Genomic DNA, 72,089 nt, shown 5'->3' with positions numbered 1-72,089 from the left:
TCTGAATCATTATTCCATATTGATCGTCTGGTTGCCTTCTTCAAACCCAAAACGGTGTATAGTCAATTTATTTCATTGGAAACATACTTATTGTCCAATATTATTGGAAATAATACACCTGATTTCATTTTTTTCTCTTTTAAAACCAGAAATTATTTAACAATACAAACACATGAGTCTCTAATCCAATTCCCACTGATTAAGGTAATCCCAGTTTCACAGGCTTCACTCCTAAGAGGAATCATTTCAGAGGAAAAAAACTTTAGGAGTCATACCCGGAACTCTGGGAAAACAACAATCTCGATATTAATCATCTGTAATAATATTCATTTTGTTCAAATTTTTCTGGTCTATTATCATTTTCAAAATCTTAACCCCAATTTTTTTTTAATCATTACCGTGTGTTTAGCACACAACTACAGGGAAATTACTGCAAAATGCTTTAACGTGTTTTGCGGTAAGCTTTTTCTCCCGTGCTAACCGTATGTAAGTGCGAGTGAATCAGAAGAGTTGCATATATTAGAGTATTTGGCTATTGTTACTAATTTTGTTAGCGTGAACGTTGGTTTTAGCTATTTTAAATTAAGATATTCAAAACCACAGCCACTGCATATTCAGCAGAGGCCTGAACCATACTTTGACTAGGTCAAGAACCAAACCGTCATCGCTGCCTGAATGTTCCCTGCATTTCTACACTGACTGCCAGCTCAAGGACTCGCTGGCATTCCAAAGAACATCTGCGCTTCGTCTTTGCTTGTGAAGTTGGTAACAAGACAGATTTACACCAACTCAAATATGAGATAAGACTCGTGAGCCTCTTCAGTCAGCATTGGTACTCACAGGGAGAAGAGTGCCTGGAACAACTATGAACCTCATTGTTCTACAGGCCTGCATTTTGTTTCTGCTGGACAGGAGGAATGCGTGATCTGATTGGGCCAAGTCACCTGAGGACAGTGAACAAGAGTCTGGCACTGGACTTTGTGAACGGAGGAGAAGAGTTTTGCTGCAGGACTGGAGCGGACGCATAGATGATGGCTCTGGAGAGAATCTATCCCGCTGTGCCTTCTAAGCCTCTCTGTACAACAGCATTACAGAGAAGTGCAAACTGATGATTATATCTTCTAACCTTGTGCGAGAGACCAGCTACCGGTGCTGGCTGAGTCTGTAACTGTTTTATCTCTACATTAACCAGACGGTTACTGGTTGGTTTGCTGCTGAGCACATGCCTTGTGATGGTGAGAAACTACGATTCACTCTTGTAGTTTGGGGTCAGTTATTTACTATTTCAAGTCTACCAAAGGCTGTGTCAGCTGTCATGGGCATGGTTTATTAGTCAAATATACTTGGCTTCTAGTAATCTCTTCTCAGAAATAATTCTTAGTAGTGTTACAGAATATCTATTTTTCTGTAATACTTGGTCAGATCTTTGGTATAATCCTAGAGGTATTTATTTTGTCTGTTTCATTGCATTGTTGCTTATTATTGTTATTATTATTATTATTATTTGAACTTTAATGCAATACCACTCTGTGTTTTTTATTCCGATAATGGCGATCGCCACTAAGGCATAATGTAAGCCACATTGAGCCTGCAAATAGGTGGGAAAATGTGGGATACAAATGCAACAAATAAATAAATAAATTATTATTCTATAATAAATATATATGAGGTTCCTTTACTAAGGTGTGCTGAGAAATGGCCTGCAGTAGTGTAGACACGTGTGTTTGGCACATGCGACAAAATGAAAATTGCTGCACGTCCATTTTGGGTCTGAGACCTTACCGCAAGCCATTGACCTAGCGGTGAGGTCTCACATGGTAACCAGGCAGTAATAGTCTATGTGCGTCAAACGCCACTTGACACGCGTAGATGCCACACGCCAGAAAATTTAAAAAAAACATTTTTCAGACGCACGTAGCGGACGCGCGCCAAAATTGAAATTACCACAAGGGCCACGTGGTAACCGGGCAGTAACTCTACTTTGGTGCGCATAGGCGCCTACGCGGCTAAGTTAAAGGGCCCCTTATATTTCCACATTGGCATATGTTTGGTGTTTTTGCAGTGGTATTCCCCTAGACGCATGAATCCAGAGGATTACTATCCTGGGTGAATTTCTGTCTTGGCAGAGTATTACTAGGTTCTGTAATTGTCTGTTCTTTCCTAAGCACTTTTTCCTACACTTCCAATTAGGTAAGACCTTTGAATAAACAGTCTTAAATGCAAAAGGGTCACGTCCATTTTCACTTAGTAACATAGTAACATAGTAGATGATGGCAGAAAAAGACCTGCACGGTCCATCCAGTCTGCCCAAGAAGATAAATTCATATGTGCTACTTCTTTATTTGTACTGTCCTCTTCAGGGCACAGACCGTATAAGTCTGGCCAGCCCTATCCCCGCCTCCCAACCACCAACCCCGCCTCCCAACCACCAGCTCTGGCACAGACCCTATAAGTCTGCTCAGCACTATCCTCGCCTCCCAACTACCAGTCCCGCCTCCCACCACCAGCTCTGACACAGGCCGTATAAGTCTGCCCAGCACTATCCCCGCCGCCCAACCACCAGCCCCGGCACAGACCGTATAAGTCTGCCCAGCACTAGTCCCGCCTCCCAACCACCAGCCCCGGCACAGACCGTATAAGTCTGCCCAGCACTAGCTCCGCCTCCCAACCACCAGCTCTGCCACCCATTCTAGGCTAAGCTCCTGAGGATCCCTTTCTTCTGCACAGGATTCCTTTATGTTTATCCCACGCATGTTTGAATTCCGTTACCGTTTTCATCTCCACCACCTCCCGCGGGAGGGCATTCCAAGCATCCACCACCCTCTCCGTGAAAAAATACTTCCTGACATTCTTCTTGAGTCTGCCCCCCTTCAATCTCATTTCATGCCCTCTTATGCAGGTCCCCTAAATGGATTCATTTACACGCACAGCGGCTGAAGATTGCCGCTATATGAATAAATCTTGTCCTTGCCCTCAGAACACCAGGGTGTATTCGGCCAAAATTTTGCCTATAGCCGGGCCCAAATTTTTTTCATTGCTATACAGTTAGAACTCAGTCTTGATTGCATAAGTGCTTCTGCATATCAACCAGACATGTTTTAAAAGTACATTGTGTAACTCATGTCTGTGTAATATCATTTTAATGATGTATATCAGAGAATGCACTAAAAGTGCATTCATTACTGAGCAATGAGTTCATTGGTTGCTCCTTTAAAAATGTAGTGCATATCAAATGGATTAAACCTATGAATTATGGGTCATGGTTTATTAAGAAAATGCCACCTTTACAATGACAAAGCAATATACAGGCGAAAACACAAATTACAAAGGAACTCCAATAGTGGCCTAGTGGTTAGGGCGATGGACTTTGGTCCTGGGGAACTGAGGAACTGAGTTCAATTCCCACTTCAGGCACAGGCAGCTCCTTGTGACTCTGGGCAAGTCACTTAACCCTCCATTGCCCCATGTAAGCCGCATTGAGCCTGCCATGAGTGGGAAAGCGCAGGGTACAAATGTAACAAAAATAAAATAGATACTATTGGAGATTGTACATGGAATGTTGCTACTGTTGGAGATTCTACATGGAATGTTGCTATTCCACTAGCAACATTCCATGTAGAAGCCTGTGCGGTCACATTGGTGATCTGCAAGGGCCGACTTCTACATGGAATGTTGGAATAGCAACATTCCATGTAGAATCTCAAATAGTAGCAACAGTGGAGAAGTGGCCTTGTGGTTAGGGTAGTGGACTTTGGTCCTGATGAACTCAGTTCGATTCCCACTTCAGGCACAGGCAGCTCCTTGTGACTCTGGGCAAGTCACTTAACCCGCAATTGCCCCATGTAAGAGCTGCATTGAGCCTGCCATGAGTGGGAAAACGCGGGGTACAAATGTAAAAAAAAATAATAATTAAAGGCCAGCATCAGACAAGACAGAGAGCCAAAATCATCCACACACACTCACTGCTTTCTCCTTCTTGTAAAGGCCATATAGTTTTTAATAAACCATCAAACATATAAACGGCAAGTGACCGTACTCACTTGCAAATGCGCAGTACAGACTTCCCTCTCTGTCCCGCCCTCGCGTCAAGACATCATGACGTTAGAGGGCGGAACACAGAGGGAAACGGAGTCGAATTGTCGGACGACGACGCTGCCGCCTGGAAAGGAACATCGCGCGAAACAACCTCCACCCTCCTCCCCATCCCCACCGCCACCGCTCCCGCCCCCCTCCGTATCGGGCCCCCTGCACTGACCAGACAGCGCCTCTCATCTCCATGTGGAAGCGCTGCTGCTGCCTGCAGCGCTTTCACACGGAGGTGAGAGGCGCTGTCAGGTCAGTGCAGGGGGCCCGGCATGGAGGGAGCGGCGGCGATGAGGGTAGCTGGACATGGGGGGAGGGCAGGGGGGAAAGGCCATGGTTGCTGGACGGGGTGAGAGCAGGGCACAAAGGAGGGTTGCTGGACATGGGGGGAGGGGGGAGGCCAAGGGAAAGAGGAGGGTCGCTGGATATGGGGGGGGAGGATCGGTGGACGGGGTGAGGCCAGGGGAGAGAGGAGGGCTGCAATACTTGCCCGTTTTTACGGGCTTAACGGCTAGTAAATCATAATTCATAAGTTTATGCACACTAAACCCTGGATTCTATATAGCACGACAGTGGCATAGCCAAGGGTGGGCCCGGGTGGGCCCAGGCCCATCCACTTTGGGTTCAGGCCCACCCAATAGCAGCACATCTCTAATGTGGCTGGCAGGGATTCCCAAGTCCCACCAGCCGAAAACTCCCAACTGTCCCTCCTGCATACCTTTTAAATAGCAGATCTTTGCCTGCTACAAGCAGCGACTGATCCATACTGATCCAGCCTTCCCTCTGATGTATTCCTGCTTATGCAGAAACAGGAAGTTGCATCAGAGGGAAGGCTGTGGGGCCAACATGAGCACTGTGTATTAGTTGCTGCTCGTTGCCAGTGAAAATCTGCTATTTAAAAGGTATGCGGGAGAGGGGGGTGTTTGATAGACCATATGGCATGCAGGCAAGAGAGAGAGAGACCAAATTACTTGTGGGCAGGGGCGTATCTGCGTGGGGCCTCAGGGGCCTGGGCCCCCGCAGATTTTGCCCTGGACCCCCCTACCGCCATCAACCCTCCCCCGCTGCCGTTCTTACTTTTGCTGGCGGGGGACCCCAACCCCCGCCAGCCGAGGTCTGCTTCCACCTGCCGCTGCCGTAAAAACTTCTTCTTCAGCCGGCGGGGGACCCCAAACCCCCGCCAGCCGCCCCGCGGTGTTTAAAATTCATCTTCGGCCTCCGTGGCCGTGCTGCTGTGATAGGCGCTGTTGAAATCCACTTCGGAGTCTGACGTCGCAGCACGTACAACGTACAACGACGTCAGACTCCGAAGTGGATTTCAACAGCGCCTATCACAGCAGCACAGCCACGGAGGCCGAAGATGAATTTTAAACACCACGGGGCGGCTGGCGGGGGTTTGGGGTCCCCCGCCGGCTGAAGAAGAAGTTTTTACGGCAGCGGCAGGTGGAAGCAGACCTCGGCTGGCGGGGGTTGGGGTCCCCCGCCAGCAAAAGAACGGCAGCGGGGGAGGGTTGGCGGCGGGAGGGGGGTGGAGATAGTCATTGGTGGCGGTGGGGGCTCAGCGGCGGCGGCGGCGGGCGGGCGGGCGGGTGGGGGGGGGCTAAAATGTGCCACCTCCCTCTGGCTCTGGCCCCCCCTACCGCCGGAGTCCAGATACGCCCCTGCTTGTGGGACAAGGCGGAGTTCTTCTGCCCGCCCATCTTGGGCCCAGGCCCACCCAAAATTGAGTGTCTGGCTACGCCCCAATGAACATAAGAACATAAAAGTAGCCATACTGGGTCAGACCAATGGTCCATCTAGCCTAGTATCCTGTTTCTAACAGTAGCCAAGCCAGGTCACAGGTACCTGGCAGAAACCCAAATCGTAGCAACATTCCATGCAACAAATCTCAGGGCAAGCAGTTGCTTCCCCACGTCTGTCTCAATAACAGACTAGGGACTTTTTCTCCAGGAACTTGTCCAAACCTTTTTAAAACCCAGATACACTAACTGCTGTTACCACATCCTCCGGCAGAGAGTTTGTTATTTGCCTTCTTTGGTAGTCCTAATTAGATTGTAATCTCTGTCGAGCAGGGACTGTCCCTTCATGTTCAAGTGTACAGCGCTGCGTACGTCTAGTAGCGCTATAGAAATGATAAGTAGTAGTAGTAGTAAAAGTCCACCAGAAGTATCAGTGGTCAGGAACCTGATTCCCCAACAGGATTTTGCTGTGATACAAAATATATCAGATATTTTGGAGGCTTCACTTTATGAAGTGACTTTGGGTGTCTTTTGCATTTGAACAAGACCTAAACACAGTTATGAGATTGTTTCTTTTTCGCAAAGCTCAGAACTTGTTTTGTGGTCAAAAGGTCTGGATATATTCTGATGTGACTAAGGGGTCCTTTTAATAAGATGCACTGAAAAATGGCTTGCGGTAGTGTAGGCGTGGGTTTTGGGCGCGCGCCGATCCATTTGTCAGTGTGCCTGCAAAAAAAGGCCTTTTTAACATTTTTGCCGAAAATGGGCTTTCGACAAAATCAAAATCGCTGTGCGTCCATTTTGGGTCTGCGACCTTACCGCCAGCCTGACCTAGAAGTAGTCTCACAGAGTAACTAGGCGGTAATGACCTACGCGCGTCAAATGCCACTTGGCACGCGTCCGATATGCGCATCCAAAAACAAAAATTATTTTTCAGCCACGCATAGTGGGCTTTCCCCGGCAGTAGTTCCATTTTTTTACGATCGTCCGATGCACACAGCAGAAAATATTTTTTGTTTTCTACTGCGTGGCGCTAACCGGGCGGAAATCGGCAGTGTACACACGCTGATGATTACTGCCCGGTTAACATGTGAGACCTTACCGCTAAGTCAATGGGTGGCGGTAAGATCTCAGGCCCAAAATGGATGTCCATTTTCAGCCAAATAAAAGGCCTTTTTCGCAGGTGCGCTGAAAAATGGGCCCGCACGCGTCCAATACACGCGCCTACAACAGCACAGGCCATTTTTTTCGGTGCACCTTAGTAAACGGACCCCTATCCAGCTTATAATTGAAAAAGAAAAACGCCTATATTGCGACCCAAATCTGGAGATAGACGTTTATCTCAGAAAAACGAATAAAGTGGTATAATCGAAAGCCGAATTTGGACGTTTTCAACTGCACTCCGTCGCGGATGCGGACAAAGTTGATGGAGGCGTGTCAAAGGCGTGGTGAAGGCGGAACTGGGGCGTGGTTATCGGCCGATCAGAGATAGGCGCCTTTCGCCGATAATGGAAAAAAAATATGCGTTTTTAGCGAGAATTTAGGGCACTTTTCCTGGACCCTGTTTTTCCACAAATAGGGCCCCAAAAAGTGCCCTAAATGACCAGATGACTACTGGAGGGAGTCGGGGATGACCTCCCCTGACGCCCCCAGTGGTCACAAACCCCCTCCCACCACAAAAATATGCCATTTCACAACTTTTTATGTTCACCCTCAAATGTCATACCCACCTCCCTGGCAGCAGTATGCAGGTCACTGGAGCAGTTATTAGGGGGTGCAGTGGATGTCAGGCAGGTAGACCCAGGCCCATCTCCCCCCCCCCCCCCCCCACCTGTTACACGTGCTGGTAAATGGGAGCCCTCCACACCGCCCCCCCCAAACCCACTGTACCCACATGTAGGTGCCCCCCTTCACCCCTTAGGGCTATAGTATGGTGTAGACTTGTGGGCAGTGGGTTTTGAGGGGGATTTGGGGGGCTCAACACACAAGGGAAGGGTGCTATGCACCTGGGAGCTCTTTTACCTTTTTTTTTTTTTGTAAAAGTGCCCCCTAGGGTGCCCGGTTGGTGTCCTGGCATGTGAGGGGGACCAGTGCACTACGACTCCTGGCCCCTCCCACAAACAAATGCCTTGGATTTATTCGTTTTTGAGCTGGGCGCTTTCATTTTCCATTATCGCTGAAAAACAAAAACGCCCAGCTCACAAATTGTCGAATAAAACATGGACGTCTATTTTTTCCCAAAATACGGTTCGGTCCGCCCCTTCATGGACCCGTTCTTGGAGATAAACGCCCATGGAGATAGACGTTTTCGTTCAATTATGCCCCTCCACGTCTTTTATGCTTTTTTGGTCTGTTCAATAAAGTTTTGAGTTGACACCCCCACTCTTGAAGGCTCCCAGTGACGTTAAGTGCTCACACCTAAATGTTAAGCGCATATACATCCCCAGCTCCACTGGTATTCCATAAAGGAAAGTAGGAAGCATAGAAGAATACTCGGAATCTGAACAAAGAGCAATGATCTGCAGGTGTGTCCACAAAGCATTAAAAGCATCACCTGTGTAATCTGTTACAGCTTGTCCTCATACACAGAGGAAGACTAATTAAGTAATTTATTAAAACAACTACAACAATGTTGAAATGAGTCAAGTATAAAAATTTGCAAACTGGAATTTTCTCATGGAGATTGTTCATTGTAAAAGAATCTGGAGAATTTGAAGATAAGTATTTTCTGGCATCTCAGTCCTATAGTGCTAATTAAGAGATTTCCTTGATTTTTTTTTAATGGTTTATGGTTTATTAAATATTTGCTACACCGCTAGGGCTTAGACAGATCACAGCAGTTTAAAATATTTTAAAAACAAGAAAGAAAAACTTGAGAGAAAAGAACTCCAGTGATATATAAGAAAGACGCAGACACCGAAGATCATACATATTTTAATAATCCAAATATTAGTGTTTCCTCAGAGACACTATCTGGAACACCAAAAGGTCTGAGGCTCGCAAAAAATATTTATTTATTTTAAAAAATTATTTAAAAAATTATAATCCGCCTACAACTAGGTGGAGTACAGAAAAAACAGTCATAAAATATATTTTTAAAAATAACACTTTGCAGAAAGTACTTCTTCAACCCCCTTGAATCTAGTTTATATATTCTGCGTAGTCAGGAGGAAATATAAGATGATACCTTTTTTGTTGGACTAACAATACATTTTTTGATTAGCTTTCGAAGACAACCCTTCTTTTTCAGATCAGAAATGCAAGCACCCAGTTTCCGCATGCAATTTAATTTAATAGCACTGATAATCTGGTGCTAACAATCAATTATCGATGCTAATTGGCAGCAATTAGAATTTACGCGAGCAACTTGCTAGGCGTATTCTATAATGACTTGCATGTAAATTCCAGTGTGTGGATCTGAAAGGGGTGTGGCCATGGGAGAGGCATGAGTGGGGCATGGGCATGGGAAAATAACCCTGTGGAGGGCAGTTCTGGTTGGTTTGTTTGTTTGGTTTTTTTGTTGGTCTTTTTTTGTTGTTGGTTTTTTGGCCATTCCAAGAATTTATGCAAACGGTTACAGAATACGCCTGATCCACACCTAATTTAGATGCAGCGATTTACACCAGGTTTCATCTGGTGTAATTACTCGTACCAAGTAATCCGCAAAATGCAGCAATATGAAACTGTGCTGAAATCCTATTCAGTAATGGGAAGCAAAAAGCCTCAAAGTAGCTCAACCAAAAAGAAGGTTTAAAGAGCAGTATTGGATCTATGTAGATCTGTAAAAGGATCTGTCTGGATCTCTACTTCATCAGCAGCAAAAACCTTCCCAGGGCTGCAATACCTTCATATAACAAGTAAATGCGATCTATGTGTGTAACACAGTAGTGGAGGAGTGGCCTAGTGGTTAGGGTGGTGGACTTTGGTCCTAGGGAACTGAGGAACTGGGTTCGATTCCCACTTTAGGCACAGGCAGCTCCTTGTAACTCTGGGCAAGTCACTTAACCCTCCATTGCCCCATGTAAGCCGCATTGAGCCTGCCATGAGTGGGAAAGCGCAGGGTACAAATGTAACAAAAATAAAATAAATGCTCAAAAAAAGTTGAAAAACACTTATCTTCATGACAGCGATCGCAGAAACTGCAGCAAGTGGATGCCTAAAGATGCAAACTTGCCCCCAGGCCAACGCTGGCCAGCGTTTTGAAAATTTGCTTCAGGGTCCCAGCAGGCAAAAGTAATTTTCACAGATTGTATGGATCTACATAGAATCTCTACAGCTCTTTAAACCTTGTTTTTGGTTGCGCTACTTTGAGGTTTTTCCTTCCCATTTTTCAAACTATTATTGAATTGTATTTCAGCACAGTTTCATATTGCCACACTTTCTGGATTACTTAGTATTTGTGGCTTTTTGCATTTGTAATTCCACACCCATTTTTGCTATTTAAGTAATTCCTCGTACCTACAAGTTAAGCAGAGTTCCTGGCAGGGCTGCCGAGAGGGGGGCAGGGGGGACAAACTTCCTTATGCCCGGGCCTCCAAGAGGGGCCCGGCGCCGGGGTCTCTCTCCTTCTCCTTCTCCTTCTCCCAGGTCACCGGTGCTGCAGTCCCCTGTCTCATCAATGATGGGTCCATCATCCATCCTTGCTGCAATTCTCGTCAATTCTCAACACCCATTGTGTTTCACCGATGCTGGCGTCCTCAGGAGAATCGAGGTTCAATTGGACTTCCCTTCCGATGTAATCTTTTCATCTCCAGATGGAACATCCTCCACTTCCAAAGTCCATAAGTACATAAGTAAAGCCATATTGGGAAAAGACCAAGGGTCCATCGAGCCCAGCGGCCAATCCAGGCCAAGGGCACCTGGAGTCCAACCAATATCACCTGGGACATCTGACAGATAAAAAGTTGAGTGCCAGGAAACTTGACATAATGATTCAAGAGAAGAACCCAGTAATGGCATGGAGGAGCAGGCCTCGTGATTTGCGTACCAGCCCTTGTTTCCAGAGGTTCACAGTTCAAATCTCACTGCTTCTCCTTGTGATCTTATGCAAGTCATTTAGGGTCCCTTTTACTGAGATACCTACGCACGTACAACAAGCATTATATTAGAACTAGCACCCGGCTCCCGCTTGCCCTGCGCGGTAATTCTAATTTCTATGCACAGCAGAAAATAATTTCTATTTTCTACCGCATGGCACTAACCGGGCAGTAATCAGCAGCATACGCACGCTGACGATTACCGCCCAGTTAACGGGTGAGACCCTACTGCTAAGTCAATGGGTGGCGGTAAGGTCTCAGGCCCAAAATGGACACGCACTGATTTTTATTTTGCCGCATGTCCATTTACGGCAAAAAAAAAAAGACCTTTTTTTGCAGGCGCGCTGAAAAATGGACCTGTGCACATCCAATACATACGTCTACACCAGCGCAGGCCATTTTGTGAGCGCACTTTAGTAAAACAGCCCCTTAACTCTCCATCGCCTCAATTACAAAATTAGACTGTGAGCCCTCTGGGGACAGGGAAATACCCAGTGTAACAGAATGTAACTCACCTTGAGCTACTACTGAAAAAGGTCTGAGCAAAATCTAACTAAAAAAAAACCACCAGAACAGCATTGATTATAGAGGTGTCAGCCCCAAACAACTACTCAGTGAATTGTGTAAAGAGAGAAAAGACCTTTGAGTGTCATGAAATGCAATCTGACTGTCTGAGACCAAAAAAAAAATGTGGCAGAACGATACAGAAATAGTTCCCATTGTTTTGGGTGCCACAGACCTGATTATAAAGAATTTCCAAGCAAAGGAGTGAAGGAGTGGCCTAGTGGTTAGGGTGGTGGACTTTGGTCCTGGGGAACTGAGGAACTGAGTTTGATTCCCACTTCAGGCACAGGCAGCTCCTTGTGACTCTGGGCAAGTCACTTAACCCTCCATTGCCCCATGTAAGCTGCATTGAGCCTGCCATGAGTGGGAAAGCGTGGGGTACAAATGTAACAAAAATAAAATAGATACTATTGGAGATTCTACATGGAATGTTGCTACTACTGGAGATTCTACATGGAATGTTGCTATTCCACTAGCAACATTCCATGTAGAAGGCAGCGCAGGCTTCTGTTTCTGTGAGTCTGACGTCCTGCACGTACGTGCAGGACGTCAGACTCACAGAAGCAGAAGCCTGCGCGGCCACATTGGTGATCTGCAAGGGCCGACTTCGACATGGAATGTTGCTAGTGGAATAGCAACATTCCATGTAGAATCTCAAATAGTAGCAACAGTGGAGGAGTGGAATAGTGGTTAGGGTGGTGGACTTTGGTCCTGGGGAACTGGGCTCGATTCCCACTTCAGGCCCAGGCAGCTCCTTGTGACTCTGGGCAAGTCACTTAACCCTCCATTGCCCTATGTAACCTGCATTGAGCCTGCCATGAAGGTACAAATGTAACAAAAATAAAATAGATACTATTGGAGATTCTACATGGAATATTGCTACTACTGGAGATTCTATTGCTACTATTGGAGATTCTACATGGAATGTTGCTATTCCACTGGCAACATTCCATGTAGAAGGCTACGCAGGCTTCTGTTTCTGTGAGTCTGACGTGCAGGACGTCAGACTCACAGAAGCAGATGCCTGCGCGGCCACATTGGTGATCTGCAAGGGACGACTTCTACATGGAATGTTGCTAGTGGAACTCTGGGCAAGTCACTTAACCCTCCATTGCCCCATGTAAGCCGCATTGAGCCTGCCATGAGTGGGAAAGCGCGGGGTACAAATGTAACAAAAATAAAATAGATACTATTTGAGATTCTACATGGAGTGTTGCTATTCCACTAGCAACATTCCATGTAGAAGGCTGCGCAGGCTTCTGTTTCTGTGAGTCTGATGTCCTACGGGACGTCAGACTCACAGAAGCAGAAGCCTGCGCGGCCACATCGGTGATCTGCAAGGGCCGACTTCTACATGGAATGTTGCTAGTGGAATAGCAACATTCCATGTAGAATCTCAAATAGTAGCAACAGTGGAGGAGTGGCCTAGTGGTTAGGGTGGTGGACTTTGGTCCTGAGGAACTGGGTTCGATTCCCACTTCAGGCACAGGCAGCTCCTTGTGACTCTGTGCAAGTCACTTAACCCTCCATTGCCACATTGAGCCTGCCATGAGTGGGAAAGCGCAGGGTACAAATGTAAAAAAAAAAAAAAAAAAAAAGCCTGTGAAAACTGGGATTGATTTAGTCAGTGGGATTTGAATTAGAGACTTAAGTATATGTATTGTTAAATAATTTCTGGTTTTTAAACGAGAGAGAATGTAATCAGATGTGTTATTTCTAACTAAAATCTGGACAATAAGTATGTTCTCAATGAAATGAATTGACTATACACCGTATTTGGTCTTGAAGAAGCCAACCAGATGATCAATGTGGAATAATGAATTAGATGAGTAATATCTGGGGATAATCAGGTTAATACCATGTTTTCTTTTTTTCTGTTTACTGTTTAATTGATCTCCTTGTCTTATCTCACTCTCCCTATTTTTCTTCACTTTGTGGTCTAAGAAAGAGAAAGATTGTATATGATCCATATATCTAGTTGGGATTGTTTTCTTCTTATCTTGTATTAATGTGCAGTCATCTCTGTATTACTGTTTGCAAGTGACCCTTGTAAAATGAAAAATTATAAATAAATGATTTTAAAAAAAATTAAAAAAAAAAAAAAAGAATTTCCAAGCACACCTGGATAAATTGCCTTTACCTGTTATGACCTCTAGAAAGAAGTTCTCTTTGGCACATTGCAAGTACTACAGCTTGCATTAGCACTAAATTTGAGAGACTGAGATTATACTCCAGGAATGAGGTTCATTACTGTCGTGGTATGTGGAAAGCTAACCCATTTGGAGATATCATCCCCGAAAAACTATATAAAATTATTCCCTTCATGTCACCCCCAAAACAAACAAATCTTTTGTCTAATCTAGCAAACTGGTCCTGAAGAGTCATGGTGAAGTATCTATTTTACATATCTGAAATTCCTTATGTGGACTATAGTCTAGCGATACATTTTTGGACTAAGAGAATCCTATTATCTGAATTAACCAATTAGAATAGACAGTAAGATGACTCTTTTGGGGGGGGGGTGATATTATGGAAATAATTTTGTAAAGATTTTCCACGTGTAAAGCGTGTTCTACCTGCAAAAAGAAAACGCAACAAGTGCGTGCACAGACCCTTTTATTCTTTAACATGCGCCCTAAATGTAGGCGCCATCCCCTAAAATCCAGGCATATTCTATAACAACGCACATGACTTAATTAGCTTAATAAACTAAATTTATTTATTTATTTATTTATTTATTTGTTACATTTGTATCCCACATTTTTCCACCTTTTTGCAGGCTCGATGTGGCTTACATTATGCCGTAATGGTAATCATCATTTCCGGCATGAGAAATACAAAACAGTTTAACATTAAAGTTCATAAATGATGAAGTAACTTGTTGAGTACGTTGGGTAGAAAGATCAATTCAAGCATGAGAGGTAAAGGGGTGATGCGTTAATGTTCATTGGTGAAAACTGATTGAAGCAGTAAGGTGTATAGAATTCGATTTTATCTGGTTGTGGTAGAGTTATGATGTTAGGTCATTATGATGGTTCATTATGGAATATTTTTTCAAAGAGGTTGGTCTTTAGTAATTTCCGGAAGGCTGTTAGGTCATGCATAGTTTTTAAGGCTTTTGGTAGTGCATTCCATAGTTGTGTGCTGATGTAGGAGAAGCTAAATGAATATATTGATTTATATTTAAGACCTTTACAACTGGGGTAGGGGAGGTTCAAGAATGTGCGTGCTGATCTTTTTGAGATCCTGGTTGGTAAATCTATAAGGTCTGCCATATATGCTGGGGCCTCGCCATGAATAATTTTATGAACCAGGGTACATATTTTAAACGTAATTCGTTCTTTCAGGGGGAGCCAGTGTAGTTTTTCTCTTAGGGGTTTGGCACTTTCATATTTCGCTTTTCCAAATATGAGTCTGGCTGCAGTGTTTTGAGCGGTTTGGAGTTTTTTAATGACTTGTTCTTTGCATCTGGCGTTAATGGCATTACAGTAATCCAGGTGGCTTAACACCATTGATTGTACCAGGCTACAGAATATGTCCCTTGGGAAGAAAGGTTTAAGTCTTTTGAGTTTCCACATTGCATGGAACATTTTCTTTGTAATATTTTTCGCGTGGCTTTCTAGTGTGAGATTTTGGTCAATTGTAACTCCTAGAAGTTTCAAGTTGTCCAAAATAGGTAGGGTGTAACCTGGGGTGTTTATAGTGGTTTGTTTGATCTTGTTATATTGTGATGTGAGGATAAGACATTGTGTTTTTTCTGCGTTAAGCTTTAGTTGGAATGCATCCGCCCATGAATTCAGTATTTGGAGACTGTGTATAATTTCATTAGTGATTTCTGTTAGATCATGTTTGAACGGGATGTAGATTGTAACATCATCTGCATAGATGTATGGATTGAGGCCTTGGTGAGATAGCGATGTGGCCAGCGGTGTCATCATTAGATTGAAAAGTGTTGGTGATAACGACGATCCCTGGGGTACTCCACATTCAGCTTTCCATGGCAATGTTGTAGCATTGATAATAGCACTTAAGCAATAATGAGCACTAATTGGCAATTAGAATTTAACCACACAACTCGCTAAGCGTATTCTGTAACACAGTGCGCCTAACTTCTAACACGCACAAGCATAAAGCAGCATGGTTATGGGAGGGGAAATGGGTATTTTGTGGGCGCTCCAAAATTTACACACCTAGTTATAGAATATGTCCCAGTGCGCATAAATCTAAGTGCCGGGATTTACACCACATTTTCATTGGTATAAATGGAGTAACATAGTTTTAGGCACTGAGATATCAACTAAGCATATTCTATATACCACGCCTAAATCTAGGTACCGCTTATAGAATACGCTTAGTCAGCAATGTTTTAGGCACAGAATTTTTATGCTCCTTTGTGTACCTACATTTGTAAAATACTTTGTACATGCGTGTGTATAAATGGCAGCTGTGCATGCCACACAACTTGCTTAGGGGTAAATTCTAATGCCTAAAAATTATCTACGGCGTAGTCCCAGGATACATGACAGACCTGATAGATCTACCAACCAGAAACAGATTCGCATCATCACAATCATACCTAAACCTACATTACCCAAATTGCAAAGGACTGAAATACAAAACAATTTATGCATCCAGCTTCTCCTACCTAAGTGCACAACTATGGAATGGACTCCCAAATGCTGTGACAACAATCAATGACCATCTGAACTTCAGGAAATCATTAAAAACCACCCTCTTCAAAAAGGCCTACCCCACCAATCCAGCATAAATCCCCACACCCAGCAACACAACACAACCAATGATCGTACTGGACAATATACAATCTTATCCCTCCCATCCTCATGGTGCCTGATACACACCTATCTCAATTCGACCACAATATAACCTTTATTTGTTATCAACCGACTGGCGAACGCCTGTACAGTACAATGTAAGCCACATTGAGCCTGCAAATAGATGGGAAAATGTGGGGTACAAATGTAACAAATAAATAAATAAAAATCAGTGCCACCTTTTTAATTCATTTAGCGTAATTCTATAACAGGTATACATCCTGTATAGAACCTCACTTATTATTATTATTATTATTATTAGCATTTGTATAGCGCTACCAGATGCACGCAGCGCTGAACACCTGACACAGAGAGACCGTTCCTGCTCAGGGCATAAATGCTGGTGCCTACATTAGGCATGGTTTGCCCATATTCTATATCAATGCACATCAAATTTGAGAATATCCCCAGAAATGCCCCTATCCATCCCCCCAAATATTTATGTGCTTTGGGATTTACGCACACATCCGTATAGAATACAATATGCATGTAAATTCTAATTATTGCCAGTTAGTGCTGATAATTGGTTATCACCCAATTATCAGCACTGATTGGCTCATTACTCAAATAAGTTACATGCATAAATTGAGCACATGCCCAATTTAACGTGCATAACTCATAGCACCATATATAGAATCCGGGCATTAGTGTGTAACTTCGAGAGGGCGTAAATGTGGATAGGGCATGGGAGTGTCTCCAACTTATAACGTAAAGGATTCTATATATGGTGCTCAAAATTGCATGTGCAAATTTAATCTAATAATGAGCCAATTAGCGCCAATAATTGAGTGCTAACAATCAATTATTAGCACTAATTGGCAATAATTTGCATTGACGTGTGCACTTCTATAAAGATGCACGTATGAATTTTTACCTGTGGATCCAGAAAGTCGCCGTGGCTATGGGAGGGGCCTGGCCGGGTCAAGAGCGTTCCTAGAATTTGCACGCAGTGTTACAGACTCTGGCAGGTCCAACACCTAATTTAAGCATGAGAATTTACACTGAGTTTCAGCTGGTATAAATCCTCGTGCCCAAAGTTGGGTGCAGATCCCAGCGCTAAGCGCTCTTCTATAAACAGCACCGAAATCAGAGCACCGTTTATAGACTAGCGTTTAGCGCTCATGTTTTTCGGTGCCCAAATTTGTTCTCCATTTACTGAATCCAGTCCTATGTGTGCAGCTTGCTGCACAGGTGCACCAATTTATGCCTGCCATTTTCGTAGCCTACGCGGGTGCACCAAAATATAGGTATACCCTTGCCAACTTATGCTAATATTCTACAAATGCATCTTGGCGCCCTGATGCCATTACAGAATTAGTAGTCAGTGCATGACACTGAGGTGCCTACATTCTGGCACCCATTTACAAAAATGCTTCCAGAAAGTGTAAGGAGATGTCTAAGTCTATTTATCACTGTGCAGACAACAGGGAAGTCTGGTTTAAATCCTGCTGCTGCTTCTTGTAATCTTGGGCAAATCACTTAAAATTGTGAGCCCTCCAGGGACAGGAAAATAACTACTATATCTGAATGTCACTCACTTTGAGCTACTACTGAACAAGGTGTGAGCAAGCAGTAAAAACAGTCTCGGGCCTGTGAAATTCAGAGATCCAAGGACTGTGGTTCCCATGTTTGGTTCGTAGAAATAAAGGTTGATAAAGAAGTGGTAGGTGGACCAACCCTATACCTTGGTGATTAGCTTTTGAGAGTTATATGTATATTCTCCCGTCTTCAAGACAGTGAAAAATAAAGTTTTACCAAAAAAAAAAAATGGTACAGAAAGAGGACTTTTCTACAGGACACAACCACATTTTTCTGTTCTACCTGGAATATCTTTTTGCCATGTATGTAAACACTGCTCTAGGGAGAATATCCAGCTATTTATGGAACTCAAAATTCAGTAGAACTGAAGTCACCGTGAGTCAACCCAGTTAGTGTAATGGTCAGGCCCCAGTAATGAAAGGAAGAACGTGATGGAAGCTCCACCCCTCTGTTTATGTTAATGATAAATAAAAGGAAAGATTGGAATGTCTAAGCAAGGGTTGATAGGTTCCTTACTATTCTTAGGAAGATTGGCATCTTGAGAGCACAAGGAGACTGAGATCCCATGGCAAGTGGTGAGTAAAAATATCTTTACTGCAGTTAGAAGTAGGCCGAAAGATACCGAACCATTTTAAAGATGGAATGGCAGCATCTTGTGCCTTCCTCAATGGGCTTCCTTCGGGATTTCTACTGAAAATCTGAAGACAGCAAAGGTTTACATCAAGCAAAATTCTAGTGGCAATATTGATCCGCTTATTGAACCAACCATAAGAATTCTGGAAATACACATCTCTGGTTCAAGTAAAGATATTAAAATTAATAGAAACACGCCAACGAAAACTTGCTTCCCAAATAGTAAAACAGGAGCTTCGTAGAGGACTGTGATAAATACCTGCTTTAAAACAGAAAATTACGCAAAAATATGTTTCCTAGTTCAACTTGGACAGTTCTTGGCACATTGACTTCAGAGCAAGCAGCGGAGTGTTGTTACCTTTGCCGGCAGGATAATCTAGAACTGCTTGTCTGTATAAACAAAGACTTTACATTTGTACTAAGATGCTGGTAAATGTTCTATTTTTGCTCAACACTCCCACCCCACAGGCAATCTCTACTTACCTAGATCCATAGACTTAAAATTTTAATCATGATTAATTGCGTGATTAAAGGTATGTTATTTTTTCCCCCCACAGCAGCTCCTTTTGTCTCCGGCAAGTCACTTAACCCTCTATTGCCCAGTCACAAGGAGCTGCAGTTGGTGGTGGGGGGGGGGGGAATAACATGCCTTTAATCACACAATTAATCGCGATTACAATTTTTAAAATAATAGGACCGTCTAGCTAATTGTCTGGCGTACAAAGTAATGTCTTTCTTGCAATGAATTTAAGTTAGAACAGGACTATTTTATTTTTTGCCAGCAAACTGTTTTAATTGAGATTTCTAAATTTTGAACTTGGTAACTGAAATGTTTATTATAAGTTCAGCCGACATATGATAACCCAAATATTATTATTATTATTATATATTTTTTGAGTCAGTCGGCGTATAAGGGAGACAAAAACATCTTCCACATTTGTCGGTCTTATGTTTCATCAACTGCTTCTGACCAAATCATATTCAGCTCAGTGAGATCCAACAGATCCCGTGCAGATCACACTTTCACACTGCGCAGAGTATTAGAAAAGCTTATTGTGTATAAAACTCACAGTAGTTATTTAAGCGTTGTGGATTTTGAAGAAATGATAACCCTATAGAAATTACCAAAGCTTTACACTGATGGTAAATTTTGAAGAGTTATTCAAGTAGGGTTTGCGACTTTTATATTGTTTTTGATTTTTTTCGGTCCTGAATGTTTGCCTTTCATTTTGATATTTATATATTTTATAAAGGCAACACATGCTTAAAAGTATCTTTATATAATAGCTCTTTGGAAAGCTGCCACACAAAGTTACAGCTGTGCCAAGCCAGGAATAATTTTATCCATGTACCTAGAATCAATATTTTTATATGTCTTTTATGCATAATTGCTTATTCCCCCCCCCCCCCCCCCCCCCGTGCCACTCATTGTCGGCCAAGGAAGAGGCATGGGTGGGTCAGGAGCATTCACAGTGTAACAGAATAAAAGGGATTTGCACTGAATTTGGGCACCAGGGATCTATACCATGTTTCAGCTGGAATAAGTCCTTGTGTCCAAAGTTGAGCACCAAATTCAGTCACACAACGCTATTCTATCGAGTGCTCATCCCGAAACGCCCTTTACAGAATAGCACTGAGCACCAAATTTTATTGGCGCCAAATTTTCCATGTCATTTACAGAATCTGCCCCTTTAAGTCTAGCCCCACCTAAACCACACCCGGGAATGCTTCCCCTCTACAACACTAAACATATCCATGAGCTTACTTTTAGCTGATTTGAGGGAGGGTCATTTTAAGGTGGTCAATGGACAGGTGCAGTTGACTGTAAGGATTGTCCTCACAATTTGAAAGTAAGTTCGCTTGGATGCATGAAGCACATCCATACCTTTTAACATCACCACCTTTAACAGGGCTCTGGAATCATCTGCTGAGCATTTAAAACGTGGATTTAAAGCATGTCAGCTATTTAAGAATGGAATGTGTATTAGCAGTCACCTCGTTACTATAATGAAAGTGTTTGTCACTTGTAGAAGGGAAGGCAGTCTGCATTTGTTGTGGTGATACTATATTCACACGCACCTGGAATGTTGTTCAGCCAACCACGTGGCTAAATGTCTCAGTCAAACCCATAGAATTATTTTATTATAAAAGCCCTTCCAGGAAGCTATCTGAATTTTAACTCTTCAGAGAGTTTTCTGATACGTTTGCAGAAATCCCATTATTTATTGGCATGAACATATACAGACCTTTCTTTCACCATCTCAGTCTATCTACAGCTCACCTTCATGTCGTTTCCCCGTTCACTTCCACTGGATTCAAATAGTTCAGTGACAGTGAACCGTGGAGTTTTAAAACCTAGGGAGGATAATTTCCAAAGATTTTTCTATGTCTGAGTGGAGTGAAGATGAACTCTGCTTATCCCTTATGGGGACCATTCTATCAAGGGTGCTAAAACCCTAGGTGCCCAAAATCAGAAATGTAGCCAGGTTTTAAGGTCAGGGGGAGCAGACCTTTTGTAAAATAGGCATCGGTGAGAAGCTGAAGGGCTGATCTCCTTTGGGGGAGCGGCTGCTCCGCTTGTACCTCACCTAGCTATGCATCTGCCCAAAATCTGTACTCTAAGATAACATTCTAAAATGGCATTTAGGAACACAGATTCCATTATAGAATAGAGCATAATTTGACATTTGGGCATCTAATTTTAGGAGACTAACTTTAGACTCCCAACATTTAGGCAACAACCCCACTGTTCCTTCTAAGTTGAGTGGGAGTCCTCCAACTGCAATACTGCCAGTAGGGGGTGCTGCTTCAATATTGTGTTGTCTTGTGTTGTCAATCGTTAAGAGACAGGCAGGTTCCCGGGAGTCCTGCAGAGCTTGCTTGTCCTTCATGATTGAAAATGTGAGAGTGAAACAGCTCCCCCCACTGGCAGGACCATAGGTGGAGGACTCCCGCTCAGCTTAGAGAGAACAGTGACCAACACTTACACCATGTAAGACAGGTATAAATTTTGTCACTTAAATATTGGCACCTAGGCACGCAACTTACAATATCTTGGCAATAAGTTTGGCACTTAGGTGTGTGACCCTCCCATGCCCCGCCCACATGCATGCCCCCTTTGCAGTTACACACTCCATTTAGACGCCTACAGTAAGGTACCTAATTGGCACCTAGCTTATGGCACCTTATATAGAATTAGGGGGGGTTGTGGGTAAAAGTACCTGCTTTGTTTATATGAGACTAGTAAAAAAGGCCCGTTTCGGAAACAAATGAAATGGGCGCTAGCCAGGTTTTCCTCGTAGTGTGTATGTTAGAGTGAGTGTGTGTGTGAGAGTGACTGTGTGTGAGAGAGAGAGAGAGATTGAGTGCTTGTGTATCTGTGTTTGAGTGTGTGTGTTTCAGAATGACTGTGTGCGAGTGCGTATGTTGGACACAGTGAGTGACAGAGACAGAGTTTTCCGAGAGCTACAGTGTGTTTGACAGAGCGTCTGGTTATTACCCCCCCATTCGTACTTTTCCCTTTTGTTGGGCCCCCTCCGTTTCCTCCCTCTTTTCCCCTCTCTTGCCTTCCCCCTCCCCATCTCTACTGAGTGAGTGTGTGCCCCTCCCTCTCCACCTGCTTTTCCTTCTGTTAAGCAGTTCTGTCTTCCTTCCCTAATGTCCTCCTCCTCCATGCCAGCATTCTGACTTCCTTCCCGGATTTCCTCCTCCTCCATGCCAGCATACCCTCCCAGGCAGAGTTGACCCTGTTGCTATGAGATTAGGTTGTGTGTGTTGATGTCGGTTACCGAGGGTGGCTCCGGGATCTCGGTGCAAGTTGTGTTTGTGTGATGCTCTCTTTACTGCCCCGCCGTCGACGTCATCGCTTACCGAGGGGGGCTCGGGATCTCCGTCCAAGTTGTGTATATGCGACGCTGTTTGTTCCGCCCTGCCGTCGACGTAATCACGTGGTGACGTGAGGGCGGAGCTACACGTCCCTCTCCGGTTTGTTGGGGTTTTTTTGGCGTGCCCGCTACTCCTTGGCGCTGAGTGCAGTTATTTCTTCCTTCCCTTATTCCGCCTCCATGGCTGGTAGCTTTTTGTGAGGTCGAAGCGCTGCCAGGCCGCCTCCTCTTCCACATTCCGCCCTCTCTCCCGCCTCCTCTTCGTCGTTCCGTCCTCTCTCCTGCTTTCGGCTACTGATTGGCTCCTTGAATGTGCTCCGCCCTCAACGTCATTACGTTTGACGCGAGGGTGGGGCCCACATCTGCTGCTACAGAGCTTCGAACAAACGAACTGGCTTCATTGACGTCAGTGGTCAATGGAACGTTGAGAGTGCTTTTTATGTCCAGATGGGGCGTGGCCTAGGGCGCAGATGGGCGTGACTGAGTGCGGGAGTCCGAATAGCCTAGGTCAGGAGCCACAGTTGGAGTGAGGTGAGCTTCAGAACGTCTGAGGGGGATTCAGAATGTCTGAGGGGGATTTTATTTATATAGATATGGGAAACTTTCAGAGAAGTAGCCATGTTAATCTGTTTGAGCACAAATGGCAGAGACTGGTGGCATCTTATACACTAAGGAGGCAATTCTATCATACGGGGGGGGGGGGCTCCATTTATGCAACCTAATAATGTGATTAGTGAGCCTATTCAATAAGAGCACTTGGGTTCGTAAGTGTCCTTATAGAATACTGAATGCGGAATAGCGAAGACGAGTGTTGATGAAAGAGGTCTACATCAACTGAAGTTACTATATTTTTCTTGACAGGACAGGACCTCCAATTTACAGACTTCCATATACATCAAAATGGCAAGGAACATCAGACACATGTATATAGTAACAACAAGCTGATCATAAGAAGAGGACAACCTTGCAGTATCACGCTATCTTTTAAAAATGGAGGATATGCAGTAGATCAGATTACTTTCATTGCTAAGACAGGTGAGTCATTTGTTTATTTATTTGAGCCTATTTCTATCCCGCCAACCACTTAAGATCTAGTTGGGTAAAAGAAAACTTAAGAAACAATTCAATACACCTATTGGGGGCGATTCTATAAAATAGGCACCCAGGGATAGACGGGCACATGGATTCATATGTGATTACAATACGATCACATATGAGTGTATATGCACCTTCGTTATCTCCTCTAGCTCATAGTTTGCAGATGAGCGTACACCACTGTTCCCTGTAAGCTGAGCAGGAGTCCTCCACCTATGGTCCTGCCACTGGGGGGGTGCTGTTTCACTATCACATCTTCAATAGTGAGGGACAGGCAGGCTCTGCCTCTCCCTAGAGATTGAAACCACAATATTGAAGCATCAACCCCTACTGGTAGAAGCTCAGCTTAGAGGGAACAGTGGCATACACATGAGCAGAGACTAGGCAGAGTGCTCTCTTACACACCTTCTACCCATTTTATATAGTGCACCCAAAGTCAGGCGACAATTCAGCACTGAAATGGAGGTTATGCGCCAAAACAGGGGTAAATGGCTATTATGTACGCAACCGCACTTAAGCGCTATTCTATAACGTAGCGCCTACGTAGGGTTACCATATGTCCGGATTTACCCGGACATGTCCTCTTTTTGAGGACATGTCCGGGCAACCGGGCGGATTTTGCCAATCTGCCCATTTGTCCGGATTTCTGGACAAACGGGCAGATTGCTAGCCTCCCCTCCCCTTACTTACTACTGCCCTGGTGGTCTAGTGACCTCTTCTGCCTTCAGGGCAGGAAAGAGCCTCCTCTTTCATGCCCGGAGCACTGCCCTGCATGCATCCTTCCTGTTGTGATCTCGGCGCCGATTCAAAATGGCCGCCGAGAGTTGACGTGACCTCGCGAGACTTCAACTCTCGGTGGCCATTTTGAATTGGCACCAAGCATCAGCAACAGGAAGGATGCATGCAGGGCAGCGCTCCGGGCAGGAAAAAGGGGGCTCTATCCTGCCTCGAAGAGGTCAATAGACCACCAGGGCAGTAGTAAGATAAGGGGAGGGGGTGACGGGGAGGGGGGGTGACAGGGTGTGTGACAGGGGGGAGGGAAAATGTGACAGGGGGCGGAGTGAGGGTGTGAAAAGGGGCAGGGTGGGGTGTGTGGTGGGGCATGTGTCCTTTTTGGGGGACAAATTATGGTAACCCTACGCCTACGTGCTTTAGCGTGTAACTGCAAGGGGGTATGCATGTGGGTGGGGCATGGACGGGTCAAACACATGCCCAAAACTTATTGAACACTGCAAGTTGCACGAGTAAGAGTCAACATTTAGGCATGTACATATACACATGCCATACAGATGGTGCAAGTGGTCGTGTATAAATATTGCCATGCAAATTCCAATTTATACTAGTTTCTATACCAGATTAGTCACACAATTTGCAGGTAGAGGATACTAGCTTAGCGTTCAGATTTTTGGGTGCCGATATTCAGACCTCGGGTAGCAGCCCAGCTAACTCCCGCGGTTAGCGGCGAACCCAGAAATTCAATGCTGGGCCGTATATGGCGACTGGCATTGAATTTCAGAGGGGGGGGGGGGGTTGGCCGCTATGAACACAGCCAGTGAAGCTGATATTAATCAGCTGACCGGCTAAATTCACCTTGCAGAGAGTTCATCTTCATTGCACACATTTCATACACAGGTAACCTCTTTTATATATTCACTTCACAGGCAGATTAATTAGATTTCAGATAAGTGGTTTCAATAATATCTACCTCCATGATAACTGTTTAAGCCATATCCACCTAAAACATACCATAGGAGTAGTTTATCGTGTCAAAAGGGAATAGAACATTTAGAGGGAAATTTATCAACAAGGGCTACCGTTATGATGGGTTATTTTATTACAACTTGTCCTATTTTAACACAGTTCCCACTTTATGCAATGAAAGGTTTCAAGTTTCAAGTTTATTCAACACTTAATATACTGCCTAGGGAAGACCATCAAAGTGGTTTACAATTCCATATATCAAGAACTAAAATATCAGAGAGAGAAAGAGTAGGATAGCAAAGATCCAGGAACCAGCTCTGCACACATCAGATCACCATCGTTCCACGGTTGGTCAAGGGCACCTAGGACCCAAAAATCTGCTGAAGCAGATACGTCTTGAGTTTAACTTTAAAATCAGTCAAGGATTGCATTAAACGTATGTCCAAGGAAAGAGAGTTCCACAAGGTAGGACCCTGCACGTTAACTGCTTGGTTTGTAACCATAGAAAGACATATTGGGGAATGAGGAAGAACTTGAAGAAAACAGCCTTGAGAAGAACGGAGTGTCCTTGAATGTTAACAGTAAAATAACCCATCTCAAGGGTAGCCATGTTAATAACTCCCCTCTTTGGTAAACTAGACCAAAAATGTATTATATTTAAAAAAAGAAAGAATTGAACTCATTTAGCAACAACCGTTTCTTGTTTCTTATTTTGGTTTTAGGTCCAAGGAAATCAACGTTTTCAATTTCACAGGAAAAGCCTGGAAATGCTTGGGGTGCAGTCGTGAAAGCCACACATCCAAGATCACTGGATATCACTCTTTTCACTCCAACCTATGCCATCATTGGTCTTTACTCACTGAGCGTCCAGTTCTCCAGCGAAGAGGAACCAGTCACACTGGGAAACTTTATTCTGCTTTTCAACCCTTGGCAACCAGGTAGACCATATTTACTGAACTTTGGGACAGATCTTAATTTTTCTAGCAAAACCATTCTCTAACAAGAGTCTATGAATCACTGACTGACTCTCCTTTTCTGAAAAAAAAAAATTTGTTGACACCCACAATTTGGAGGTGAGACACCAATATACTGCAGTAGGAATGGATCCTCAGAAGCTTAGCCGAAATTGGGTGGCGGAGCAGGTGGGGGAAGAGAGGTTGGTGGTTGGGAGGTGAGGATAGTGGAGAGCAGACTTATACGGTCTGTGCCAGAGCCGGTGATGGGAGGCGGGACTGGTGGTTGGGAGGCGGGAAATACTGCTGGGCAGACTTGTACGGTCTGTGCCCTGAAAAAGGCAGGTACAAATCAAGGTAAGGTATACACATATGAGTTTATCTTGTTGGGCAGACTGGATGGACCATGCAGGTCTTTTTCTGCCATCTACTATATTATATGTTACTTTACTTGTGATTAAGATAAGCATTGAAGTGGTCACTCTTCGATCAGGGCAATCTCATACTCAGCTGGATTAGATCCATACTGTTGTAAGTTTTTCAGTTACCTGATTATGAGGCCTGTTTGCTAAAATGTAAAACCAAAAGTGTGGCAACCACAAAGACTATGTGGTAAATACAGAGGGTGTGGCCAGCATCTGCCCTGCATTTATTGCTTAGGGCAGACACAACGCAGGCCCCGTGTAATGCAGGCCACGCCACTGAAAAAAAAATGGTACTGCCATGGCAGTGCAACCCTTACCCCGCCCTCCCAAGCATGCCCCAATCTGATCCCTCCTGATTTAATCCCCCTGCACGGCACTCCATCCCCCAACCCAATCTTCCCACATAACATCCCTCTGTATGAATTCCCCTCCCAAAGCACATCCTCCCCAATCCAATCACCTTAAAGCACACCCCTCGGTCCGATCCCCCCTCCAATCCTTACCGCCCTCTTCATCAAGTCCGCCTCTGATTCTTATCCTCTACCAATCAAGCCCCCTCAGAATAGAACATATTCCAAGCAGAACCCCCCCCCCCAGCCACCATACTTGGACTCTCCATACACCCCCAACCCTCCTGGGACTTGCTCAGGGGTCACCCTAGTAGGCTAGCGGAACCCTGGCTCCAGGGTTCAAAATGAAACTGCCCTCCAAACAGCCCCACTCTCTCCCCCCCCCCCACACCCAACCAAAAAAGCCCCCATCCTGAGCGCACCCACCTGCGGCAGCCACATTTCTAGGCCCCCCACCCTGGCGACAGCCCCCTCCTAGGCCTCCATTGTTGGTGGTGCGTTGTAGTAGGTGCAGAAGTGTCCCTACTCACTCCTGCACACAGCTGGTTCCAGTCAAAATGGCTTCCAGAACGTCCAGCAGTTCCCAGCAGCCATTTTGAGATTGGAACCAACACAACTGCAGAAGACTCGCTCCAACCCTATAGTAGCCACACCCACACAGTAGCCACACCCTTTCTACCAGCTGTGCAACATATAAAAAGGTGGCATTGGAAATATTATACCAATTCCTAAAATACCAACACATCTCCTACTGGGAAAAGAGAACAAACAGGATTTTCTACACAGAAACTACATATCAGCAGAATACCTCAACTCAGTCACATACACCAGTGGCGTTCCTAGCCTGGATGACACCCGGGGCGGATCGCCGATGCGCCCCCCCCCTCCAGGTGCAGCGCGCCCCCCCCTGCAAAATGACACCTCCCCCCCCCGGCAAAATGACCCCCCCCCCCCCGGGTGCACACCGCTAGGGGGGGTGCCGCGGCGCGCGCCTGTCGGCTCCGAGTTCGCTAGCTTCACTCGTTCGTTGCAGTTCCCTCTGCCCCAGAACAGGAAGTAACCTGTTCCGGGCACCCCCCCAGCGGCGTGCACCCGGGGCGGACCGCCCCCCCCCCTTGGTACGCCACTGACATAAACACAGAACATGAATGTTACGCAGTCTTAAAACACCAATATACACTGGACGTAAAATCACAAGTGCCACTTGCTGCTACAACCTGGCAAGGAATGCGGCTGGGGTTTGAATTAATTCTATAAAAAGCAAATCTAACAGATGGATCCGGGACATTCAGGGGCATCCTGAGCCAGTTCTGGTTTTTACCACCATTGAACATAATGGGAGTACACCCAGGACTGGATTAGATTGCCCCTGAGGACCTGGAGCTCACAACTGACAAAATCTTCCAGAGTCACAACACTCATTTGTAGCTTATCGAGCAGAGACTTGTCAGTGCCACGTTTTACGTTTAGCATGCATTTGCATGCGCTTTGACCATGCTCGCCCTCTACGTTTTATTCTACATTGGCTTCCCATAAAAGACCTTTAAAGACCTTTAAAATCTGTTCATTAACTCATAAGATAATATATGGGGAAGCCCCTGCCTATATGATAGATTTGATAGATCTGCCATCCAGAAATGCTTCAGTGTCTGCTCGATCCTACCTTAATTTACACTATCCAAGTTGCAGGAATGTCAAATATAAATTACTCTTCACATCAACCTTCTCCTACGTCAGCACGAAATCTTGGAACGTTCTACCCAGACATCTGAGAGAGACTGATGACCACCAGCTCTTCAAGAAACTTTTAATGACATTTTTATTCGAGACAGCATATCCCACTGACAATACTAAGCCCTAACTTTCCTCCTATCGACTGTACCCGCCTCACCACCGTACATCACCCTTGTCATATCCTCATGATCTTGACTCTCCCCTTGATCTGTACCCTCCCTGAACTGTACCCTTTTGTAACATTGTAAGCCACGTTGAGCCCGCTCTTGTGGGATAATGCGGGGTATAAATGTACCAAAAATAAATAAGAGCCCTGTTTTGCATGCTGGTTGCATTCAGAGCCCACGAGCACATTGTTTCGTGCGCTCTGATCATGGGGCGGTAGCAAACGCAGGCGCTAGTATGGTGCTAATGGCCTGTAGCGTCTGCTTCTGATCATTAGCCCATGAGTGAAGTATCTAATTGGATGGGTGGGACATTTCTGGAAGGCAGGATAAAGGGTGTCCCTGGGGCAATGGAGGGTTAGTTGCCCAGAGTCACAAGGAGCTGCAGTGGGAATTGAACCCAGTTCCCCAGGATCAAGGTCCACTGCACTAACCACTAGGCTACTCCTCCACTAGCAGCATTCCATGTAGAATCTCAAATATTAGCAACAGAATCTCAAATAGTAGCCGCATTCCATGTAGAGTTTCAAATAGTAGCAACATTCCATATAGAATCTGAAATAGTATCAACATTGCAGAACCTCAAATAGTAGCAACATTCCATATAGAATCTGAAATAGTAACAACATTCCAGAACCTCAAATAGTAGCAACAGCAACATTCCATGTAGAATCTCAAACAGTAGCAACATTCCATGTAGAATTTCAAATAGGGAAAATGAGACTTGACATACTGCCTTTCTGTAGTTTTTGCAACTAATTCAAAGCAGTTTACATGGTATATACAGGTACTTATTTGTACCTGGGCAATGGAGGGTTAGGTGACTTGCCCAGAGTCACAAGGAGCTGTAGTGGGAATCAAACCTGGTTCCCCAGGATCAAGGTCCACTGCACTAACCACTAGGCTACTCCTCCACTCTCTAATGCTAAAATGTTGGATACGAGCTGAACAAAGGGACTCCTGTGTTATTTCCACAATCTGTATTACTCTTTTTGTGTCTTTCTCAGGTGATGCCGTCTTCTTGGAGGATGAAGCAGAGAGACAGGAGTACATCATGACTGACTATGGTATTATCTATCAGGGGAATATGAACTGGATCCAACAAGTTTCATGGAATTATGGACAGGTAACAAGTACAATTTTAGCCTCTGACTGCTGATAACAAGTACAGTGCAATTTCTGAGCTATCAGTTTCGATCCTATTCTCTTTCCCTTGCTTGGGAAAACACAACCCTGTGATTTCAGCATTTGTAAACAAGGTTGGCACGCATGTTAATGCAGTCAAACTGCTTGTTTCCAGACTTGCTTATGCCCAGGAGCAAATCATTGCAGAAACTGCCAGGCAAATTCTATTGCATGTTCTTCTGATTTTACAGTGGTGATTTCCCTGAATCTTCTTCCTGCTCCAGCTAAACTTTCATTTGCAACTACCCTAGAGTTTTATATCTCTTCTCGCCCTGAACTAGAGGCTGTGTACCCATACGCCAGGCCCCCTCCCTGCCCATCTTCAAATCCTTGCTTAAAGCCCACCTCTTCAATGTCGCCTTTGGCACCTAACCACTATACCTCAATTCAGGAAATCTAGACTGCCCCAACTTGACATTTCATCCTTTAGATTGTAAGCTCCTTTGAGCAGGGACTGTCCTTCTTTGTTAAACTGTACAGCACTGCGTAACCCTAGTAGCGCTCTAGAAATGTTAAGTAGTAGTAGTAGAGTTCTGAATCTGGCCTGCAGGTGTCAGTCTTGAGCAATGACCTCAACTTCCTCCCTCCCTCACCCCTGGGGAGTGTGAACTCTCCCTCTTCAGTAACCCCGCCTCGGTTGACCAGGGACCTTCCACATGGCAGTGGATGGTTCTGATTTTTATGTTGATACTTGTGAATCAAAGTAGCCCCGAGGTGTATCATCATCTCTGTGCCTACTTTTGAAAAAATCTTACTTTCCATTTAGCAAAGGTCCCATAAATACAATTTGTAAAAACACAGCAGCTTCTGAACCGGCTGAATGGCTTACCAGCATAACACAACGAGGTGGTGTAAATGTGGACGCCTGCCACTTTAACGCTAATATTTTATACCAGCAATTGTACCTGAATGAAAAATAAGCTTAACATAGACACCTTAAAGAGCGCTTTAACTAACATCCCCTGTAAAATTACCTCCTTCAGGTCATAGAAGCCAACTTTTCAAACTTGTCGGGGGTGCTAAACCCAATGGATACAGTCAAAGAGTTTATCAAATATTGGGGGTGCTCAAGCACCCACAGAGCTAGCTCCTAAGCTTCAGTTTGTTTGAAATCCAGTAATTTGAGTTGTGTGTGTCTGGACTCCCTTTACCTCATATATGACCACAAATGCCCAATGAGCATCCACACACTTTCTCCACTTGTGAGTACCAAATCTAGAACTACTCTTTCCCTCGTGGGCTCCATCGTATTTGTCTGAGCAGAGCACCTCGAACGGCATGCAAATCTCTCTACTTTCTGATTCTGCAGACAGAATATTTCAGTTCTCATCTGGCAGGCTGATACTCCAACACCATCTCCCCTTTCATTCCCAAGTTTTGGATATCCATAGCCAGGTCATTGTCCAATTTCTGTGCACTGGAGGTCTATAGACAACACCTGTGTGAATGGAAGTTCCATCTTCTCTTTCCAAGGTGATCCATATTGCTTCCTCCTTTCCCCTCATCGTCTTCACATACAGGACTACTCTTCCACCTTTTCAGTCATCTCTATACTTCATAAAGAGATTATAACCTGCTATGGCTATGCCAAGCCCCCTCCCTGCCCATCTTCAAATCCTTGCTCAAGGCACACCTCTTCAATGTCGCATTCGGCACCTAACCATTATACCTCTATTCAGGAAATCTAGACTGCCCCAACTTGACATTTCGTCCTTTAGATTGTAAGCTTCTTTGAGCAGGGACCGTCCTTCTTTGTTAAACTGTACAGAGCTGCGTAACCCTAGTAGCGCTCTAGAAATGTTAAGTAGTAGTAGTAGAGTTCTGAATCTGGCCTGCAGGTGTCAGTCTTGAGCAATGACCTCAACTTCCTCCCTCCCTCACCCCTGGGGAGTGTGAACTCTCCCTCTTCAGTAACCCCACCTCGGTTGACCAGGGACCTTCCACATGGCAGTGGATGGTTCTGATTTTTATGTTGATACTTGTGAATCAAAGTAGCCCCGAGGTGTATCATCATCTCTGTGCCTACTTTTGGAAAAATCTTACTTTCCATTTAGCAAAGGTCCCATAAATACAATTTGTAAAAACACAGCAGCTTCTGAACCGGCTGAATGGCTTACCAGCATAACACAACGAGGTGGTGTAAATGTGGACGCCTGCCACTTTAACGCTAATATTTTATACCAGCAATTGTACCTGAATGAAAAATAAGCTTAACATAGACACCTTAAAGAGCGCTTTAACTAACATCCCCTGTAAAATTACCTCCTTCAGGTCATAGAAGCCAACTTTTCAAACTTGTCGGGGGTGCTAAACCCAATGGATACAGTCAAAGAGTTTATCAAATATTGGGGGTGCTCAAGCACCCACAGAGCTAGCTCCTAAGCTTCAGTTTGTTTGAAATCCAGTAATTTGAGTTGTGTGTGTCTGGACTCCCTTTACCTCATATATGACCACAAATGCCCAATGAGCATCTACACACTTTCTCCACTTGTGAGTACCAAATCTAGAACTACTCTTTCCCTCGTGGGCTCCATCGTATTTGTCTGAGCAGAGCACCTCGAATGGCATGCAAATCTCTCTACTTTCTGATTCTGCAGACAGAATATTTCAGTTCTCATCTGGCAGGCTCATACTCCAACACCATCTTCCCTTTCATTCTCAAATTTTGGATATCCATAGCCAGGTCATTGTCCAATTTCTGTGCACTGGAGGTCTATAGACAACACCTGTGTGAATGGAAGGTCCATCTTCTCTTTCCAAGGTGATCCATATTGCTTCCTCCTTTCCCCTCATCGTCTTCACATACATGACTACTCTTCCACCTTTTCAGTCATCTCTATACTTCATAAAGAGATTATAACCTGCTATGGCTACGCCAAGCCCCCTCCCTGCCCATCTTCAAATCCTTGCTCAAGGCACACCTCTTCAATGTCGCATTCGGCACCTAACCATTATACCTCTATTCAGGAAATCTAGACTGCCCCAACTTGACATTTTGTCCTTTAGATTGTAAGCTTCTTTGAGCAGGGACTGTCCTTCTTTGTTAAACTGTACAGCGCTGCGTAACCCTGGTAGCGCTTTAGAAATGTTAAGTAGTAGTAGTAGTAGTAGTACTATGACTCTGTCCCATGAAACTCACTGAACCAAGTCTCCTTAATAGCAACAGTATCTAAGTCTGTCTGTACCATTAGGTCGTGCAGATCTGCAATTTTTTTGCTTAGGCTATGAGCCTATTTGTGATCACAGCTTTCCAGCAGTTCTTTGGTGGCTTTTTCATCTTCTATTTATACTTGTTTTTTGCTGATGAATTGCTAAGATGGTTTATTTTGTTATTTTCCCTATTGCTGTCTTGCCTTTGCTGGGGCCAACATCCTGGACTTTTCTACTTCCATTGAGCCACCTCCATCCTGTAATATAAATGCCTAGCAATAAATTGCCTAAATTTGTCACTTAGGATTCTTTTTCCTGCTACAGCAAGATGTAACACCAAACACACCAAGAAGTGTTCCCTACGAAGGAAGATGCAGTCCAAAGATTAGGGAAGGGATGTGGGATGGCCAATCCAGGCAGGACACCAAAAGCTGAGTAGATAAAAACTTTATTGCCAATGACCAGATATAAAAGACTCAATATGGTTCCATGTTTCGTCAAATGGTATACCTTCCTCAGGAGTCAACGTATCTGTGCCAGTTGTGGATATATTTTCAGTTGCAGCTGGAAAGCTACCTTTGCTAAATCGTCCAGTGACACCTCAAAAGCACAGCACCAAGAATATCTGTGTCCAGTCTTTTATAGCTGGTCTTTGGCAATAAAGATTTTATCTTCTCAGCTTTTGGTGTCCCTTCCCTACTCCTTGGACAACAGCAAGATGTAAGCCGTCATTCAATATAACCTTTTGTTTTATTCTTTCCAACCCAACACAAGTTGGAAACAGATACACAAAAGAGGTTGAGAATGTCTGTCTGTCTGTCTGGGGTAAAAATAACTCTTCAAAAATTTAACAGAATGGGATGAAACTTGGCATGAGAGTAAAACTGGTACAATGACACAATCCCCCTGATATTCAGCTGGCATCGGGTTGCACAGTGACTGCCCAATGCCGGCGCTCAGACTGGATATTCAATGCCGGCCCATATCCAATTTCACTTATGACCATAGCAACTTAACAGGTTAAGCTGGTATTCAGTGGCTAACCGGTCAAGGGCAGTTTTACAAAGGCGCGATAGGTTCTACGCACATGCAGTGCGCACCAAAACGAGACTACCGCCAGGCTAGTTCACCCCCCCCCCCCCCCCCCGGTGGTAATTTTGGATTTGGTACACACCCATACCACTGGGACAAACAAATTTTTTTATTTCCTACCGTGCACAGCATTTTCAGTGTTAATCGGTGGTTGGTGCACACTGACCGGTCACTGCAAGCGTGTAGCACATGAGCCCTTACCGCTAGATCAATGGGTGGCATTAAGGGCTTAGGCTGTACATAGGTGCGCACTGGTTTCAGTTTTACCACAGTCCCTTTCCTGGCCCATTGAAAAAAGCCCTTTTTCCCAGAAGTGGTTAAAAAAACTGGTCCAGCGCACACCAAAAACACGCAACCACACTACCGCAGGCCACTTTTTTGCCACGGCATAGTAAAAGAACCCCTAAGTACTTAGTGGTTAAAAATAAGCCTGCTATTTATACAGCCTATTTTAACTGCTAAACGTAGCCAGTTTGGCGCTGAATATCCGTGCTTAACCCATTATTTCGGTTAGTTTGGTAACACACAGTCCGTGGTGACTTTTAGTAATGCATTTTGCACCAGTTCTAAAAGGGATGGTACAGACATACTTTTCCCTTTGAGAACTGCCCCAGGGGAAAAAAAATACCCTTAGAGATTTGCACCTGATTGTAATGAACGGATATACTTTATCCAGTAAAAAAATAAAGACATAGATATAGATATACCGGCCGATATTCGGTGCAAGTTAACCAGTCAGGGACAGCCGCCGACCAGTTAACTCTTATCTCGGCATATAACTGGCATTTAACCAATTATCACACCTGGAAATGCCCGGGTTAGCGCTGAAAATAAAGCTGGCGATGTTGGGGACGTTCCTGGGGCGTGACCGGTTAAGTCCCGATGTTCGGACCGATATTAACCAGCCAGGTTTAGTGGCCAAATAAAGCCACATAAAAAGCAGGTCCTATTTTTGCCTGCTGAGCCATGGCCAGTTAATCTAAATATTGGCCTAACCAGTTGTGCACCAGCCAGTATTGAAAAACCCAGATATTCAATGTCGGTCGCCGTGGGAGGTGGTGGAGATGAAAACGGTAACGGAGTTCAAACATGCATGGGATATGCATAGAGGAATCCTGTGCAGAAGGAATGGATCCTCAGAAGCTTAGCTGAAATTGGGTGGCGGAGCAGGTGGGGGGAAGAGGGGGTGGTAGTTGGGAAGCAAGGATAGGGGAGGGCAGACTTATACGGTCTGTACCAGAGCCGGTGATGGGAGGCGGGACTGGTGGTTGGGAGGCAGGAAATACTGCTGGGCAGACTTATATGGTCTGTGCCCTGAAAAGGACAGGTACAAATTCAAGGTAAGGTATACACATATGAGTTTGTCTTGGGCAGACTGGATGGACCATGCAGGTCTTTTTCTGCCGTCATCTACTATGTTACTATGTAAACGGCCCGGCATTGACTGTCCGAGTTGAACAGTCAAAGCACTGCCCTCCGCCGGTTGAATATTGGGGTGGGTGGGGAGGGATAGTTTTGAAAATGCATAAAGCATGGGCAAGTTTCAAAAAGCCCTTTAATGTACTGTAGGTAACTGACATTTAAAAAGTGGCCTATTTTCACTGGATAGAGTCAATCAATTAAGACCTATTACATATATTGCTCAAAGATGCATTCCTAACATTCATATGATGCACTAAACATAACTGCAACGCATTTTTCTGAAGAGCCTAAACTACTAGTTAGCTTAATTGGTTTTCTTTTCTTTCTCATTCAACATCCTTTCTCAAGTTTGAAGAGAACATTGTGGATATAAGCCTGGCATTACTGAAGCACAGCTTAAACTTCCACGGGGACCCAAGCACTCACTATTCCAAAGGAGGAGATCCTGCATACGTGAGCAGAGTAATCAGCGCTATGGTGAGAGAAAAACTTTTGGCATTTTAAATCAGCACAGCGAGAACAGCGAAAGGGGCAGAAACCTCGCATTATCATTTTTTTTTTCAGTCTTGATTTTTTTTCTAATCGACCTTCATGAAATCAGACTCGATGGAAGCTTCAGTTTCCATCTGTGAAAGGGCTACCCTTTAAAAGGAATTTTATCACTACCAATTAGTTATCGAGCCCTTTCTTTGTGGAATTTATTACCAGAAGAAATTTAATTAGAAACTACTTATTTTAGCTCTGGTAAAAAATAAAAAAACTTAAAACCTCATTTTGAAATATGTTAGAAAATAATTTGATTATTATTATTTGTACTTCCTGGTGATGTACTGGACTCTTTTTTTTTCCCTCTCAGTAATCCATATTGTACAAAAATGCTGGGCAATTCAGAATCCAAATATTAATTCACCTTATACTTTATGTATTTTATTTATTTAAAACCCATTTACAGTATGAAACACTGATTGATTAAAACCATCCAGTACAGCGTACAAAAAAACATTCAAATGGCATAAAACTGAGCATACTACATTACAAAAATAAAACAGAACAGACCATGTTAATCTTTCGTTCCACCTATACAGTAGCTTCAGCCAATGCTTCGAAGAAATCAGTGTACGTGCTGTGAAGCGTGCTCTTTCCCTGTCCATGTTCCTTTAGCCAGTTCCGCTGTCTTGTTTTTTTTTGGTGACAAACCGAGTTGTCTTTTGTTTGCCAGCTCTTTCCATGTCATGATTTCTATCTCAGGTAAACGCTAATGATGACAACGGCGTAGTGGAAGGCAAATGGACCGGAGAGTATACCGAGGGAAAAAAGCCAACTGACTGGAACGGAAGCGTGGCCCTGCTGAGACAGTGGCAAGCAAATGGATTTAAGCCAGTGAAATACGGCCAGTGCTGGGTGTTTGCAGGAGTCCTGTGCACAGGTAGGACAGGCTTAGACCAGGAAGATATGACAAATTTGTTGTGGTTTAAGAACATTTGGAAAAAAAATATTTTAAGAAGTGTAATATCAAATTACTGTACATTATAATACCTCTAAAGCGATACCTTACGGATTCCATATAAGGAGAGAGGCCTCGTTACTGGAGCAGGTGTAGTTTAAGCTCCGCTCATGTGCCATTATAGAGCAATGGCTAGAACGGTAGGGCAGTGGCATAGCCACAGGTGGGCCTGGGTGGGCCAGGGCCCATCCACTTAGGGTTCAGGCCCACCCAACAGTTGCACATGTTTAATGGTAGCTGGTGGGGATCCCAAGCTCCACCAGCTGAAGACTTCCCCCTGATGGTAACGAAAACGCTACTCTCCATGATACCGGCACCTGCGCATGATCAGTTTTCAGCGCATGCCTGCTGCAGACTGCCAAGGTGGATAGAAGCGTTTTCCCACCAGCTGAGATATTTTTTTGGTGGGGGGGGGGGGGAAAGACTTAGTGCCCACCCACTTCTTGCCTCGGCCCACCCAAAATCTGTTGTCTGACTATGCCCCTGGGGTAGGGCAGTTACATAGGCAGACACGCCTTATTTCCACGATAATTGTCACATTTGCGCATTTGTGGACTCTGTGATTTTCTATAAGGAGCGCATGTTATATAGTATATAACTGCAAGGGAGCGTACATGTGGGCGGAGCATAGGACAGTATAGGTGTGTCTTCAGCTTACAAGTGTAACTTATAGAATGCCATGATACATGCTGAACTTGGGCATGAACGTTTTACACTTGCCATTGGGCTGGCGTAAAAGGTCGCACCTAAATTTACGTATGCCAATGCCAGTTTATACAAGTATTATATAACGGTATCCTGGTGCATAGATTCATCATAGAATAGGCACTTCCTGCATTGCATTGGGACCCCTAAAATGGGATGCCTTGTTTATCGTTTATTAATTTCATTTACCGCCTACCTCAAAGGCAAATCGACATGGTTTACATATACAAAATTTTTTAAAAAGTAGAAAAGGAACCTCTTCAAAAAGGCCTACCCCAACGATCCTACGTAAACCTCTTCACCCAGAAACACAGCATGCCTAATGATCGTACTGGACAACACACAATCTTCATCCCTTCCGGTGCTCCACACATACCTCATTCGATCACTATACAACCTTGTATTTGCTATCAACCGACTGGGCAAACACCTTGACGGTACTATGTAAGCCACATTGAGCCTGCAAATAGGTGGGAAAATGTGGGATACAAATGTAACAAATAAATAAATAAATAAATAGGAAAGAACAGTCATACAGCGCATACGCCCCCAAATTACAGTGTTCTAACCCTTCCAAGGGTGTGCTGGTAAATTGTTAACAGTGGGCTCTCTCTCGCCAGCAAAGTAAAAGAGAATTCAGGAGGGGCCCAAGCCCACATTTTGGGATCCATTTGTTAAAGTAGCCATGGAGAACCGGCTCCCAAAATTCTTAAAAACTTAGCAAACGGCTCTTGAGAGCCTGTGAGAGCCTGCTCCAGCACACCACTGTGTATACCACTCATACAAAGCATAAAATTAAAACATCCAGACTTAAAAACAATCTCTTACCATAGGAGCAAACTATCCTCAAGTCCAAAAAGCAAGTTGAAAAAAGTAAGTTTTCAATACTTTACGAAAAGAACGATAACAAGTGTCCAGCCGCAGATACCGTGGAAGAGTTCCACAATACAGCTACAAGAAAAAAGAAAGACTGTGCCCTTGTAGACGCCCAACGAGTCCTATTGAGACTAGGAATAACCTATCGGTTATCAGTAAGAGAAAGTAGAGTGTACGTGGGAGTATATGGTATTATAAGAGATGACAGATAGGCTGGAGTATTGGTCTACAGAACTTTATGGGTCATAATAAGAATCTTTTGATACGATACTCAATGGGAAGCCAACGTAAGCAGCATAAGAGAGGTTAGGCATGCTCAAAATGATCTGCCTTACAGATAAGTCACGCTGCTGTGTTTCATAGGGTTTGGAATCTTTTCAGATTTAATTTAGCATATTGCAATGGTATTGCGATAATCGTACCTAGAGTGGACAAAAGCAAACATAAGAGTACAAACTGAGTCAAAATTAACTAAAGGTCTAATTGACCTTAGTTTTCAAAGAAAGAAAAAACCTGTCTTAATAACATGTGAAATCTGGATGGAGAATGGCAACGCAGAATCAATAATAATACCAAGATATCTAAAAGACGAGACTAGAATAATCAATTTATTAAACAGTGTGAGGTTACCTGAGGAAGGAAACAGAGAACCTGTGATCCAGCATGCTACTGTTTTATCAAGATTTAAAACAAGACGATGCTCAAGTAGCCATTGCGCCACCAGATTCAAACAGTGTTGGAGAGGTCAAGGTTCAAAGCACTAGTATAATACACGATTAAGAAATCATCAGCATAAGAATAAGCACTAATCCCCAGAGACAGAATCAATGAGGCCAGCGGGCTGACAAAAAGGTTAAAGAAAAAATATGGAGCCTTGAGGGACGCCACACATCAATGCTCAACACTGGTTGTCAAGTCTCCACCATGCCAACCATATAGGAAGCCGAACATGATGGGCATCTTGGCTATAACCAGATATCATCCCCAAGATTCACTAACAGTTAAGATGTCTTCCCCTGGCCCCTGAGCTACACAGCACCCTCACTCACAACACATGACAATAAAGTGATCTACAACACTGGAGTTGCCAAATCTTCTTCGGTCTGTTGCCATTTGCGGGACACAGACCATAGAAGTCTATCTGGCATCGGCCTTAGTTCCCCTATGCTGGATTTGGCGAATGTTCTTCAGCTATGCAGTGACTCAGAGGAAAGTGAAACATACTGTACCAAGGCAACTCTATAAAGGACACACTCGCAGTTTCCTGCCGATTATGTGCCACTCTGCAAATACGTACCTGTCTTACATAGCGCATGTTTTACAGGTGGGTGTACACATAGGCAGAGTCTGGGCAGAATAGGCAGGAGTCACAAAATACTGTAAGTTACATGTCAATCACTGTAACTCAGGCGCGCACACTTCAGCTCTATGGCTGGTGTTCACTATTAACGTATACGCACATATTTTCATGGTTACACCAGTAAATCTATAAGGGAAAGTAGAGACCTACTTCCTTAAGGCCTCTACCAGTTATAGAATTGCTCCTAGTATGCTTCTACCACTGGAACATACCAAAGTAAAAGGGATCACGCTGATACTGGCCAAAGGTCCAGCAAGGAATCCTGGATCTGGGTCACCTGGAAGAACCGAAGAGATTCTAGTAGAAAAGTCCATTCCTTACCTCTCGTTTCCATAGCAAAGTGAAGAAAAAAATCTTTCCTGACTCAGTGATCAATTTAAGCTGTTGGATCTTCGCAATTTCAAAAAATCATCATACCTTTTCCATCATGACTGTCTCTATAATGTCACCATTCTTTGAGATTTTGAAACAGAAAAGTAAATTTTTGCAAGTAGTTCCTCATTCCCTGGTTGGAGATCCAAAATATCCGTCAAATCAAACCTGAGATTCTCTTCACAATTTCTTTCTGGTTCACCTATCCTTGGAAAGAATTTCTGGTTTAATGCATCAGTTCACCTTGCTTTAGTCTTCTGCACGGTGAAATTCAGACTAGGCAAACTTGTCTCAGGAATTTATCCATGATAACCTGGAATCACACTGTCCTCCACTCCCTAAAACAAGAGGTAGCATGTCTAAATCCTCTTACAACATAACAGGAGAAGCATCCAGCTCATCATGGGAAGATCCAGGCTACTGTTTCATAGATACAAATAAAGATACAATAAAGGCAGCAGGTGCACAGGAACCGTACATCTATTACCGTACATCTAAAGGTTAGAGGTAGGAACAAACAGGAAGTGGGATAACAATGAAGCCACTAGGTGGTATCAACATAAATGTAACCCCTGCCTCAGCACCTCAAAATGAAAACCACGTGTTGCCTTTAAAAGAGATCCAGAAACCAATATATTGTTTCCGCAGAAAATCTACAGGTTCCCCCCAAGGAGGTTTGATTGAGAACAGGAGACGGCATGACGTCAAAAAGTTGAAGCCACTTAGGTTAATCTATGTTTCCCCTTCCCAACGCAGCCGTCGTTCTGTGTACACTCAAAACAAAGCAAACAATCCTATGAGCTGCTGCATCCATGTTGTCGTTCTTTATTGTTGGTAGCATTTTCAAACATGCCAGCTTGCGCAGCATACAGATGTACATAGAGGAAGTATAATGACGGAACAACTTTTTAGAGATAGAGTAGTAATTTGTTATAAATTGTAATCGATGTGTCGTTTGGAGGGGTCGGTTATAGCGACACCCTAGCATGTGTTATATTCATGCAGAGATTTTTTTTCTCCTGGTAAATGACCACTAAAACAGACATCATGTTATGAGAATCAGGTGGTCAACATTCAGAGTTTCTACCTATCTATTTATTTATTTATTTAATTATTTATGGCACTTATATCCCACATTAAACATGAATTAGGTTGAAACTGGGAAACATTAAAAAAACAAAATTTTTCCTGTGCCTAGATCAAAAGAGAAAGATGATTTCTGGGAACTTGCTCCTTTTGTTTTGTGGAAGGCACTTAATATTGTTTATTATTACAGTTTAAAAAGAAAGATATTAAATAATGAGGGCAGAGCTACCTTCATGCAGAAGTCCAGAGTCAGTATAAATGTGCCAATATTTTCCAGTTCTGTGATATTCTTCAAGTCAGTTTTCAACAGCATTTTCTCATTTATTACCCAAATGCAAACACAATTATAATGTTAATTAATACGTTTTAGATGTTACTGAATTCTATTATCCTGTCTCACTATATTTTCAGTTTTGGCACAGTATAAGTCATCACAAGGACAAAATATAAGAAAACCAATGGACTGCGTTGGGGGCTTATAGCCCATTTAGTTATGTTTAAACAAATGAGAGATCTGCATGAAACAAAATATTTACTTTTATTATTTTGACTTACGAAAACCACTTGTCCCTGAAACATGCTCAAGACAGAATAATCCGTTTGTACAAAAGAGATGAGGTGAAGATGTGATTCCATGTGCCCCAATGAAAGGAGAGTTTAATTTTACTTCCAAACACCAGGCTTCCCAAGGCAGGCTAAAACAACAGTTAAGATGAACCCATCAGTAAACAGGATATCCTCACTGAAATTTGGTCATGCATTACTGTATTGTAGAGAACAGTGTAGAAAAATGAGCACAAAATACTACTACTACTACTACTACTTAACATTTCTAGAATGCTACTAGGTTTACGCAGCGCTGTACAAATTAACAAAGAAGGACGGTCCCTGCTCAAAGGAGCTTACAATCTAAAGGACAAAATGTCAAGTTGGGGCAGTCTAAATTTCCTATGTAGAGGTGTAGTGGTTAGGTGCCGAAGGCGACATTGAAGAGGTGGGCTTTGACCAATGACTTGAAGATGGACAGGGAGGGGGCCTGGCATATGGGCTCAGGGAGTTTGTTCCAAGCATGGGGTGAGGCGAGGCAGAAAAGGCGGAAACTGGAGTTGGCGGTGGTGGAGAAGGGTACTGAAAGGAGGGATTTGTCTCGAGAGCGGAGATTACGGGTAGGAACGTAAGGGGAGATGAGGGTAGAAAGGTAAGGAGGGGCTGCAGATCGAGTGCATATGTAGGTTAGTAGGAGAAGCTTGAACTGTATGCGGTACCTGATCGAAAGCCAATGAAGTGACTTGAGGAGAGGGGTGATATGAGTGTATCGGTCGAGACGGAAGATAAGACGTGCACCAGAGTTCTGAATGGACAGAAGGGGGGATAGATGGCTAAGTGGGAGGCCAGTGAGGAGTAGGTTGCAGTAATCAAAGCAAGAGGTAATGAGAGAGTGGATGAGAGTTCGGGTGGTGTGCTCAGAGAGGAAAGGGCGAATTTTGCTAATGTTATACAGGAAGAAGCGACAGGTCTTGGCTATCTGCTGGATATGCGCAGAGAAGGAGAGGGAGGAGTCGAAGATGACACCGAGGTTGCGGGCAGATGAGACGGGGACGATGAGGGTGTTATCAACTGAGATAGAGAGCCTTTATTAGTGCTGTTTAATTTTTGAAGCTGTTTAGTGACATTCAGTTTTGATTTTATGATATTTATACCTTCCTATGGGACGCTTTCAAATAAATTTTGAAAAAGCTGTCAAGTAAAAAAAAAAAAATCCAATGCCCACAGCAGATCCGAGGGCTTCTTCCAGTATATGTTCTAAAACTGTGTTTTGGATGTTCACAGATTTATCCGAGATCCATCCATGCCATAATATTTGACAGATTTTACTCAGCATATCTTCATAAATTACACAGATTTTTTTGTTTCAGAATTGATCCCAACTGAAATCTGTCTGCTTCGAGTGTTCCACACAATCCTCCCGTTCAGGAACCTTGCTGAACTTTCAGTTCTGTGTATCCTAGACACAAGTGACACCTAAGGGCAGAATGTATTATAGCACCTGGAAGATTCTCTTCCATTTATTCTTCAGCCTCCCTGTCCGTCACGTTATTGGTCAGAATACATGCAAAGTTACAATGTAACATATAACAGTTCACTGCCCAGTGGGCAGGTTTTGTAGACTTGGCCATATCCATATGAATATCAAGTTGGTTCTATTTATTACTACTACTACTTATCGTTTCTATACCGCTACAAGGCATACCAGATTAGAGGGAACGTTATCAATCGGGGCTACCATAAAGACTTGTTATTGTACTGTTAACCCCAGTTATTACTATCTAGTCTCTATATAAAATGGGATCTGTGCTAAAATAGCTAAATTACACCCCTGAATTCTAATAATAGGAATAACATTATACAGTGTCAGAAATATACACATTAAAACAGCACTTTCAATGAGAGGAGATGTAGTAACATAGTAAATGACGTCAGATAAAGACTTGTACGGTCCATCCAGTCTGCCCAACAAAATAAATTCATTAGACGTTGTTAGTTTTCCCATCAATGCCATTAATCCTGCAAATTTTAAGCCCGGTGCATTGATGTTGATATCATATCATACCATCATATCATATCATATCATCACGCACATTCTTGAACCTCCATTACCCCAGTTGTAAAGGACTTAAATACAAATCAATATATGCATCTAGCTTCTCCTAAATCTGCACGCAACTATGGAATGCACTACCGAATGCCATAAAAAGAATGCATAATTTGACACCCTTCCGGAAACTACTAAAGACTAAATTGTTCAAAAAAAACTTATCAAAAGGATCCTTCATAAATGACCTGACCTCTAAACTCGATCAGAACAAGTTAACAGTGAACTCTTCTATTTGATTACTTTAATTTCTTTTCCTTTACTGAACGTTATACATTACCCTTGATTTCAAATTCCTGAAATGTATTATATCTCCATTTACTTCTAATGTACCTCATATTTTTTGCACTTAATAATATGTATTTCTCACTCCGCAAATGGCTACCGCCATTTCGGTATAATGTAAGCCACATTGAACCTGAAAAGAGGTGGGGAAATGTGGGATACAAATGCAGCAAATAAATAAATAAATAAATATGCATCTCTATGATGACCATACAGATAATAATCAACATCACTAAGTAGCTTGGTTGCTGTTTGACAGGACCCCTGACCGAGGCCTGGGTGCTGAAACACGGCCCGTGTCGGGTACATCTTGTCGCTGCTGCCTGCATATTGGATCTGAAAGGATAAATTGTGCCATTGACCGTCTTGGAACTTGTCTGTGGTGTCTTCCACTTTTTTTGTTGCTTTATGGAATGCCCCAGACGCGCCCCCAGCCATGCCTCCTTTTCAAGAACATGCTAGAAAAAGTTGGGGCTCCAGTCCTTATGGAATAGTGCACAGCCAGATGTGGGCGCAACTTCTAATCAAAGCCAACTGCAATAATTGGGCGTTAGAGCTCAATTATTGCTAGTTAAGAGCTTGTTAATCAATTAAGTTTTGTGCACATGCCCAAATTTTAACATGAAACTTTGGGCATAATTTATAGAATCCGGGGGATACTGTTTGGCATGGCTTGCATCGGAGGGGCGGTTCATGTTCTTAATTGAAAATAAATATTTAAGAAAACCTTTTTTTAAAAATTACCAGTTATAGCAAAGCTCCACCAAACCGCCCCCCACCATCTTCCACCTATGTTTCGCTGTGCGATGAACACATGCTTCTGTCTGTTTCTGGAAATGATTGTGAACTTTGCAAATCTGACTTTATCCACTTTATTTAAGACTCATATTTCTGCTTTCCAGTGATGAGAAGCTTAGGGATTCCAACCCGTGTGGTTACAAATTTTGAGTCCGCGCATGATTCAAATGGAGACCTAATCATAGACCAGTACTTCGACAAAGACGGAAAGCATCTCAAGGAAAAGTCCGATGACAGCATCTGGTAAGAGCCCTCATCCTTTCTGGTCCAATACCACCAGACTCATTATTATTGTCAGCCAATAAGAAGGTGCGTGGCATTGCTAAGGCCGCTGCAGCATTATGGGAAATGTGTGTAGAAAGTACATTGAAGCAACATAGAGGCCCCTTTTATATATCCACTAGCTGTTCAGCCCGTAAAAACGGGCCAGTATAGGAGGGGGGGGTTGAAAGGCCCCCCACCCCGCCGCCGAGTTTGCCACTGCTGCTCCCCCTCCGAGTTTGTCCCCCTCCCCCGAAGCCGTCGCCACCCACCTTCCACCCGGTCGGGCCCTTGCTCCGCTATTGAAACAGCGAGGGCACGCAGCACACAGCTCTACTGCTGAGCTGCCGCGGCCTTCCTTCTTCTCTGCCTGTGTCCCGACCTCGTGTGATGTAACGTCGTCGAGGGCGGGACACAGGCAGAGAAGAAGAAGGAAGGCCGATGGCAGCTCAGCAGAGCTGTGTGCTGCGTAGCCTCGCTGTTTCAATAGCGGAGCAAGGGCCCGACCGGGTGGAAGGTGGGTGGCAGCGGCGACTCCGGGTGGGGGGAGCATTAGCGACAGCAGTGTCCCTCGCAAATGCGCAGTAGAGACCCTCTCTGTTCCACCCCCGTCATCACGTATTGACGCGGGAGCGGGGCAGAGAGGGTCTCTACTGCGCATTTGCGAGTGAGTATGACACTCGCCATTTATATATATTGATATTTAATCTTTTCTTAGTGAACTAAGAACATAAGAATAGCAATATTAGATCAGACCAATAGTCCATCTAGCCCAGTACCCTGCTTCCAACAGTGGCCAATCCAGGTCACAAGTACCTGTCAGAAACCCAATTGGTAGCAACATTCCATGCTACTAATCCCAGGGCAAGTAGTGGCCTCCCCCATGTCCATCTCAATAACAGACTATGGACTTTTCCTCCAGGAACTTGGCCAAACCTTTTTTAAACCAAAGAAGACAAACAAATGAAATGATCTCAGAAATATTGAAACTTAACACAACACAAAGCATAATAGAGCCAACAAAAGTGTACATCTCTGGTTTAAATTTTGTAAGGTAATAAGAATTAGGCATCTAACTATCCCAAGACTTCTATTCCCCCCCCCCCCCCCCCCCCCCCCCACCACCCCCATTGAAGTCCTCCCTGTGGACACGGATAAGTTGCCTGATGGTATCATATGTACAAAACATCAAAACAACTGGCAAAAATTAACTTAGAGACCCTTTTACTAAAGCGAGATCATGTTTTGCACTTCCAATATGGCAAGTGCCCCAATTATCACGCAGCAAATGCAGAGTCTGTACACTAAGTCTTGGGGGCGTGCCCAGCACGGTTCCCTTTAAGCTGAGCAGGAGTCCTCCACCTACAAGTCCTGCCAGTAGGGGGAGCTGTTTCACTATCACATTTTCAGTAGTGAGCGACAGGCAAGTTCTGCAAAACTCCAGCGGGCCTGCCTGTCTCTACAGATTGAAAAACACATTGAAGAATCGTCCTCTACTGATAGCAATGTAGATGGAGGAACTCCCGCTCAACTTAGAGGGAACATTGATGCTCAGCATTGTTCCCATATAGTTACCACACAGTGAGTGCAGGTGCAGATAACATGATGCACTGAGGGGCCTTTTTATGAAGCAACGGTAAGCCCACGTTGGGCTTACCGCTCGGTAAAAGGGAAGTACCGCCAGGCTACCGCAGCAGCCCGGCGATAGTTCCCTACTGCAGCATGCGCCATTTCTGGTGCTGCAAAAATATTTCAATTTTTGTAGCACCGGTGTGTACCCGGCTGTAATCAGGCAGTGCCTTGTGCTGCCCGGTTGCCGCCAGTATAGAGCAGGAGTCCTTACCGCCACCTCAATGGGTGGTGGTAAGTACTCCCCCCCGAAACGGCCATTTCTTTGAAAAAACCAAAGACCTGTCTTTTACCCGTTGCGGTAAAAGGGGGCCTCGGCACACGTCAAAAACACGTGCTGATGCCCGCGCAGGCCCCCTTTTGCCACAGCTTCGTAAAAGGACCTCTTACTGCCTCTTTATTTGACTACTTGACCCCCCCTAGCAATATATCTACTTTTCTCTAGTTTCTTTGTTGCTTCTGTTTTTATTTTACATCTGATGGTTTAAATACTTGGAATTAAAGATAAGCAGGTCAATATTCAGCCCACGGCGGTCAGCATTTTTTGTAAATTCCAGCCACCGTGAGCTTTTTATATCTGGATATTTGAGGCTGCACTACAATACAATGCCATTAGTGGAGGAGTGGCCTAATGGTTAGAGCACTGGTCTTGCAATCCAGAGGTGGCCGGTTTAAATCCCACTGCTGCTCCTTGTGATCTTGGGCAAGTCACTTAACCCTCCATTGCCTCAGGTACAAACATAGATTGTGAGCCCTCCTGGGACAAAGAAATATCCAGAGTACCTGAATATAACTCACCTTGAGCTACTACTGAAAAAGGTGTGAGCAAAATCCAAATAAATTCTTTGAGATTCTGTTGCTACTATCTGAGATTTTACATGAATTTTGCTACTATTTGAGATTCTATGTGGAATGTTGATATTATCTGAGATTCTACATGGAATGTTGCTATAGTGGAGGAGTGGCCTAGTGGTTAGAGCACTGGTCCCAGTTCAAATCCCACTGCTGCTCCTTGTGATCTTGGGCAAGTCACTTAACCCTCCATTGCCTCAGGTATAAACTTAGATTGTGAGCCCTTCTGGGACAGAGAAATATCCAGAATACCTGAATGTAACTCACCTTGAGCTACCACTGAAAAAGGTGTGAGCAAAATCTAAATAAATAAATACCAGCTGAATATCCTGCTTAAGGGGGCTGCTGGCACTTCTGGGTACCAGTGATATTCAGATTGGTACCAGATAAAGTTAGGACAGCTGATTAGTGGACTGAATATTACAGCTTCAATCAGGCATTTGTATAGTGCTACCAGACGCACGCAGCGCTGAACACCTGATACAAAGAGACAGTCCCTGCTCAAAAGAGCTTATAATCTAAATAATACAGACAGACAAGACAGTAATGGGTGAGAAGGAAGGAAGATTCTGCCCCCACTTTCAGTGGCACTATCCAAGTGAAGACAGTGGATTTGATGTTCATCCTTTGAGTGGTATATCCAAAGCAGTTACATTTATTTAATTCAGGTACTTGCTCTGTCCCCAGTGGACTCACAATCTAAGTTTTGTATGTGAGGTAACGGAGGATTAAATGATTTGCCTATGGTCACAAGGAGCGACAGTAGGAATTGACCCACTTCCCCTGTTTCACACACCACTGCATTAACCATTAAGCTAGGTATGACCCGCTTCTACCCCAAAAAGTCCCACTAAATAGCAGACCCAAGGGAATCAATCTTCAAAAGAACGTAGGTGCTAACTGAATAAATCCTTCTTTTTTTTTTTTTTGCATTAGCCAATGGATAACTTGATTTCTGGTCAAAAATGACCTACATCAGTATACGAGGGGCAAGGGGCATCCAGTTATCTGATTATGGCATTATTCGGCCACTATCTGGATAACTTTATGCAGGTATCTTACTGACAGGCCTAAGATATATGGATATGTTTAACCTACGATGTTCAGCAGGGCTGAGATGCTCACATAATATGGGGCACAAAATCATCTTCTTATTTTTATGTGGCACTTGTCCTGCTGAAAATCAATTCCAGGCATTTTATACACAACTAATGAGCCTAGTGCATGGAACCCAGTCAAGATCCCGTGAACCTTTCAGTCATGTCCAGAATATTTAGTGTAGGTAGGGCATCAAACAGAAATGTTATTAGCTGGAGTGGGGCATATGAAAATTACACGCACACCCAAGCACAACGATGTCATAAGCCATGTGCTCTTTGGAAATTAGGCTAAAGATGAGAACACGTTGAGAAAAATGAATTGAAGACATCAAGACCAACACTAGAAAAACATTAACAATTGAAATGTCCATTAACTTTACTTCAACAGGAATTTCCATGTGTGGAATGAGTGCTGGATGAGACGATTTGACCTTTCATCGTTGTATAATGGATGGCAAGTAGTTGATGCAACTCCCCAAGAGCCAAGTGATGGTAAGACCCAAGACTCCCACTGAAGGAAATTTGGTGACCTTTTCCCTTAAGACTCAGAATATCAGTGAAAATGGGTCCAACCTTTCTATAGATATTTCTGATTTGAATGGGCTGGAGTGGGACTTTGATGACAGCTTCAGTAGTTGAAGACCAAGGCCAGTGCAGGGCAGACTTCTATTGTCTGTGTCCTGAAAATGGCAAGGACAAATCAAGATCTAGTATACATATGTAGCAGGGCCGCAGACAGAGGGGCAGGGGGGACAAAATTCCCCAGGTCCGGGCCTCCAAAGGGGGCCCGGCGCTGCAGTCCCCGATCTCACCCTCCCTCGGTTCCGTCGACCATCCACCATAGGGCCGGGCCCCCCGCATTGAATTCATCACAGCGCCTCACCTGTCACCTCCGTGACTGAAAGCGCAGCAGCGGCAGATTGGATTCGCCTCCCTTCGAGCCTTCTATCCCTGTGTCCCACCCTCGTCTGATGTAACTTCTGCAAGGGCGGGACACAGGAAGGGAAGGCCCAAAGGGAGGCGAATCCGATCTGCCGCTGCTGCGCTTTCAGTCACGGAGCGAGGTGACAGGTGAAGTGCTCTGATGATTTCAATGCAGGGGGCCCGGCCCGGTGGCAGATGGAGGGGGGCAGGTGGGGACTGCGGTGCGGTGGCCTGGGGGGGCGGCGGTGACAATGACCTCGGGAGGCAGGGACGGGGCCCCGGGGGCAGCCTTGCCCTGGGCCCGGCCCAGTCTCTCAGTGCCCCTGATATGTAGTATCGTATTATAGCTTATGCCATGAGTTTATATTGTTGGGCAGACTGGATGGACCATACAGGTCTTTATATGCCATCATCTACTATGTTACTATCCTGCTTATTTTTGAAAGAGAAGGGCAGCCATCTTCCAACACAAATCGGGAGATGGCCGCCCACCTCTCAAGACCGGCGAAATCGGCATAATTGAAAGCCGATTTTCGCCGACCTCAACTGCAGTCTGTCGCAGGGGTGGCTAAAGTGTTAGGGGGCGTGTTGGAGGTGTAGCGAAGGCAGGACGGGGGCATGCTTAACACGTGGCCGTCCTTGGCCGATAATGGAAAAAAAAGGCCGACTCTGACGACCATTTCGCTGACTTTTCTTGGTCCATTTATTTTTAGGACCAAGTCACAAAAAGGTGCCCTAAATGACCAGATGACCACCGGAGGGAATCGGGGATCACCTCCTGTACTCTCCCAGTGGTCACCAACCCCCTCCCACCCTAAAAAAATTTAAAAACACATTTTTTGCCAGCCTCTATGCCAGCCTCAAATGTCATACCCAGCTCCCTGACAGCAGTATGCAGGTCCCTGGAGCTGTTTTATGGGGTACTGCAGTGCACTTCAGGCAGGCAGACCCAGGCCCATACCCCCCCTACTTGTTACACTTATGTTGGTAAATGGGAGCCCTCCAAAACCCACCTGAAACCCACTGTACCCACATGTAGGTGCCCCCCTTCACCCATAAGGGCTATGGTATGGTGTACTTTTGTGGGGAGTGGGTTTTGGGGGGATTTGGGGGGCTCAGTACCCAAGGGAAGGGAGCTATGTACCTGGGAGCAATTAATGAAATCCACTGCAGTGACCCCTAGGGTGCCTGGTTGGTGTCCTAGCATGTCAGGGGGGCCAGTGCACTACGAATGCTGGCCCCTCCCACGACCAAATACATTGGATTTGGCCGGGTTTGAGATGGCCGCTCTCGATTTCCATTATCGCCGAAAACCGATGCCGGCTATCTCAAACCCGGCCAAATCCAATGCATTTGGGCAGCCCCAACCATATTATGGAAACGAAAGATGGCTGCTCATCTTTTTCGATAATACAGTTCGGGACCACTCTTTACGGCGCCGGCCAAATAGATGGCCGCCCATATAGATGGCCGGCGCCGTTTGATTATGCCCCTCTATGTTACTATATTCAGTTTTTTATTTTCATTAATTGTATCCTAGGGATCTTTTGCTGTGGCCCAACTTCAGTGAGAGCTGTCAAGGATAAGGCCCTCAACGCCAAGTACGATGCTGGTTTTGTGTATGCAGAAGTGAAAGGAATCGTTGTCTCTTGGGTACTGGAAAAGGAGAAGAAGGAAAAAGTGAACACCGACATAACTTCCGTTGGAAAGAACATTAGTACCAAGGGTGTGGGCAGCAACGACCGTGTAGATATCACCCACACTTACAAATAGAAAGAAGGTGAGAAAAATTCATGTATTACACGGTAGCTCTCCCGTGTCTTAGTAATACTTAATTATTTAATAATTTTATCGACCACTTCCCCGGTCACCGAGACTGCCCAAAGCAGTATACGTACCCAAGCCAATGCCATAATAATCAAAACCATATATACATAGGGGAACAAAGCTGAAAATATTTTTAAAATTTCACTCAAATGAAAACCACGCCCAATAAATATGTGGATACTGTATGCAGTGTAAGAACCATATTCCCCCTAATTCTATAAACTTATCTGCACAAATTAATGCTTGGCGCATAAAGTTACACGCAAAAGTTATAGACTGCTATATGTTACGCGCCTATCTTAATTCTTAAGGGGTCCTTTTACAAAGGCGCACTGAAAAGTGGCTTGCGGTAGTGTAGGCACAGATTTTGGGCACACGCCGATCCATTTTTTAGCGCGCCTGTAAAAAAAGTCCATTTTTTTGCCGAAAATGGACTGTGGCAAAATCAAAATTGCCGTGCGTCCATTTTGGGTCTGAGACCTTACCACCAGCTATTGACCTAGCAGTAAAGAATCCAGGTGGTAATGATCTACGCGTGTCAAATGCCACTTAGCGCATGTCCGTTACGTGCGCCGAAAATGTTTTTTTTCAGATGCGCATATCGGACGCGCGCCAAAAATAAAACTACCGCAAGAGCCACGCGGTAGTCGGGCAGTAACTCCATTTTGGCGCGCATTGGGCATGCGTAGACGCTTACGCAGCTTAGTAAAAGGGCCCCTAAATTAGCTGCTAATTGGCATTAACAACCAATAATTGGTTAATTATTACTAATTGGCAGTAATTTTCACTTATGCATCCAACTGCCCTGAGTTGTTTTCTACAAATTGAGCTCGCAAAATCTATAGTGTGCAACTGCAAAGGAGGGTATAGACCTTGAAGGGGCATGGCTCAGTCAGGAGAATGCCCTCCCGCACGGGAGGTGGTGGAGGTGAAAACGGTAACGGAATTCAAAAATGCGTCGGATAAACATAAACACTTGCCCATCTCTAATTACCTATATCTTTTACTATTCTGCAATACTTAACTTACTTAATTTCTCTATCTATACCTTGTAACCCTATTACTATGTAAGCCGCATTGAACCTGCTTTGAGCGGGAAAGCGCGGGGTAGAAATGTAATAATAATAATAATAAAGGAATCCTGTTCAGAAGGAATGGATCCTCAGAAGTTTAGTGGAGATTGGGTGGCAGAGCTGTTGGTGGGAGGCGGGGCTAGTGGTTGGGAGGCAGGGCTAGTGCTGGGCAGACTTCTACAGTCTGTGTCCTGAAAATGGCAGATACAAATCAAAGTCAAGTTTACACATAAAGTAGCACATATGAGTTTATCTTGTTGGGCAGACTGGATGGACCGTACAGGTCTTTCTCTGCCATCATCTACTATGTTACTATGAGTATACCTAGGCCTTATGTGCACATTATCAGCTATGCAGCTAACCGCCAGCAGTCGGTTGAGAGCATTTAGACCAGACATTGAGCTAGTCTAAGTGGTCACACTTAAAGTTAAGCCCAAAACTGCAGACCTGCTAGTATCCTAAAACAACTGCCAACATAAAATCCATGCTTTAGGGAGGAATTCTCTTTATGGCACCGAAAAAATCAGCACTGAAAAAAAGCACTATTCTATAAGCTGCGCTTAAAGTTAGGCATGGTTTATACAATACTGCTTAAGCACAGGAGTCGTGCCTGCTAACATTGAGAAGGCAGTTCCTGAGGAAAGAATCTCCTATCCACGCATCCAAAATGACCCATTCTATCCCCACTCCACAGGAATGTATTTTGGTTAATAAAACACTTATGTGGTAGCACCATCACAAACTGTAAGTGCTTTTGACTATTAAACTTGTAAGTATTTTACCAAAAGTTACTTTTTTTTTAATTTTAAAAGCTATTTGTGGGCCAAGCTTGCCCATGGCCTGCAGTGAAACAGTCTAACTAGTATTCCAAGAAGTGCAGTGATATTGAATAGTAATTAAGACTTGAAGCCAAGTGATATGAATTGACAGATAATCCTTGTTCCTTATTTTATACCTCATTTTATCTTATATCATAGAACTTTTACCCCCAAATACCATGCTTGGGTGTTACATGCTTGTCAGGAGACCTGGAAGTCTCCTCTGATACCTACAACCTCATTTATTTCTTTGGCCAGCAGAGGTCACTATAATAGCAGCAGCTGTCTTCTCTCACTCTCTGGGATGTAAGATCAATTCTGCATTAGCCCAACCCAAGTTGGTTTCATTGGACAAAAGACTTCTCAGTACTGTGGCCTAAGCCACGGGGCCTGCCTATCCCTTTTTATGTTACAATAGTCAGGCAAACATAGGAGCAAAGAGTAAGCCAGTTATTTTATGTTTGCAAACGTGACTTACAGCTGTTTGACCAAATCTACATGGCAGAAAGGCTTCAGCTCCGCACAAGTATGTTGGAAAGTTGAATGTTTTGGTCTGTTTCCTTTCAGGCTCTACAGAAGAACGGGAGGTGAATCAGGAAGCTCTTAAGAACTTACATTGATTGTAGCCAAATTGTGGAGAAGTTGTGGCAAAATTCATCAACCATGGATGATGATTTCTTACCTCCATCGAGTCCAGCAGCAAACAGGAATAATAGGAAAGCTTCTCCCAACCAGTCACCAAACATAATGAATGTACTCCTTTCATGACACATTCTCATTCCCTCTTTCTCCCTCTTCTCTTTCTACAACTTACTTGCAAAATGGAACTTGCTTCATGTTCCTCCATGATGTTTCCCTTTTTCTTCATTCACTCTTCTTGCCCTCCGAAATGCTTTGGGATCTCATCACAACCCAAAAGCCTTCCGCTTCTCCTCTGAGTCTCATTCCTACCTTAATTCACCTCCAAAATATTTACTTTTTCCTTCTTTTCATTCCTTTCTCCTCTAGGGTTGTCTCTGTTCTCCTCAAATCTTTCTTAATCACTTCCATTCTGTTACGTTTCGGACTTATTTGGCATTGACCTTTTCCTTATGTTGACCTTGTAAGTCATTCTGAGTATAAAAATAAAAATAAAATGTATTTAAACTACAAGAGTCTTCTTCAAACCTGGCGTTTGACTGCAAAAAATGTCAAGAAATGAACCTACGTGCATTGCCCGTTCAGGACGCTGACATAATGAGGCAACTGCTCTGGGAAAAGGCTACTTACCTTGTACTATTAAAAGTTCATTGGTTCCAACAGGAGATAATACAAAGTAAATCCACTCAACTACATTAATGGCACAAAGGATTGGATTCGACATGCGGTGTTTTGGCAGTGATGATTATGGCTATGGTTAAAATGTATGTGATACCACCATTCATAAAATACAGCACAGTGGTTTACAATATAATTAAAGGTTATCAATAGAAATCAAACAAAATAAAACATGGAAAAGAAAATAAGATGATACCTTTTAGGTTGCCCTTCTTCGTCAGATCGGAAATAAGCAAAAGTGTAATAAACAGAGAAATAAACAGAGAAATACAACTTTATGGTTTATAATGGGCTAGAAAACCCAGATCCTTATTAAGTCCTGTTTGTTGGGTGTCAAAATATTCAATCATTCTTATTTCAAAGGTCTTACATTCCTATTACCCTCCTCTCACCTACCAACACCCATCCTGTTAGAATATCAATGAAATGCTTTGATGTCCCCATGCATACCCCCACCCCCCCCCCCACTCTGTCAGACTGTCAAAGTAATACTTTGATGTTTCTCTTATATATACTATCTGCTACCACATTTGCTTATTTTCGATCTGAGGAAGAAGGGCAACCTTCGAAAGCTAATCAAGAAATGTATTAAGTTATGTCCAATAAAAAAGGTATCATCTTATTTCCTTTTCCATGTTTTATTTTGTTTGATTTCTATTGATAACCTTTAAGAGTGGACTAACACGGCTACCACACCTCTCTACAATATAATTAAAAAACAGAAATCTATAAAACAGAAAAGAACTCCAAATCAGACAGGAAAGAGAAAATATCCAGCATCAATCATCCTAAGACATGCCGATGCACTGGTTATTGCTCTTTACGCTTTGGATCACTTCACACAGAAACGTGCTACGTTCCCCGAGTGACATCATTATTGGATTCTATGACTCCTGATGCAGGCGTCACTGCCCAAAACACGGCCATGTCGAGTATGATCCTTCGTGCCACTAATGTAGTCAAGTGGAATTACTTTGTATTATCTCCTGTTGGAACCAATAAACTTTTAATTGGCCAAGGTTCTTGGCTTTATTTCTCTGGTACTTTACCCTCACTATTCTGCTTCTCAGAAGATTCTGTGAGGACCTCTTCCTTCCTCTGTTGTTTCCATAAAAACTATTTACACAACTTCATCCAAACACAGGTCACTTGAAATGCTGTTATAGTGCCTGAGGACTCTGATGAAGGACTAGAACACAAGTGACTCCTGACAGAATCTATGTTCACCTTAGCCCATAGGTGAATGCCAATGAGCAGTCTCCATTCTGACATGCAGAGGTAGATGGAAACGAAAAGAAAGAGGCAACACTTTTTATATCAGCAAAAATCAAGCATAAAACAAAGAAAGCGTGAAACAAACATGACAGTGTGTCAGGGACTGGAATAGAATGATATACGGAAGGCAGTAACACAATATATGTCACTTCCAGCAGAGGGCACTGCAGGATCAAGCACATAGATCATTTCTGCCGACTGTGAAAGACACAAATCCATCCACCACAAAACGTAGGGCAGAGAAAAGAGAAAGGCGTCTCTACCTTACTAAGCAGGACAGGCCAGTGTCCAATGGATGAATTACTTCTTTTTAAAGTTAAAAAGTTAAATTACATCTGACATAGCCTGCCTATAAATATCTGGCTGGAGAGAACATGATTCTAAGGTCTGCCATAGGAAGGGAGCGATGACAGAGGGATAAAAATTCATTCAGAACTTTATATCACTCTTTCACTCTTTAAACTTCAAGGTACAAGAAGACAGAAAATTAGCTCATGCATGATGAGATTATAAGTTTACAATCCAAGCGTACTCTCCATAACTTCTAAGCCCTGAGAGTGTAAATTTTCAATGGGGGGGGGGGGAGTATCTCAATGTAATGTAATGTAATATGGCATTACAAACAAGGTTCAGAGTGGATAACAAAATTAAAGTATGAACAAAGAAAAAAATAATTACAAACACTTTCTAAACAGATAAGTCTTTCAGCTTTTCTGAAAAGAATAATAAGCTCATAGTTCACAGGACAAATCCCTCCTCTCAGTACCCTTCTCCACCACCGCCAACTCCAGGCTCCGCCCTTTCTGCCTCGCCTCACCCTCTGCTTGGAATAAACTCCCTGAGCCCATACGCCAAGCCCCCTCCCTGCCCAACTTCAAATCCTTGCTCAAAGCCCTCCTCTTCAATGTCGCTTTCGGCTCCTAACCATTATACCTCCATTCAGGAAATCTAGACTGCCCCAATTTGATTGACTGCACTTTTTGTCCTTTAGATTGTAAGCTCCTTTGAGCAGGGACTGTCCTTCTTTGTTAAATTGTACAGCGCTGCGTAACCCGGGCAGCGCTTTAGAAATGTTAAGTAGTAGTAGTAGTTCTCAAATTCTCTGGCAAGGAATGCCACATACGGACCAGGGCTGCCGAGAGGGGGGGACAAAATTCCCCAGGCCCGGGCCTCCGGGGGGGCCTGGCGCCGCTGCCGCAGTCTGGCCCGCCCACTCTCCATCGCTCCCTGGCATTGAACTTAAGCGCCTCACCTTCGAAAGCGCAGCAAGCAGCGTCAGACCACTCCTTCCTTCCGTGTCCCGCCCTCGCCTGACGTAACTTCCGCGAGGGCAGGACACGGAAGGAAAGAGTGGTCTGCCGCTGCTTGTTGCTGCGCTTTCGAAGGTGAGGCACTTAAGGTCAGTGCAGAGGGCCCGGGGGTGGAGAGAGGGCCCGGTGGCGGGTGGAGGGGCCCCGGGAGCGACCTTGTCCCGGGCCTGGCCCAGTCTCTCGGCAGCCCTGATTCGGACAGCTTGATAACAAATTACATACATAGAAAGATAGAAGCATGATGGCAGATAAGAGCCAAATGGCCCGTCCAGTCTGCCCCCCTCATTAACCACTAGCTCCTTCTTTTCCTAAGGGATCCCACGTGCCTATCCCATGCTTTCTTAAAATCTGACACAGTCCTCATCTCCACGACATCCACCGCGAGGTCATTCCATGCATCCACCACCCTTTCCGTGAAGAAGTATTTTCTTAGATTCCTCCTAAGCCTATGCTTAAGAGAGGGACTTAAGGGTGATAGTGTCTAAGGAAGTCAAGGTGGTGAAAAGCAATGTGCTGGATTGACCTCGCTGTTTCTACACTAATTAAAAATGCATCTCCTTCTGGTAAATAACAAGCACAGATTTGACTAGATCATTTGGTTCCAATAAAAATTAAACAAATATTCTCTCACCAAGTGAAACAGAGCAGTTGAGGGTCTCATGACAACGAACTGGCAGGTGTTGTTGATCACAGGTCTCAGAATGAGCCCCATGACACTGCTCATGTTTTGGAAACTCTGAATATTTACAATATAAATGATATTTTTGTCATCTGGGGATTTTTTTAAGGGGGGGAGAAGCATACCAGGTGTACTCTGTTTACTGATTATGCCCCCTTCTCCCTCAAATTCCCCTGAAGTGACATATGCAAATTTGGATTGTGGGCCAAAACAACTTCACTCACTGCACCAGTTTTGCAACCATGAATTGAAGTTCCTCATATTTTGCAGGCAGCACTGTAATCACAGCAGTGGCATGGCTAGGTGGGGCCACGGAGGCCTGGCCCCCCCCAAAAAATTTCACTTTGGCCCCTGGTTTTGCTGGCAGGGGTCCCCAACCCCTGCCAGCTGAAGCCCTGTCCGGTCTGAGGCGCCGACACGTTCCCTGCCCTGCTCTCTCTCTTCCTCCTGACGTCCTGCATGCTCCTTTCAGTGAAACTGAGAGTTTCACTTCAAGGAGCATGCAGGACGTGAGGAGGAAGAGAGAGCAGGGCAGGGAACGCGGTGGCACCGGAGACAAGCGCTGGAGAAGGCCTCAGCTGCCAGGGGTTGGGGACCCCCGTCAGCCAAGGTATTTGCTGCTGTGGAGTGCGGCAGGTGAAGTGGCGAGGCAATGGGGGGGCGGCGGCAGGGAAGCGGCAGGCTAAAATGTGTTCCCCCACCTTGGGCTCTGGCCCCCTCCCACCGTGAGGTCTGGCTACGCCCCTGAATCACAGATTGAACCCTAACCCTTTGAATTGCTCTTGAATCTTTACTACCTCGCCATTAGCCAAGTCCTTTGAATCTTAGTGCACAACGATGTCAGATTCACATCATGTGCTCCCTACTTTCCATTGCTAGTGAAATTCTTAGTTTTTTGACTACCCCTTCAAGCTGTGGCATCTGGAAAGCATCAAATTCCTTCTTCACAATATTCTTTCTCACCCATCACTGCGGAACTCTATAGTAGAACGTTCTTTTCCCTGCTGGGTTTCTCTATAATCTCTTCTAGGGTCTGGCCCGTAGATTACCTCACCAACTTCATGCCTAATTCTGGCTGTCACCAATGACTGTTCCAACATCACAACTGTTTTTTGAGGATTTTTGTAGAGCTGGACGTGGGAAAGATCTGTGACCTAAACAGTCTAGGTTTGATTCCCAGTTCAGGATGTAGATCTATAACTGGGCAACTGATAGAAGCCTAATCCATAAAGAGAAGTAATGCTAACATAACAGTGAAGATAAGTGCCTATAACTTAGGCGCAATCCAAATTCACACTAATGGAATTGAGCTAAATCTCTTCGACTGGAAAAAGAGAGACTTCAGACTTAGTTTAGGCGCAACCAAGTAAAATCTTTATTGGTATTTCTCTAAGTTGTTACAAAAGTGATTATCCCTCTGGAGCAGTTGTCACACAGCCAACAAGATGTTCAGGCTGAGCTACAAGGCCGCTCAATATGGCTTTATCGCATACACACTTTGTGGTCATTGGTTAATCCTTTATCTGTAAAGCATGATCTCCCATGCAGCAGCAACAAGCAAACATCTGCTTCCTTATTCCCTAAGCACATATTTGCAGAGGAACATCTCCTTCTTTGGAGGGGTCCTTGTTGGATTATTTGTAGTAAATAATTAGCAGATTTTAGTACACACAGCTTCAGCTTTAGAAATGTTAATTTCTTTCTTCATCTCTCTCTCATTCACCCCTGAATAATTCACTGCTGAGTCACTTTAAAGTTGAAGTAACAAAACATCTGTTTACTCACAGTTTGTAGTTAGATTATAATCAGACAGGCTTATATATACATATTACTATACATTTGTATTATCAGCTCCTTCCATGTGCTTAGATGGTAATGGATGCTCACACCACCATAGATCCTCTCAGGTTAGGAGAGATCATGAGCTCCATGTGCTCCATGTGCTTCATGTGCTGCATCTGCTGCATCTAACCCCCACAGGAAGTTGCATAGCTGTGTGACCTCTCTAAGTAATTCACATCAGAGGTCACAGAGTAATCACAGAGAAATAATAGGTGACAGGCAATGCATGTAAAATACAATTACATTCCAACAAACCCCTTCTCATGCATAACTGTCATGCAATTATTTATTCATACAAAAGTCCAAGCTTTATACGCAGATCCTCAAAATGTTCTCTGGGTAACGGTTTGGTCATGATGTCAGCTGTCATCTCACTGGTGTGACAATAGTGTAGACTGATGACCCCTTCTTTCGCCAGCTCTCGCACGTTGTGGTATTTCGTTGCGATGTGCTTGGTGCGTGACTGAACCTTGTCATTCTGTGACAGTCGGATGCAGCTCTGATTATCTTCCATTATCTGGATTGGTCTCTTTTCAGCTATTCCGAAATCCAGCAAAAGTTTTTCAATCCACATCAGTTCTCTGCACGCTTCCGATACGGCCACATATTCAGCTTCTGTAGAAGACAAACTCACAATACTTTGTTTATGACTGGCCCATGAAATTTGTACATTTCCATACATAAACACATATCCACTTGTGGATTTATAATCAGAATGATCCCCTGCCCAATCTGAATCACAGTAACATATTAGTTTTGGATTACTATTGGCTGAAATCTTTAATTTACAATCAATGGTACCCTTTAAATACCTTACCATCCTTTTAACTGCAGTCCAATCTGATTTGGTAGGTGAGCTGACCCTTCTGCTCAAAATTCCTACTGCATTTGCTATATCAGCCCTGTATGTGGTAGCTAGATATAAAAGCTTACCTATGGCTGATCTATATTGGATGTTATCTGGTAAAGGTTCTCTTACTGTTTCATCCTTCAGAAAATCAGTGATCATGGGAGTGCTTACAACTTGGGCATCTTGCATACCTAAACTTTCAATAAGCTCATTTATTTTCTGCTTCTGGCTTAGAAAATAAGAACCATCATTTTGTTTCTCAATTTCTATACCAAGATAGTATGACACATTTCCAAGTTCTTTTATCTCAACATTCTGGTTTAAACACTTTACAATGTCCTTGTACTCTTGCTCACTTTCGCTTGCAATGAGCAGATCATCAACAAAAGCTAAAATGTATGCATATTGTCCATTTGTGCACCTAGTGTACAAGCATTTATCTGCTTCACCTTGCTTAAATCCTAAATTTGTCAATATTTCATGCAATTTATCATTCCAACATTTTGCACTTTGCTTTAATCCATAAAGACCTTTGTTTAATTTACACACTAGCTGTCTTTGTTTTGTATTTATGAAACCTGTTGGCTGTTCCATGTACAAGTCTTCAGTTATATCTCCGTGAAGAAACGCTGTTTTCACATCAATGTGTTTGACTTGCATGCCTTTTGAGACTGCAATGCTCAGAAGTGTTCTAATTGTCGTGTGTTTCACTACAGGTGCAAACACTTCATCAAAATCTTCTCCATATTTTTGAAGATATCCCTTTGCGACTAATCTGGCTTTATACCTTTCCACTTTTCCTTGTGCATTCCTTTTTAACTTGAATACCCATTTGCATCCTATAGCTTTCTTGCCAGGAGGTAATTTTGTAAGAATCCAAGTATTATTTTTATCCAATGCATCAATTTCTTCCTGTGCAGCTTTACGCCATTCAGCAGCTTCTTCTGCTGGCATTTTCTCAATCTCATCCCATGTTAAGGGCTCTTGAGCTTCTGCTGACTTTGTTAGGTAAGACAGTCTTGGGGGTGGAACACCTTTGTTTTCCCTGGATGAGCGTCTGACAACAGGTTGGTCTGACCTTTCTGCATCCTCTAAATCTGAGAGTCCTTCTCCAATTGATTCCCCTTCTCCAACTGTACTGTCTTCTTCAATGATCCTTTCTGTGTCTGTTTCCTCTGCCTGTTCCTCGTTAGATACAGGTGAGTTGCTTTCAGACATCTGCCTTGGTATGGCATTTATATACACTGGCATGTCTATTATGGTTCTAGTTTCATATTCTGGATGATAAGGCTCATCTGGGATAATCCAGCCTTTATCAACCCTTTTGTTTTCATCAAAATATGTAACATGTCTTATGCCAACAATGCCAGTTTTCAGATTTAAAATTCTATATCCTTTGTGTCCTGGAGCATAGCCAACTAAAATGCCCCTTTCTGTTGTGGAATCCAGCTTATGCCTTCTTTGCTTTGGTACATGAGCATATGCTGTACTTCCAAATGTTCTTATGTGTGACAGGTTTGGCTTCCTACCATGCCATGTCTCATGTGGTGTGCGCTCAGCGCCTTTAGTTGGCATTCTGTTTTGTAGGTACACTGCTGTGAGAATGGCTTCCCCCCATAGTCTTTTAGGGAGATTGCTATCTGACAGCATACATCTGGTCATTTCCACAAGTGACCTAAATTTTCTCTCTGCAACAGAATTTTGCTCTGGTGTATAAGCTACTGTTGTGATATGCTGAATGCCTTCTTGTTCTAGAAATGTGCGCATGCTTTGTGAAGTGAACTCACCACCATTGTCGGTCTGAAGAACCTTTGGTTTTCTTTCAAATTTATTGCTCACCATGGCTACGTATTTCTTCAGCATGTCTGTGACTTGACTTTTCTCTTTCAGCAAATAGGCCACACAATATCTAGAGAAATCATCCAAGAATATTAGCACAAATCTGTTATTTCCCAATGATGGGATATTAAACGGTCCACATAAGTCACTGTGTATTAAGTCCAGCACTTTATTACTCCTATTTCCTGTGTATGCAGGAAATGAGGGTCTTACACCTTTTTGAGTAACACAGTCTATGCATTTCTCCATTTTACCAGCATCTGCACTTATCTGAATGCCGGTGGCTAGTTGCCCACTGTAAAGATCCTGGATCACCTTAGAATCACGATGTCCCAGGCGGCGGTGCCAGATTTCCAGACTACATTTACCATCATTCTTCCTTACTTGCGCCAGATGTGAGGCTTCACCTGAAATGCTCAGTTTATAAACATCATTATGCATAAAAGCTTCAGCATACACTTCATCATTTTTAGAGATTGTGCACTTACTGTTTTCAAAATGAATCACAAATCCCTTCTTATCTAATGTAGATACACTAAGCATATTGCAAACTGCTTGGGGAATATACAAGACATCACTTACAGGAATTTCTTTAACTTCATTAGACACTTTGCATTTTAAGAATCCAATACCTTTTGCTTGGATCTTAGCAGTCCCTGCGTTTGCAGTTTTAAGAATACCTTCCTCTGGACACATTTCCTGAAAGAAATCCTTACAATTGGTTAAATGGCATGTGCTCCCTGAATCCAAAATCCAAGTACTTTCATTTGAATTATTATTTACCATAGTCAAAGATTTTTCTGCCATTAGAAAGCCCTGGTGTTTATCTTTGTCCTTCATACATTTCCTGGTTTGAAAATTCTTTAGTTCCATTGGCTTAGGTGAGCTAGAGGGAGTGTTTTGTGTTTCCTTACACCATTTAGATACATGTCCCTCCTTTCCACATGAGTAGCAAATCAGCTTGCCCTTGGGTGGAGTTTTCCCATAGCTCCGCCTTCCTCTGTTCTTTGCCAAGAAATTTGTTTCATTTCTCTCTGACTGACTTTGAGAACACATCTCCTCAGAATCATTTATTATGCATTCCTGCCTTAGTTTTGATGTTGTCTGTTCAAAAGATTGCCCTTCAATGGCCTCATTTACAGACCTAAAAACATCAAACTTCTTTGATAGTGAGGTAAAAAGAAATGCTCTTTTCAATGCATCACACATGGGAATTCCAGAAAGTTCTAGCTTTTGAAATGAAGACATAAGATGCATAATGTGATCATTACATTTACTTTTATCCCTTAATTTGGTTTCATTCAACTCTGCCAACCAAATTGGTTGCTGCTTTGCATATGTAGTTGCATACATAGTTCTCAGTTTATATAAAATGTCCTTTGGTGTATCTTTTCCCTCTACTAATATGGCTTGTTTCTCTGAGAGAGCTTCCAAAAGCATGCACTTCACATAATAGTTTGCATTGTCCCATTCAGCCATATTTTCAGCTGTTCTGTCTTGGTCTAAGCATATATTTAATCTTTTTGCTCGAAGGAGACATATGAATCTTAGTTCCCACTGCCGATAATTAAACTCAGTTAATCTAGGCACCTTGAGAGAATAGAACAATAGTGAATTTCTTCCCTCAGCCATTTTCTTAGCCTTCTGTCTGCTGTGTGGGGGGAGAGAGAGACAGACTGAATCTTTCCTTTAAAACTTAAGAGAAAAATGTGGCCTTTTTTTCTGCCTGGTAATATTTCTCTTCTTTTTCAATTCCTGGACCCTGGGCCCATAACCCTTTTGTTGGATTATTTGTAGTAAATAATTAGCAGATTTTAGTACACACAGCTTCAGCTTTAGAAATGTTAATTTCTTTCTTCATCTCTCTCTCATTCACCCCTGAATAATTCACTGCTGAGTCACTTTAAAGTTGAAGTAACAAAACATCTGTTTACTCACAGTTTGTAGTTAGATTATAATCAGACAGGCTTATATATACATATTACTATACATTTGTATTATCAGCTCCTTCCATGTGCTTAGATGGTAATGGATGCTCACACCACCATAGATCCTCTCAGGTTAGGAGAGATCATGAGCTCCATGTGCTCCATGTGCTTCATGTGCTGCATCTGCTGCATCTAACCCCCACAGGAAGTTGCATAGCTGTGTGACCTCTCTAAGTAATTCACATCAGAGGTCACAGAGTAATCACAGAGAAATAATAGGTGACAGGCAATGCATGTAAAATACAATTACATTCCAACAGTCCTCAGTCTCGCTCACCATCAAGGTTATATCAATTTTTATCTGCCATGTATGGGCCACTTAGCCTCGGTTTCTTGTGTGTTTCTCCTTGTCATGTGATTTACCAGAAGTGCACAACAATATTTTTCTATTTACTAAGAAATAATGCTTATGCACTCAATGCACAGACAATAGGGAGAAATGAAATTTATGCTGATGACAGCAGATCTGAGTGCTTACAGGCCAAGCTTGCAGACCAAGCATAGGGAGGAATATACAATTCAATTCAAGCTTCTCCTTCTTACCTACAAATGCACTCAGTCTGCCGCCCCTCACTACCTTTCTACCCTCATCTCCCCTTACGTTCTCTCCCGTAACCTCCGTTCACAGGACAAATCCCTCCTCTCAGTACCCTTCTCCACCACCGCCAACTCCAGGCTCCGCTCATTCTGCCTCGCCTCACCCTATGCTTGGAACAACCTTCCTGAGCCCTTACGCCAAGCCCCCTCCCTGCCCATCTTCAAGTCTTTGCTTAAAGCCCACCTCTTCAATGCTGCGTTCGGCACCTAACTCTTACCGTTCAGTAAATCCAGACTGCCCCAATTTGACTGCCCCTATCGAACTGACTATTCACTTGTCTTTTAGATTGTAAGCTCTTTGAGCAGGGACTGTCCCTCTATGTTAAATTGTACAGCGCTGCGTAACCCTAGTAGCGCTTTAGAAATGTTAAGTAGTAGTAGTAGTAGTAGTATACACAAATTACATGTTGACAAAAGAACATAAGAATAGCCATACTGTGTCAGACCAATGGTCCATCTTGCCCAGTATCCTGCTTCCAGCAGTGACCAATCCAGGTCACAAGTACCTGGCAAAAACCCAAATAGTAGCAACATTCCATGCTACCAATCCCGGGGCAAGAACTGGCTTCCCCCATGTCTATCTCAATAGCAGACTATGAACTTTTCCTCCAGGAACTTATCCAAACCTTTTTTTTAAAGCCAGATACGCTAACAGCTGTTACCAAATCCTCCAGCAATGAGTTTCAGAGCTTAACTATTCTTTGACTGAAAAAATATTTCTTCCTGTTTTTTAAAAAAGTATTTCCGTGTAAATTCATTGAGTGTCCCCTGGTCTTTGTATGTTTATAGAATAGAGTATAGGTGCATACATGTTGGTATGCTAATGGTTTACACACATCCTGCATTGGGTGAATTTCTTCAAAAAAAGTGGTAAATAATAGAGAATGACACGGGGACGGGGACCCACGGTAACTGCAGGAACGGGGGGCATGGACAGGGCCTGTGAGGATGGGGCGGGGACAGAGCCTGAGGGGATGGGGCAGGGATGGGGACAGATCCTACGGGGATGGGGCAGGGATGGGGACAGAGCCCATGGGGATGGGGACGACTTTGTCCCTCTGTCATTCTCTACTTTGAAGCCTGTTAATGAACTGGACTGCTATGTATGTTTGAGTGATGCAGACGACGATATTTTGATTTTTTTGGAAAAACCAGCAAACATGCTGGCCACAATTGGAAAAATTTGCATGGGGGATCCTGTACATTCCTGCTACCAGCACATTTTCTAAGAGGATATTTTCTATTGTGAGAAGGACTGTGAAAGACAGGAGAGTTAGACGAAATCCTGAGATTGTTGATGACGTATTCATCCACATATTTAAAAAATCATAACAGTGCTTTATAGGGCATATTTCTCCCCCGCTAAGGCTTACAGAACAGGTTGTATTTTGTACCTGTGGACATTTTAACAGGGTGGATTAGGATTCCTTGGGGTAGTAGAAGTCAGCTATCGTTGGGGTTGGAAGGGTAGAGGATGGTGGGTTTTATAGTTGTTCATTGTTATTATTGTTTTCTATTTTTGTGATTTATGAACAACATTTGCACAGTATATTGTTCCTTTTTCTACTTTAATAAAAAGATTTAAATATAAAATCATAAGTGTTCGAGGCTTCTGCAGATGACAACAGAGCCCGCGGGGACGGAACCAGGACAGAGACAGAACCTGCGGGGATGGGGTGGGGATAGAGACAGAACCCAAAGGGATGGGGAAGGGATGGGGACAAACTTTGTCCCCGTGTCATTCTCTAGTAAATAAATCCCAATAAATAAATACGTAATGCCTAAATATTGGTGCCTGCTTTATAGACCCCATGATCACCCCTCGTGGAAGGAGCCCCAGTATATGATCTCTAGAATCTATATTTGGATTTGATTACTCACCTTTACAGTCTGAGTTCAAGCCAAGTCCTCTTGGATAAGTGCACAACTAATTCGCCTATCCAAGTGGACACCGTGTTTCAAAATAACAGGACCTTTTTTTCTATATCAAATAAATATCTAGGTGTACAATAATACCATTGGCTCAGATAGATAGAGCTATAAAATCATCTTGCAACAAATATGCAGCCTGATAAATATTCCTTGCAAATCATAATGACATCATTAGTTACATATGGTCAACATGGGTTTTTCACTAGAAGAAAAGCACATAATAACATTTCTGGACCTGGAGCAAAATAATTTTTTTAAATGTTTCCTGAAAAACAACGATCAGTTGGTGGACTGAAGAAACATTCGCAAAATCGATACCATAGGAGCTGGCTCTGTGGGTGCTTGAGCACCCCCAATATTGAGAAAATTCCTTGTATGTATCCAGGGAGGGGTTATTTCCACTGGGCTCAGCACTCCTAATAAGTACATACATAAGTACATAAGTACCGCCATACTGGGAAAAGACCAAGGGTCCATCAAGCCCAGCATCCTGTCTCCGACAGCGGCCAATCCAGGCTTCAAGAACCCGGCAAACACCCCCCCCCCCCCCAAAAAAAAAAAAAAAAATTAATAATGTTCAATGGACTTTTCCCTCAGGAATCTGTCCAAACCCCCTTTAAATTCCATAAGGCCAGCTGCTGTCACTACATTCTCCGGCAACGAGTTTCAGAGTCTAACTACACGTTGAGTAAAGAAAATATTTCTCCTGTTTGTTTTAAATCTACCATATTGTAGCTTCATCTTGTGTCCCCTGGTTTTGTTGTTGTTTGAAAGTGTAAACAAATGCTTCACATCTGTCCGCTCTAATCCGCTCATTATCTTGTAGACTTCTATCATATCACTGCTCAGCCGCCATTTCTCCAAGCTGAAGACCCCTAACCTTCTCAGCCTTTCCTCATAGGGAAGTCGTTTCATTCCCTTTATCATTTCCGTCGCCCTTCTCTGCACCTTTTCTAATTCCTTTATATCTTTTTTGAGATGCGGCGACCAGAATTGGACACAATACTCGAGGTGCAGTCGCACCATGGAGCGATACAACGGCATTATAACATCCTCGTGTTTGTTTTCCATCCCTTTCCTAATAATACTCAACATTCTGTGCGCTTTCTTAGCCGCCGCAGCACACTGAGCAGAAGTTTTTAACGTCTTATCCACGATGACTCCCAGATCCCTTTCTAGGTCCGTAACTCCTATCGCAGAACCTTGCAGGACATAGCTGTAATTCGGGTTCCTCTTACCCACATGCATCACTTTGCACTTGTCAACATTGAGCTTCATCTGCCACTTGCACGCCCAATCCCCCATTCTCGCGAGGTCCTCCTGTAATCTTTCACAATCCTCCTGCGACGTGACGACCCTGAATAATTTTGTGTTATCTGCGAATTTAATTACCTCACTAGTTACTCCCATCTCTAGGTCATTTATAAATATGTTAAAAAGCGGCGATCCCAACACAGACCCCTGCAGGACCCCACTAACTACCCTTCTCCACTGAGAATACTGACCATTCAACCCTACTCTTTGCTTCCTATCTTTCAACCAGTTAATCCATAGTAATACCCTACCTCTGATCCCATGACTCTCCAGTTTCCTCAGGAGTCTTTCATGAGGCACTTTGTCGAACGTTGGCTCCTATGATCGATACTATTGGCAATTTCAAACCTGCTCCGAGAGCAGTCTACCTCGAAGTGTACCTACCGCCAACGTCATAGACCAAGTTCAAGATCTGGTTTTAAGTCAGGAAGACCCTCTGCAGACCCCCCACTCCACGGAAAGACGTTTCGAACATGTGCTTTAAAGTATCAGTGCAAATTGATTTTGAGCATGATGCTCACATCTATCACTTTCCATTGTTCAGACGACATTTCGAAGAACCTTTATTATGCAGAGTTTACCAAAGATATTTATCAGGCAACATATTTGTTACATGATCATTTTACAGCTCTATCGTAGGCCTGTTTATGAGTCAAGTTTTATTATTGTACGCCCAGATATTTATTTGATATAGAGAAAAAAAGGTCCTTGGTAACTTGAAACATGGTGTAGACTGCACTTGATGCAACAGGATGAAGTGACTTGACCAAGCAGCATCAGTAGGAGAAGCAGGATTTGAACCCTGGATTCCCTAATTCTTAGCAGTAGTGGCATAGCCATGAGTGGGCCTGGGTGGGCAGGGACCAGGGGTGTGCTGGTAAATTGTTAACAGGGGGCTCTCTCTCGCCAGCAAAGTAAAAGAGAATTCAGGAGGGGCCCAAGCCCACATTTTGGGATCCATTTGTTAAAGTAGCCATGGAGAACCGGCTCCCAAAATTCTTAAAAACTTAACAAACGGCTCTCGAGAGCCTGTGAGAGCCTGCTCCAGCACACCACTGGCAGGGACCCACCAACTTTGGGTTCAGGCACATCTTCAGTGTAGCTGATGGGGGCTCCCCAAACCACATCAGCTGAAGACATCCTTTGCCAGAAGCCCTGGGTCTTGTCAACACTGGGGAAGTTGGTGGCACGCTTCCATCCGCCAGTGCATGCACCTACCGTGCAAGCTTAGCTAAGACATACTTTCCCTTGAAACTATCTGCACATATCTGCACCTCTTTTCTTGTGACTTTTTGTAAGTGAAATGCTATGTGTATGCTTGAAAATTCAGAACTATGCACCTAGTTCTAAACTCCACCACTGTTTCCCTGTGAGCTGAGTGGGAGTCCTCCACCTACAGTCCTGCCAGTGGAGGGCGCTGTTTCACTACCATATTTTCAATAGTGAGGGACAGGCAAGCTCTGTAGGACTCTATTGAATACACCTGTCCCTTGAGATTGAAAACATAAGATTGAAACACTGCCCCCCACTGGCGGCAATGCAATTGAAGGACTTCCACTCAGCTTAGAGGGAACAGTGAACTCCATCGCCAGAAATAACTCCCCAGACAAAGGTGTATATACATATAGGGGTAGATTCAGTACATTTTATTTATTTGTTGCATTTGTATCCCACATTATCCCACCTATTTGCAGGCTCAATGTGGCTTACATTGTACCATAATGGCGATCGCCAATTCCGGATCAAGAAATACAGAGTGGTAAAGTTTAGTTACATTTGTACCCCATGCTTTCCCACTCATGGCAGGCTCAATGTGGCAGGCAATAGAGGGTTAAGTGACTTGCCCAGAGCTGCCTGTGCCGGGAATTGAACTCAGTTCCTCAGGACCAAAGTCCACCACCCTAACCACTAGGCCACTCCTCCACAATTAAGCAGTCAAGTGTTAAAGATTCTTTTCCATAAGAACTCAAGTGGTATTGCGTTAAAGTTCAGTACCTGACAGAGTAGGTGAAGTAGTCAAGTATTGAAGGTTCATTTTGTCTATTTCAAGTATTGGTTTCCTTGTCTGATAATTAGTGTGGATCAATTGTGGTATGCCTTTTTGAACAGGTTGGTTTTTAGTAATTTTCGGAAGTTTGTTAGGTCATGCATTGATTTTATGGCGTTTGGTAGTGCATTCCATAAATGACATCCAAAGATAGGTGCCAGGATGATGTGTGCTAAGGGCAAATTCCAGAAGGGCAGTTCCACGCAGAACTATCTTTATAGAATGCTAGCTTAAGTCATTTTCACGCCTAAATTAGGTGTGAGCATTTATAACTGCCAAAGGCTGGTGTAAATGTTTGCGCCTTACTACTGTCTGGCGCAGAAATGGAAGTATTCTATAACCCCAAATCCTGGGAAATCTCCTCATGCCAATCCCTTGGCCACGCCACCATTTTGCGTTGCACGTCAGAGAAGTTAGGCACTCTACAAAATAGGGAGGAAAGTCAATTATGCACACAGCTGCTAATTAGTGCCAATTTGTGACGCACATAATCGACCCTATTCTATATCTGGGCGCAAACCTTAGGTGCCATTTATAGAATTCAGGGGATAATTTTGCCCAAATATAGGGCGTACAATTTTATATAAGCCTGTTTCGCTCTTTTACCCACAGAAATGGCTTTGAAAATGACCATCTAAATTTAGGAAGATTTTTTGCTGAATTTAAGCACCTAAATTTTCAGTGAAAGCTTAACTAAATTGATGTCTGCAGCTCATTTTCTTAAATTTAGGAATCTGCTAGTGTCCAGTTTTAAAATCAGTGCTAAGCACTTAGTTCTTTCCCTACCCTTACTCACCTCTGTAGCCGCCCACTGTTTTTAAACCTAAATTAGTTTCCTAATGGAAATAGGATCTTAAATGTAAGATCACAGCCCAAACATTTTGTAAAGGTGTCAAGTAGGTGCCTAACTCCCAAAGGTAGATCACCCTTCAAAAGTTAACCCCATAGTAAACACCCACACCTCTCATAGATTGGATCTTTACTGGGGTTTTTTTACTAATGTGAGAGCAGTACGATATGTACTCTCTGCCAGACATTACCTAACCAGCGTTCTCACCCCAGGCCTCAGATAGATCCCAGTAGGGATAGAATATGATTCGCAGCTTGGTAAATAAGGGCAAATTTGCAAGATGCTTGTCTAGGACTTCTGCCATGCCAATCAGTTAGCTTTTGGGCAAAATCAAGACTTGCTCGTAAGCAGACTAGTTCCGTCAAGCAAAAGGAAGAAAAGGATAAACAGGCTTCTCCTCTACATTTTGGCACACCAATTCGACCAATGCTCCCTACATAAATGTTTAATCGTGATGAAAGAAGTAGATTATAATCTGAGATTCACAGATGCTGCTTAGAAAAATGAAGCTTTATCAAGGTGACAAAGAGGGGCATTTTCGAAAA

At 43.7% G+C, this 72,089-nt stretch overlaps 1 protein-coding gene across 1 annotated transcript; it reads left to right on the top strand.

Moving 5' to 3' along the window:
* The first annotated feature begins 18,287 nt into the window (after positions 1-18,287).
* LOC115475594 (protein-glutamine gamma-glutamyltransferase 5-like) lies at positions 18,288-54,850 on the top strand. Its single transcript, XM_030211447.1, has 10 exons — positions 18,288-18,368; positions 23,172-23,345; positions 25,829-26,044; positions 29,740-29,858; positions 35,930-36,058; positions 36,830-37,007; positions 45,325-45,463; positions 49,451-49,554; positions 51,527-51,766; positions 54,272-54,850. Exons 1-9 carry the CDS (start codon positions 18,359-18,361, stop codon positions 51,757-51,759), a joined length of 1,302 nt encoding a protein of 433 aa, XP_030067307.1. The 5' UTR covers positions 18,288-18,358; the 3' UTR covers positions 51,760-51,766; positions 54,272-54,850.
* The last annotated feature ends 17,239 nt before the right edge of the window (positions 54,851-72,089 follow it).

This window comes from Microcaecilia unicolor, chromosome 8 (genome assembly GCF_901765095.1).
Source record: "Microcaecilia unicolor chromosome 8, aMicUni1.1, whole genome shotgun sequence".
In the NCBI taxonomy this organism is placed as follows: Eukaryota; Metazoa; Chordata; class Amphibia; order Gymnophiona; family Siphonopidae; genus Microcaecilia; species Microcaecilia unicolor.
Note: the sequence above shows the minus strand (reverse complement) of the source record. Positions and strands in the feature narration are given on the sequence as shown.

What these genes read in the sequence shown, in the direction of transcription:
- LOC115475594 (XM_030211447.1), top strand. An exon ending in TACTTTCATTGCTAAGACAG is followed by an intron (nt 23,346 to 25,828) that starts GTGAGTCATTTG and finishes TTTTGGTTTTAG; the next exon opens with GTCCAAGGAAATCAACGTTT. An exon ending in GCAGAGTAATCAGCGCTATG is followed by an intron (nt 36,059 to 36,829) that starts GTGAGAGAAAAA and finishes TTTCTATCTCAG; the next exon opens with GTAAACGCTAATGATGACAA.